This window comes from Sander lucioperca, chromosome 2 (assembly GCF_008315115.2).
Source record: "Sander lucioperca isolate FBNREF2018 chromosome 2, SLUC_FBN_1.2, whole genome shotgun sequence".
In the NCBI taxonomy this organism is placed as follows: domain Eukaryota; kingdom Metazoa; phylum Chordata; class Actinopteri; order Perciformes; family Percidae; genus Sander; species Sander lucioperca.
The window spans coordinates 5,180,899-5,252,987 of record NC_050174.1 but is presented as its reverse complement, the minus strand read 5'-3'; the positions used below and the strand labels follow the sequence as shown (position 1 = coordinate 5,252,987).

General features: G+C 39.9%; 1 protein-coding gene and 2 long non-coding RNA genes across 3 annotated transcripts in view; 1 reads left to right on the top strand and 2 right to left on the bottom strand.

The window, feature by feature from the left end:
* The window catches only part of LOC118494644, a 16,088-nt gene extending 5,613 nt beyond the window's left edge, over nucleotides 1–10,475 (bottom strand). The window contains exons 1-2 of the long non-coding RNA XR_004896769.1: nucleotides 10,463–10,475; nucleotides 10,112–10,115 (exon numbers count right to left, since the gene is read on the bottom strand). This is a non-coding gene — a long non-coding RNA (uncharacterized LOC118494644). The remainder of the gene's footprint in view (nucleotides 1–10,111; nucleotides 10,116–10,462) is intronic.
* Nucleotides 10,476–16,626: 6,151 nt separating this feature from the next.
* LOC118493015 lies at nucleotides 16,627–33,035 on the top strand. The gene is made up of 4 exons (XR_004894947.1): nucleotides 16,627–16,640; nucleotides 16,951–16,961; nucleotides 28,010–28,015; nucleotides 32,931–33,035. It is a non-coding gene; the product is annotated as an uncharacterized LOC118493015 (long non-coding RNA).
* Nucleotides 23,911–26,144, bottom strand: gas1a (growth arrest-specific 1a). The gene has a single exon (XM_031305875.2). The coding sequence runs from the start codon at nucleotides 25,554–25,556 to the stop codon at nucleotides 24,768–24,770; it is 789 nt and encodes a 262-aa protein (XP_031161735.1). The 5' UTR covers nucleotides 25,557–26,144; the 3' UTR covers nucleotides 23,911–24,767.
* Nucleotides 33,036–72,089: the final 39,054 nt, after the last annotated feature.

Sequence of the window (72,089 nt, the reverse complement as noted above, 5' to 3'; positions counted from 1 at the left end):
TTTTGACCAATGACCTCTCAGAATAAGGGGTCAGGGCCAATTATAAGCAAGCTGCGAATAGTGCTTTAGTGAGTCCAGATGTTGTTAGCCTCCATTAGTTAAACTCACTGCAGTTAATGACCACAACAAACTGGAACAGAGTCAGTGAACACCAAGAACAATATTGTCTGGCTGGAGCATCATATCATGTTTCATCTACTGGTCTTAAATTAGTTTCTTACACATACTGTAAAATGCAATGTTGTTAATGCCGCTTTAAATTACACATGATTTTATTAAATCAGTGTTTTTGACAGTTGGCTTTGGTAAGTATTTTGTCATGTCAACATTTCAGCCCGGTTTCCACTTTAAAGTGACCATTTGGTTTGGATTGTTTGAACTCAATCTTCATATGATACTCACATGCAATATGTAAATTAAAAAAGTTCCTGGTCTCTAATCAATTTGAATGCATCTTTTCACAGAACGTGGACTTTGGACTTTCCTCCTAACACAAATGGAGATCGATTCATGGTCAGAATAGAGAAATGATTACAGACACCTGTCACACTCTTGAAACTGCACTAGTTATTTTTTTGGAAGTCCAATATTCATTTTGCTTTAAGCTCGGTTTTTGGTTTTCACCAACTCCAGTGGGTAATATATGACTGTTTAGCTACTAAATGCTCAACTATGTTCACCATTTAGTCGCTAATATTGTCTGTATACAGTTTGGTGATAGGCAGGTAGTGTACAGTGATTAGAGCTTCTTAACTGAAAACTGGCTGCTGTGGCTGGAAACAGGTCTGATGAGAGCGGAGTGTGAACCAAAAGCATTTGGCCAGAAAACCAGAACAATGATCTAAAAGATGCAAAAAAACGCTCTGTAGAGCTGAAGGGAACTGCAGAGTCGGATGAGAACTGTTTGTAGGATTGTTGTTACGAGCGACCCCTTTCTCATTACATGTAGTCATCTGACACCTAAAATAAAAAATATTGATTAGTGCAGCTTTACACGTGAGTACTGTATTAAAACAGATGTGAAAAATTATGAAACCCATGCTTTAAAAAGAATCTGCTATGCCACCCCTGTTTAAAAGTGAGGCTATTTCAATGTACAGGGTGGGTTGTTGTTGTGGGTTGATGGGTGTAAGAGTTTGATGGGAGTATACTTCACTCTGTCAAAACACCTTCTTTCCAGCTTAACAGGAAGATAAATGAGAACACAGCACAGTTTGTCTTGTTCCTGTCTAAACAAACATTACATTTTCAAGTTTGTATATTTTAACATTGAAAAGGAGACACTGCTGCAGACACATTCATTCTGGGCTGTACAGTTGACATTTTAGTCATCATTTGGAATGGCACATAGAGACTCATTTCACATTGACACAGTAAGTTATGTAATGACTCCTGCAGGGTGTCTGGATATAGTCAAGACACAAGCAAGAGATGTACTCAGGGTGCAGAGTTTATAAATTATCTCACTGCATAATCTACAAATCTCCAGTGGCTTAATAAAAAGATTAAACTAAAAACACTCACACATTTTATGCTTACCATGCAAGAGACTCATTTCTACAGAGCTGCTTCTAGGGTTTTGGGTTTTAGAGGGTAGTCCATGAATAATTTATGTGCACTTTTGTTTGTTTACTGTGGTTTGCCAGTCATAAAAATAAAGTCAGCTGAAGGAATCTCTTGCTCGTGTTCTCTCTCTCACTTTTTTTCTCTCTCGCTCTCACACACTCTCTTGGCTGGCTGTCAAACCCTCCGAGCCATTTGGACCGTTACACCCACCCTTGGCCAGAGCTGAAATTAATTGCTGACTAAAAAAAGCACCTAGCAACTCCCTCACTGCACAGCAAAAACACATCAACAGGTTGTCACTTGTGATATAAGGCGGGTTACCTCCACTGAATTATAAGAGCTGACACTAGTAAATCCTGCAACGCATTTACATGACATCACTGAGTATGCCAGAGGGGTAGCATTGACAACAATAAGCAGCGATAATATACAGTGTACATGCTGAGACTACAGACTTTGATACTACATCACAGTGATAATCCACATGATTATCATTTCCTTTCATTTTTGGCAACATGTCTTGTGCAAATGCTACATTTACGTGAGTTATCATAATTGCCACTTTCTGACTTGTAAATACTGTTCATGTCAACATCCAAGGTAACAGCTAGTAATTTCATTTTCTCACCTATTAAATACAGAAATATTGTGCAAAAACACACCATCCTATAAAATTATTTAACTTAAATTAGTAGTACAGCCTATATTAGAGACAACCTTTAGGAGACAAGGTTGGTCTAATGACTTGAATGCTTACAATTTTTAAAATAAAGGAGTCTTGCAAGCTACCTTTAATCTCTGACCTGAATAAGTGCTAATTACCGCAGTTTTTGCATTGCACTTACTGGAAATCTGCCGCTGTAATATCAGTTTCGGTTCTAATTACTATCTGTATTTTTGTATCTGTGCAGTTACGCATTACTGCTCATGCTAATAGATATAAATATAGTTCTAGATAATAGAACTTTATTTCAAGACTTTTGAAGCATTTAGTGTAAGAAAGTCATTCAGCATTGACAACATCATCAACATGCCATGTCCCCTGCAGTCTGCTGAGTGCACAGGAATGCTCACAGTAGGAAATTGAAAATGTACTCGCAATAGTCGGTGCGGCGGAAATTAAAATAATGAAGTCAAGCGTTCAGAGGCCCAGATTCAAAACCTCAAGGAGTTTGGTCTGAGACTTTTTTTATTAACCTGCATCTTTGTCAGAGGGACGCTTATGAAGTTCAGCTGGCAAACAATCCCCGAGGCAAAACATGTTTGAAATGGACCACGACAACCCTTTCAGTTACTGTTTTGTTTTTTGACCACATTTTGGTTTTTCAACAGGCTCAGTTTTCTTTGTACAATACAGTGTATGTGGCAAATAGTTCTGCTGTTTGCACAACTTCTGTGTTGGTTTTGATAAACAATATGTACCACATTTCTAGATGCATACAAAAACTGTCTCAGTGTCTCAAACGCCACAGGGGAGTTCAGTCTTTGTTCTGAACTCAGCTCTATAAATGCTGAAAGCAGAAATTCCTTCAGTGATTTTGTGCCTCTAATTTTCACTCAGAAGACAACATGCATGTCATGACAGTCTTTCCTTATCTTCCCATCTCTTGCTGGTGCTATCTTCCACTTCTGGCAAAGAATGTCTGCTGCTGTGTCAGGGTGTGCAGGCGGAGGCTGCATGAGCGAGCAAACAAGCAGAAAAATGAGCTGACATGAAACAGAGATGACTTCCAACCGCCTCAGGTCTCAGATTATTCGTGGGTTTACAAATGGAAAGTCAGCTAATTTCATATAAGATTTTTTCAGAAATATGACTGGGGGGTGGGGGTCATCTCATCTGACAAATTAGTAAAAAAAAAAAAGCTATTTTATAGAAGATGTTCACTGCCAAGTTAACTTTAAACTACTGAGACTACACATTGGCCCTCATTTATGAAAGTGCGTACGACCTAAAACAGGCGTACGCCGATTCCTACGCAAAGGAAGGCATTTATCAATTTGAACATGAGTGCAGGCTGCGATAAAATCTCACGTCTGGTCTGAACTCGTGTACGCAAGTTTTCGAGTCAGTGTGGACTTGCGGTGCAGCATATAATCAGTTTAACAGGAGAAGGAGAAGTCATCAGTTGATCACTTATCAGCAATGGCAGATCTGGCTCTTTTAGAAGACCTCTATTCGCCGGTACAACAGTGCACATGTATGCGCACGGGCCACGGTGAAGCGCTCCATCGGATTGATTAAGGGCAGATGTCTCTGTCTTGTATCAGCAGGGGGTGGAGGGGGGGGGGGACCCTACTATACAAGGCAGAAAAAGTCAGCAACATTGTTTTAGCCTGTGGGGTTCTGCACAACATCGCGCAGGAAAACAGGGTGCCATAAATGTAGTGATGGAGCCAGATGACCCGATGCCCAGAGAGCAGTGTCCAGCACAGCCCCAACTGGGGGCTATACGAATGAGACAGGATATTATTCCTCGCTTTTAAAAGGTATAGTGTTATGTTTAGCAATGATACTCAATACAGGAAACATGACGATGCACAACATTTGTATTTATTCTTCAGGTTTTCGTTTCTCTTTTAAAGTGTCATTAATGGCCACAAGTGAACGATGAAAAAAACACAAGTAAAATAAAAGACACTGCATAAACTCTGCTACGGTGTGTATATTTAAATATAGGTACACCATGTAGGCCTAAGAGATTGCAATATAAGTATTGTAATCTCTTAGGATTAGATACTGTATATTACTATTAAGACTATAGCATACGTCAAGGATGTATAAATTAAATAAACCTCAGCTGGAGTCCAATTTACCACGGCAACACTGTTGACTGCATCAGTGATCTCTTTCCATTCCGCATTCTTTCTACAGCATTTAACACCGGTTTTAGTAGCCAAATAGTACATACGTTGCAAATGAACCTGAGACATTTCAATCTCCACCTCTGAAAAGTACCGCTTCTTAGCTGGATTACATCTCGCCATGTCGTAAATTGGAGGGGCGAGGCCTCAAAACCGAGAATATATTGGGGCGTGAAATTTAAATTACGATCGTTTCCAGCTGCTGCATTTAGCAATGTACGACCATCCTTACGCTCTGATTGGTGTGATACGAATGCTTCATATGCTCATATCTGCGCTGGTTTCTACGTTAGGTTGATAAATGAGGGCCAATATGTCTAATACACGATTCTTTAAAAACGAACATATCTTAGGTCCACATTACAAACTCTGAAATCGGAGAGTCCGACCAGTATGGTGTGATTTTAGAATCTTAAGGTTGAACACACAGTTGACGAAGTTGCATGGGCCTATAAAGCATGCTTATGTAAAGCATACTGAAGATTTGTCTGCAAAGTGAAGTTGAGCACAAGACCTGAGTGTTGAATGGGCTTCCCCTGCTCACAGAGAGCCAGTCTGCACGCGTTCAGAAACACCTGCCCTCACTCGACTTGCTTTCTGATCTCTCTCAAAATCTTATCGACGAGAATGATTGAAGACCTATTGGACAAATCAGAGCTTAGCTTTTTGCTAAGATAGCATCAATTGGCTATTGTGTGGGGCGTTTTTAAGTCAAAGTAAAGTATCATGACTTGTCAAAGCAATTCTCAATTCCTAGAGATTGAAGTTACAAGCTAAATGAAACTAAAAGTCTCATGAGCTGTTTTGACTGCATAAACCTAGTTTCAAAGAAGTTTAAATTGCTTCAACTTAATGCAACTAACTTGTATACAGCTTTTCATTTGATGCAGGGGATCTGACACGTGCACTCCAAAGAAAAGGTTTTACATGTTACACCAGCCCAATATTCACTTTTAGCTGTAGCTTTTTCTCACTAGCTGCCATGATTCAGACGTTATATCCTGTACATCTAATTGTAACAAAAGTGCAAAGACTGAATTTATGTCAAACATTCAAACAAGTGCATGTCTTACAGGGATGGCATCTGGACCCTTAGGCCACTTAGGTCACTGCTCTAATTGTGTATTCATTAAAATAGTTTTAGTAGCTTGAAGGCCTGAATGTTTCTCTGATAGTTCAGGGTAGCACCCAGGGAGAAGGACTATGCTCTAGGGTATCATGGGGGAAGATTTTATCTATAGCTCCATTCATGGGGAAATATTTCTGTCCATTTGGAGGACTGCGCTCTCAGTGGGCTGAGCCAGAAGATAAGAGAGATGACTAAGGGCAGGAGACAAGCTAATGGCAGGGAGATTTCCCATGGCTGGCCAAACCACTAGCAGCTGGCCATCTGCAAAAACACTACGAAGCACGAAAACATGATATTCCCAAGAAGCTAAGGCCATCATTAGGATCAGATTCACAATTTAACTTTTTTCATTGTTTTGAAATTATAGCTTTGGGCTGCACAGAACAGCATGTAGCATTGTTTGTTACAATATATCTGTTGAGGTTTGAGTTAATTAGTAGTTGTTGTTTTTTTAACCCTGATAATAATCATTAGAGCTTGTGTGATACACAGTAAAAGGAAAATGTTTTGCCAGTGAACAAAATAGTATTTTATTCCAACTATGCCCCATGGCATATGACTGCAGGTGAATTTCTGACTGATGAGAGCAACACATAAATAGATCTACCCTGATTACTTGCTAATCGTAACTTTGTAATTAGCTTGTTCTCCCAAAGCGTGCTATAGTTACACATCAAAGCCCTCCACAAAATCTAAGCATGCAATTAGAATTAAAATACTGATTAGAGTGAGATTTAATGTGAAAAAAGAAATCAGGCACACACACACACACTCTCTCATGGAGCCATCCAAAGCCACCGCCGGAAAGCCTGTGGTCTGCAAGAGAAAAAATGTCCATAAACACGAGTGTGGGTTTGCCTTGGCTTAAGCATGTTGCTGTCTCTCTCTTCAGTGGGAGTGTAAATCTTTTCTGCCTGGTGTGCTGTAAATCTGTGTGTAGCCTTTAGCAGTGCTCCATGCCAACATACACGCGGCGACTTTGCGGTGCACAATCGTTTCGATGTTTCCCGTCTCTGTCAGTGTCGAGGCCCTGGGCCAACACAGAGATGGAATATAGAGTCATGCGCCAGTCAGACTAACGGCCCCGACTATTTCCTGTGGCACGGCACAGAGCGATGGGATTGGCCTCCACTCCACCCTTTACTATGAGAATCTTTTTCTGTGTTGCATCAGGCTTCACTTGAGCAGGTTGGTGTAGATCTTTCCACTGTTTTCACTTAAATCTGCTCTTTTCTCTGTGCAGTTTCACCTCTTCCCTGCCTGCTGCCTGTCTAACTTCCTGTCTTTCTCTGCCTGTCTGAGATTACTTTAATAATGCTTCATAACATTAATTATAAGTGGATTTGAAGCTGCGGTTAATCAGCGGTTTATCGTTTCTGTAACCAGTGTTAATTTTGTGGGGAAATCTAAACCACAGCGAGGTCCATTTATAAAAAATAAATATTAAGACGGGCAAGGTTCTGAGACTTTTTCAGCCAAAGAAACCAAAAGAGAAATCCAAACCGGAATGATGAAAACATATTTCTGCTCTGGTTATGTGGGGACACCACCAGAAGAAAGACTGTGACCCATGTGGGTTTCTGACCAGCAGTTAAAGGCACAAGCTGAGATCCAAAAAGTGCAGTCCAAAAACAAATACAGCTTTCACACGGAAGACTCACATGACACACTTTACTTAACTGTTCCACCTGTATCAATCTCTATTTATACAAGACTGCAGTCACAACTCGTGGGTGTCACTGTCACACACGACTGCTAAACCACAACAACACACACGAATACATAACACAAAATATGTTTATGTTGCCTCTCTGTCTCTTTGTCAGTCTTCTTATAAGACTAGTTGGGTAGTATGTAAACGCTTCAAAATACTGTTTAAACGGCACCAACACTGAACATTTCCATAAGACATTTGCCATAGTTAAGCAGTGTATATCACTACAGCGCAGATCAGGAGGGTCATAAATCCAGATCCGACAGAAGTAAAATAAAAAAGTATAAGATTGTAAGAGGCTGTCCTCCTAAATAATCCTTCTAGCAGCTGTTTTAATTATGATGGCAGCTAAGGAAGAAGTCAGGCGACGGTATAGAGCAGCATCAGACTTTAACGCAGGAGATCGCTGTTTCCAACCAACTATTTCTATTTCTGTCTGATTTAAGGGCATCCATGTAATAATCTGCTGCCAGATGGAAACTGTTAAGTTTGGTGTTTGCCCTCAAACACCTCTTTCTCCTTTTTATTACCTGTGCGAAACAACACACCTGTGGATTTTGTGTGTATGAAAGAGAGTCAAAGAGAGAGCGCTCACCCACACACCCTTAGGAACAAAATGATTAAGTGTTGCACTGCAATAGGTAGCCAATTGCATATGGTTAAAAATGATCTGCAGCGTTTCTTGCGCTCACAAACCTCCAGGATGACCTGCAGCAAAGCCTTTTCTCCCTTTATGAGCCAGCATTGGATAATTACATATCTTTTACACTATAGTTTCCAGTTAAGAGTGCTTCACAAACAAAGAGCTTTACGGGGATCTGGAGCACTGTTACGCCTCTTCAGTGTTGCTTGCATTCAAGGTGCATAAAGAGAGGTAGTTTACTTTGGCTGGTGTTGAGCAGAGCTCAGTCAAGCAAGGATTTGAAAGGAGATCAGAAGGTTGTGGTCACTTTGTTTGATTAGACTTAATTCCTCCGAGTGCCACTAACACGCTTTCCTTTGTTGATTAACTGTGAATGACAAAGAGCACACAAAAGCTGCTCGTTGGATAATAGTGACTGCTGAGTGAAGGCATTTACATGATTTGAATCCGAATTATGCTGCATGTGCTGGCTCAAACCTGAGGCTTCACTAAAATACACATGTTCCAAATTATCACCAGCTTCTGAATGGCTGCAAAACCCACGCACACACAAACATTACTGCATGAATGAAAAGCTAAATAAAGCGACAAAAGGTGTTATCTAACAGGGGTTAAGATTAAGCAAGCAAAGGGTTAGAAAGTTAAATGTGTCTCTGTGCCCTTTGCTCTTCTCATTGAGGTTTTGTTTGTTTAAGCTCTTCGAGGTGCTAAAGAGGGAGGGGCAGGCCGGGTGTCTACAACCAAAAGGAGGCATTTGTTGCAAAAGTTTTGGTTTCTAACACCAAGAGGAGTTGGAAGATGAAGTTTTATTTATTGCTAAAAAAATCAACTGAAAATTATTAACTGACACTTTTTTATAATCAAGTAATCCTTTAAGTCATTTATCAAGCAAAAAATGTTAAAGATTGAGGTAAGAATTAGCTGCTTTTTTTGTTTTAGATCAGTGTAAATTGAATATCTTTGGACTGTTTGTCTGAAAAAACAAGTTATTTGAAGACATCTCATTGGACTGTTGGAAATTGAAACAAATACATAATGAAAATAGTTACTTATTCATTTTCTGTGACTTAAATAATATAAAACTTGACTATACAATTATTCTGCAGACACACAGGAAACTCAAACACATTTAGAAGATAAGAATAGTTTTGGGTTGGAAGTTTGTGCATTGTATTGAACATTTTCATGAGGCAAAATAGCCAAAGAAAACAAATCTTCCAAACGCCAGTAAACCGTCTGATCATAACACAGATGTCTCCGTGTAGAGATTGCTTTTTAGTGGTTAGTGGGAAGATGTGATGACAAAATAACAAACCCACGCGAATAAGCTTGGTAATTTCACTTTTGGTAAACACTGAGGTTGGACAAACAGTGGTGGTAAAGTGGGGTTTACAAAGGAGGAGGTCTGCGACAAACTGAGGGCAGTTCTGTCAAACTCTGTTCCACTTCTTCTCCATCTCATAATACAAACTGAGCCCTGACAGACGAAGATCAACATGACTTTTGCCGGAGCCAAATGGTGGCTGCACACCTCATCTCTCAGCAAACGCAGCATGTCTCCACTTTACGACAACCAACAGAGAGAAGAACCGAGCAGAACAGCTGAGAGCAGCCAGCTGGCCCATTTACACACAGAGTAAATAAGAATTTAAAAATACCATTTATCTATTAGACTGAAGACACACTAGATTAGAGAGAAATATTATCCTCATTAGCGCAGATTTAGCATCATCTGGTGCTAAATAGTCTGGATCCAGTCACAGAGGGGGTTTCCAAGATGTATGAGCGACTCCTGCACTTCTTTCAGTCCAAAAAAAAACAAGATAATCAATTTAGTATTACATAACAAATAAAAGCAGTAAATCCTTATAGCAGAAAACCTGGAACCAGACTATGGAAACAGAATATTTGGCACTGTTGCTTGAAGAAACAACAAAATAGTTCAATCAACTAATCGATTGATCGACCAATTGTCTCAGCTCTAGTGTTAACTAGAAGAAAAGGGAAATTGTGATTTTGCGACGCCACAAAAATAGCAAAGATAAAATATAACTGCAGGAATGGAAATTCAATTTGCAAAGGTTTTATAAGGCAAGACATGTCGCCAATTCAACTTGAAAATCACTCAACAAAAATACATATGGCATCAATGAATATGGGCTATATTTTAGGAAAATTGCCCCTTCAATTTTAAGACCATTCTCTGCAAATATTATTAAAGCAGCAGCAAGTATATTTTTATAATAGGTTAAGTTATGTTTTGTATCTCAGGTTGAACAAATGTTTCGGCTAAGCCCAGCCGATGAGTGTACACAGGTATCTCATTATGATCTTCTCTGTGGCTTGTTAACCACTACCAAACATACACAGCTTGGCTTCACGCCCACTAAAGAAGTACTAATGTCAAGATTAAACATTGTGGTTTCCCCCCCCAAAATGAGGCGAGAGCACGTACACACACACACACACACACACACACACACACACACACACACACACACACACACACACACACACAAACAAACATCAAACAGCTTAGCTGCTGAACCTGCACTGTAATGCTCTGCAATTAGTTTGTGTTTTGTTTGATGATGATCTCCTCTGCCCCAAGGCTCTTTCAGCTACATGATACATTTGTCCCACTAACCTCATCATACAATCCCATCCTCCAGCTACAGCTCTCAGTGCCTCGTGCCACAATGTCTGATCAACAGGCACAGAGAAAACATTGTTATTCTGTTTCTTACATACTGTAATTAAATCTACTGCAGGTACTGAACAAAAAGCCATCAGCTCATCACTCTTCTGATAGCCAAACCACAAACAAATGAATCAGAGGATCATATTTCCAGTATGAATGTTACACATTGCGGTAAAGTAAGCAGAATCTATTAGGTTTAACAACATTTAATGAGATTTGGAGGCATCTCTTATCTGTAAACTCCCTCTCTGAAAGATTCTGCTGATTTATGGAGATGAAGAAAAAAAAATGAACGGTGCCAGCTTGCCTTGTGGGTTAGATACATAGAAAACAAAAGAACTCTGAGAGGTGTTAAAACCAAACACCAGACAAAGCCTGGTCTTTTAAGTCTTTTAATTCTCGTGTAAAGATCCTCAATTGTGTTTTTTTATAGAACCAGAAAAGTATTAACTGTACACAAAAGGAACACAGGCCTTGATGTGAATCTCTTGAGTTATTTTGACTCATTCCATAGAAAACAGACAAACCTGCTGTAAAAAATACTGCAAAAGAACATGACATCAGCTAGAGTCTGAGACACAACCAGGAGTTTTGAAATGTACCGCAGTCCTGATATCAGATCTGCTCCACAGAGACAAAGCCACCTGTCCGAAAGGCCCGCCGAGAGGCTGAAGGCCAAATCTCCAGCAACATGTCAGATTCTTTGATTAACATTCCTGCCCGGGACTCATTTAGCAGCTCTGTCAACAGGTGGACGCAGGGAGACAGGCGGCTCACAGACAGAATTATTGGAGGGAATTCTGACTTTGTCCTTCATCACTACTAATAATGAGACAGGTGAAAGAAGGAGCTGAACCTGTGAGTTTCCCTCTGTTTTCCTCCAATTCCACCCCCTCCTCACTTCGACAAAGAGAGGAAGAGACTGTTGTGTGTGTTTGTATGACAAATAAAGAGAGAGAAAGAAAAAGATAGAAAGTGTGTTGGTGTCAGAAACAGAGATAAAAGTCTACTGGTGGTGTTGAGCTGTTTGCTTGGGAAGGGGACTTTTCTGCTTTTTTTAAAAAGGGAGTTTTTTTCTTCTTCTATCCAAGGACCCAGGGTTAGAAAATCCTGTGAAAGCAACAGCTGTTGTTTCCTTTTCTCCAAACAAAGGCCAAGGACCTACTGGAAGCTGATACGCCATTCAGGGGTGGCTGTAAAACGAAACGGGCGCGGAGGAATGAGTAAGTTCTTCTCTAAGCCATGACAATTTGTCGCTTCAGGCAAAGATACTTCAACGAGAAGAGAATATCTAATAGCACCCCTTTTTTAAGCAGGGGGAAAACGAAGAAACTTGCGTGTATAATCAGACACGGGATGATTAATTTATTCAGCTCAGCTGCCAGCTGGGAGGTGCCAAACAAATGAGTGGAGAAAAGCACAGAAAGTGAGACACACAAACAACAAGACTTGTGTTTTGCTCGCAAAACAGCTAATAATTTGAAGAGAGGGGAGTCGTATATCTCCACACCAGACGGTGCCATTTTCATTTTGCAAACAAACAAACATTATTTTCAGTGTTTGGTTTTGCAAATCTGGAACTCATTGCCTGGTTCATAAATCCCACTGTAGCCCTTGTCGTAAAAGAGTATTGAGCAAGACTTTGTACTACATATCCATAACACTGTCCTGACTTTATACTGATTGTTCACTTCAAATAGTGAGAAATCTATCTTTGCAGCATTAATTATGTTATCTCTTTGCCAGCTTTGCTGAGGTGCAGCTGTAGGTCAGACACTAATCCAAATATGTATGTCCTTCTCTCTACAAATCCAGTTTCAGGGTTTTATGTTTGACTGTGTCAGTAAATAATCTCATGGCTCAAAGTTAGACAGCAGTCCATAATTCTCTGCTGTGTTGGCATTTCGGACCACAGCTAAATTAATTTCTGGAGCTGACCACAAACTCAACACAAGTGTTGCAATTGGTGTGTTTGTTGGAGATGGCCGCTGGCTCTATGTGATATGAGAGAAGAGGACAGAAATGTTTATGTTTCTCTGGAGTACTTCAGGGACAGCTTATCATCTTATCTCAAACAGAATAGCTTGGCAATTCACAAAAACACGAGTGCATGGCATGACTGCTGCAGATCTGATCCATTTGACACAGTTAAAGGAATAGTTCAACATTTTGGGAAATTATTTACTTTCTTGCCAAAAGTTCAATGAGAAGATCGATACCCCTCTCATAGACAGAGTGGTATCAAGTCTCATTTATTGCAAATATTTCCTTTAAACACCAACTGTCACTCAATGTTTGTTTATCTGTGCCTTTAGAGTTGAATCCAAGTTATCTAACTTGCGTGTGTGTGTGTGTGTGTGTGTGTGTGTGTGTGTGTGTGTGTGTGTGTGTGTGTGTGTGTGTGTGTGCTTGTCAGGAGGGGGATTGAGGGCTGAGTGGAAGCAGCCGGCTCCAGAGAAGTTTACCTGTCTGATTGCCACCAGCCCTGAACTGTCTGCTGCAGTCTGATCAACACCAGGGGCTGCAGTCCTGCAAACACTATATGTTATGTGCAGGAGTATTGAATGGTGAATTGTTGCCATCGTTGCCATGTAAGCTAAGCTAACTGGCTGCTGGCTACAGCTTTATATTTAGCGTATAGATATAAGAGTGGTATCAATCTTGTCATCTAACTGTTAGCAAGAAAGCAAATGAGCATATTTTCCAAAATGTCAAACTATTCCTATATTCCATAGTAACCATTAAAGTAAAACTATACAGTGTGCCCTAGCCTACGTCCATACTAAGCTGGTTTTATGTGTAAACATCTTTTTTTTTACCATCCCTCCAGACTAAAATGTGATTTATGGTCCTGTGGATGCTCCACACAGAGCTTTCGCGGTAGCCTAGGTGAGTGGCCTGAAGTTTATACTTGTGCTTTGGTGTGTGTGTCGATCTGTTTAAGAGAATAGCAGGGCCGGCATGTGTGAGTGGGGAGTGTGTGGTATAGCGAGTGAGAGAGTGACGGTGATTAGCTTCGGAGCGAGTACCGACTCCGCGTGGGAAATCTGTAGCAGGAAAAGTTAACCCTCTCCTTGATTTCATGTTTATGAAAAAGGAGAACCAGGAATTGAGTAGGGGGAAATGGAACGCTACTAAGCCACAGCCGAGGCTACGGCGTAGGGTGCGGCGTACTGTCTGTGTCTCTCCACGTACCTACATACGTAGCCACGGCATAGATTTAACGCAGAAGCATAAATCACACTTAAGACCGCGTTCATTTATTTTTTTAGTGTTTATTTAAATGTTGATGGCGCGTCAAATAATGATTTGGTCTGTCTCACTCCTCCAGATGTTGGCTTTGATGATGCACAGTATAGGACGTAGAAGAGATTTTTGTTTTTGTTTTTCTATTATTCAGGTGTTTCACTGTAGAAAGACGTCCTGGAAAGAGGTGGAAGTAATTTTCACATGAATAAATATAAATGTAGTCTTACTGCCATTTGCCTTATACTTTGTACAGCGCTATAGTACAGCACGTGTGCACAGCCATTTTCCTTCTTAAACTCTCAACATCTCTCCCTTATTCTGTGTAGCTTTCTGTCCTACTTTTTCTGACACAAACTCTCCCATTTCCACGACAAAATTTTGGCCTGTTCACTTTCACTCGTTCCTGCCACTCCTGCAGAACCCTCCCCCCAAAAAACCCACACACAGAGATCCACGCACACACAACTTCGCTGTTTCTTGCTGCAGACATTACCAACTCCCTGATGTACGCCCCACCTTCCTCTGCTGTTCCTGCAATGTCTTTAACATGACATATGAGCCCAGGAAGAGACTCGCTTAGCTTTCCGTCTTTACCAGAGAGCTGCTGGATTTCCATGTGAGGGGGGAAAGGGCCTAAATATGATCCAGGAAAAGAGCAGTGAGAATTCTTCTGGATTTTTGCAGTGTTATTGTTTGCCTATAATCGTTATCCTCTTTCTCCCGTTTGTCATTTTCATCAAGTTTTTCTTTGCATATTTTCAATGCTCAGCTTGGCTTGCATTTCATAACATTGTTTTCAGGCAGTAATGAACCATAAAACATGGTCGGAAATAAGAGCATACATTCAGGTTGGTATCGCCCCTCTCATGTAAATCCTAACGCCAACCAATTAGATGATTTTCATGTTTTAATATGACTTTCCTGTGAGTGGTAGTAGCTATTACTTATATTGCTTACAGCTAACAAACTTACAAACTGCATGTTGTTAGTGAAGTATGCGGCCCCAAACGACCACAGAAGAAATGTCACAAAATCTCCCTACTTTACTTTTTTTTTGTGGGTTAAATCTGTCATCATAAAACAATGCAGAGACATCTGAAAACCTTCCTGCTCCATCATGAACTGAAGCACAAAGAGGGCTTTATTAATGACCCTGAATCACCAGCCCTGCTCTCAGTTGCTTTGGTAAACTGGACCATTGTGTGTTGTGCCTTTGCAGCCCAAGTGGGATTATTCATTATGTGTTTAGCTCATGTCAGTCGAGTTTATTACAGATTCATCATGTTCTGTGCCTTTGTATACTTTGCAAATTCAAGAAAAGATCGTAATTTGGCTTAAAAGACTGACGAGTTTGAATTATTCTGGAAAAAAATGTCACAGCACAAATGTTTTACTCTTACTTTTAAGAGTTATTTATTGTTTAACAGGAGAAACTTAATTTCTTTGAAAGGTAAGGATTACCTACATCAACAGCAAACATACATGTGTGTTTACTCTAGATATGTGCCTTTAAATCAAGTAATTGCTTCCTGTTCCAAGATAAACTCAGGACTTCTTTTACTGCCACTTGTTGGACTTCAAACAGAGACGTCCTCCGCTCTGAACCTCTTTCAGCTAAGAGGTGAAGTGCAGCCTGCTGAAGGCTTTCGGATGTGTTTGCTCTTGGGATTTCACTTGAAGATGTTTAGAAATGCCACTGCAGGGAGCACAACAGAAAGAAAGGAGGTTTAAACCAGTGTTTTGAATGACACACTAAGCTTATGCGAATCATTTACTAATCTGTTGAGTACATAAATAAATTATAATCATTGAAAAATCTACTTTATATAGACTAATTGGGGAAATAGATCATAGTCATGCAATTGTAATAATGATTTCTTTAAGATTTATGAATATACATTTAGGGAGATGGATTAACTGTCCAAATAACACTAACACACACACACACACACACACACACACACACACACACACACAGACACGTAGAGAGTGACTCACTGACTTAACTCAGCTATGCGTTGAGAGATAAAACTAGGGAGCCAGTTGTGATCAGGACCTTTCACAGCTTCCTCTGTCCCACGCCTGCCTTTTCATTCATTTCTATAAAGGCTGCCATTTGTGTTTGGGTTAACAAAGCCACACCAACTCACACACCGACCCAACATATTTATGACCTAGAGTCTGTACAGAGGATGTTCTGCATGAGCCTGCACTGCTGCCTGCCCTCTGCTGTGAAAAGAGGGGGAGCATAAAAGAGGAAATGAATGTGTGAAGGATGAATACGTGGCCCTGGGGGTCAGCTTAATGGAGTGAGACCCCAGCCCCTATTGACTTCCACTGCCAAACTATTAACTCCCCACAACTTCCAAGCTACAGCCTCATTATTCATGTCGGGGTGAAAGCACATTTCCTGTTTATAAATTTCGTTTTGCTGTGTTTACTTTTGTTAGTTGATTACTCAGAGACTGCTAAATAATCGATGATACCTTAACACTGAGAATGTAAAAATCTGTGGAAAAGTTTCAAACAATCGCCTTATATCATCTTGAATGCATTTCCTACATCACAAAAAAACATTTACTGAAACTTTTTGAGATCTTCATTATTTGCATCGGCTTGCCATCCTCTTCTCTTAAAACTAAGAAATAGCACTGCATTTAAGAGGTTGCGTTTTCAACATACTCAAACATAGATGTAAACAATGCAGGATTTAAAATATTCAAAAATCAGCTTTACAACTGTTTAATGAGGAACCTCAAGGACACAATGTATTTTGGTAAAAAACACTGAATGTAAACATAACTTTTGTTTGTTTACAAAAAATCCACAGGGCATTTTTAAATAGGCCTTATGTATTTATGAGTTTGAAGCTGCATAGCGGTTTGTACTAGGAGACAGGATTTTACACCTCTGGAAAGTTACCATGGCAGAAATGATTCAATCCTCCGTTGTGATTTTCACCAGGTAACAGTAAAATTGCCCCGTTCATGAGAATATTCATACAAAGGAATCCATTAGAAATTTAGATCTGCACATATGTGATTGACCAATGCAATTTGTTGCTGCATGACGTCACACAACTAAAGATATTTCTGCTGTATGTGTATACATACACACACAACTTCAATGCTGACTAGAAGCTTGCAGCAAAGTGGTTAGGCAATGATGCAAAGACAATCTTCCACAGAGACAATATATCTCTTTCTTTGTGTGTGTGTGTGTGTGTGTGTGTGTGTGTGTGTGTGTGTGTGTGTGTGTGTCTCTGAGGGTGTTATCAATAACAAGCGAGAGGGGTATGTTTCTTTAAGACAAGCCCATAAATGGTGGCCTGGTCACCACCTCCTTTACTGAGAAGGGGATGGCTGCAGTTCGAGTTTTCCTTGGTGGGTCAAGCCTGCCATTGAAGACTGAATGGGCTGCCATGGCAGATTACACTGCACAGCTGTCCCCCTACCGTGGAAATTAAGTTATGCCCCGTGTCAGCAAGTTTTGTGTTTTCCTCTCTCTGTGTCTCGTCCCTGCCCCTCCCCCCTTTCCTCTGCCCCTCTCCTCTAATTCCTTGAATTGTGGAGGCCTCTCAAACGTGCATAGCTAGGGGAGGCTTTTGGAGGTAGAGGTTGGTTATGGGTAATCATGCTGGGAAAAAGAGATGAGAAGCAAAACAGCTTTGGTACCCAGCTATTCTCCACAAACAGACACATGCTTCCAGTTGCATATGCAAGCATTTGCATACACACCGGCACTCACACACACGTAAACACAAACAAACAAACAGACAGACTGACTCGTGTCAGTGCCACTTGGACAGCGTCCTGCTGCACCCCTGCCTCGTGTTTTGTTTATTTGTGGGTGAAGTTGTTTGTGTTGTGGTCAAAGTAAAAGGCAAACACTCCAGCTCCTCCAGTGATGTGTGAACATGCTGGGAATGTCCCCCTGAGCCTGCAGAGCAGCTGGACCCACTGGCTGTTACAGACAGAGGGTGCAGCTTCACTCCAGCTGGGCAGACAGAGTACGATCAGATAGGGCTGATCAATACCTTTTATTCAAAACAAAACTTTGACAAGTACTCAGACATCTGTCTGTGTCATTCTATCCCGTTATCCCTTCAGCTGTTGTGCACAAACATTTACTTTCACATCTGATTTATGTTTCTTATAATCATGTAGCCAACAATGTCAACTAAAACACAGTACTTTCGTTAAGGTTGTTACTACATGCAGTTTCTGCTGTCAGAATAAGCCAATGCTCATATCAACTCACATCAAAAAGAGTTGTTTATCATAGGACTTTAAGGATAACAATAAAACTAACTTCCAATTGCAACAGGTCCTCCAAATTAAATGACAGAATACGTTGTTTGTTCGTGGCCTCTAGAACGACACACAGAAGCATGTTCGTTATGATCCTTTTCATGAAATCAAAACTCGTTTAAGATACTATTCAGCAGTAGACATTCAATATATTTGCACTCAGTAATATCTTTTATTGTGGGGGCGTCAGCCATTCACTCTAGGTTAGTCTCGCTTTGCCAGACCTTCCTCTACCGCGGCACTGCGGAGGAGGGTCTGGCGAGTCCACACAGCATTCCGGAATGGGAGAAAAACGTGGTCTGGTTTATTGGAATTTCTTTAAACCAATCACAATCGTCTTGGGAGGTGCTATGCACCGGGTAAAGCCGCGGTGCCGCTGCAAAATAGCCTCAGCAAGGAACTTGTTTTGGTGGAAAGCGTGTACGTTCAAAAGTTGCAACGGAGCAATCCCGGAAGTGGAACGTCAAGGATATAGACTAACGGCAGTTAGGCGTGAATTACCTACGCTTACCTACAAAGGGATTTTGTTTGACTGCACTGTAAACTGCCGAATTTCTTGCTCTATAACAATGTCACCTATTTTGCAGCGGCACCGTGGCTCCGCTCGGCATTAGCACCAACCAAGACGATTGTGATTAGTTTAAAGAAATGCCAATAAACCAGAGCACGTTTTTCTCCCATCCCAGAATGCTGTGTGGACTCACCAGACCTTCCTCCGCAATGCTGTGGAGGAAGGTCTGGCAATGCGAGACTAAGGCTATGTTTAGGCGGAAACGATCTTAGAAAGAGTCTAGACGAGAACCTAGAAGAGAAAACGCAAAAGTGGCATGGCGTTCTTTTTATTCCGCGTTTAGACGAGCGTTTTGGGGGGTAAATCTGCATACATATGGTGACGGCTAGGCGGCTAGGTGATAGTGTGAAGCACTGCCACACAACACCACCAAGTCCGCGCACCTGCGTAGAACCTTCCTTCTACTTCTCTCCCTAGTAGCGCGAAGCGAACAAAAGCTGACAATTTTGTCTGGAGAGACGAGGAGGTGGAGTTATTGCTCCAAACAATGCACACACACGGCACACACACACACACACACACACACACACACACACGCGCACACACACACACGCGGCACACACACGCGGCACACACACACAGCACACACACACACACAGTGGCGCACACACACACATGCGGCGCACGCACACACACACACACACACACTTGCACAGTGCGTTTTTACCCTTTAGACCGGAACGCGACGGTGGAGCATTTTTAAGATTTCCACTCTGGAGGGTGGTTTCACTTTTTTTGCGTTTTTAAGCCCCAAAAACGCCGTCTAAATGAAAGGCACATCTGATAAAATATTTTTACGTTTTCACCCGCAAGTGTATTCGTGTAAACAGGGCCTAATTGAACGTAAACAAATGTTTTGGGGCACTTGCTGAAATGATTAACTCTGTTCTTCCTCGGAGAACAGTCTCTACTATTGGTATGGCACTGGGCTAGTAGTGAGGGTTTTTATTTTAATTCCATTTTCTTTCTCATCAATCAGAGGCTCAAAATTGACTTTAAGACTTAGGCATCTAAGCTGCTGTTATTTTGCATTTCCTCACAGTGCTACAGTGTTTTCTCATTGTTAGATATGTTGTAGCCTCAACAGAAACATTTCTATTTCTGTACCTACTGCATATTATTACCTGTTTTTTCATTTCTTTTACGTTGTTTCTCACTGCATCCGATTAACCAAAGACTATTCATGGAAGAAAAAAGCTCTTTAATTCATTTAAAAACATTGTATTTGCAGCCTTTTTCCTAAGCAAACCAAATAGTGTTCTATTCTTTTGCAGCCACACTACTATGGGTTTAGTTTTTTTGCATCGTCTTTTTGATTTTTCCAACACTACACAGGCTATATAGGTTAAGCGCTGAAGTACAACTAACAAAACCAGTGTGCAACAATTTGTGAACCCCTTTGTGAAATACTCAACAGCAACATTTTAAACAGCGAATATATCAAATGGCTGCCACAAACAGTCAGGTAGCAAAGCGTTCTCCTGGTGACAGTGGGATTAGTGCCGCAGGTTTTCTCTCAGGACCCAAGGAGTCGCGCTGCAGCCTGAGTAACTGGATTACAGGCCTTTTTCTCATTTCAAAGGGCTGTGAACTCTTGCATGATTAAATGAAAGTGGCAGCTGAAATAGAAGGGAGAAAAACAAGTTTCTCGAAAAGTCTCCTGGAATCGACCAAGCAGCTAATGAGAGAGATGCAAAATCAATGATCTTTGCTTCGCTATGTCACCGGTGTCGAGTAAATTCAGAGAGCTGTCCCAAAGCAGGGGCGAGGAGGAGAGCATCATCTGAAGAGCTGAAATAACTTGCGATGCCAAAACACATTCCAAGTGAAAATCACAAGGAAACTAACTAACTGCAAAAGAACTCTTTCGTAACTACCTTTTAACAAATGTTCGTTGAAGCTATTGCAGGAGCACAGAGGGGAGTCAAGGTGGAGACCATTCCATCGAATACCCTGTGGTAACTTTAGGGGATTATTTCCAAATCCTTTCAAATGAACTTTCCATCTCAGTACCTCCTCCTCCGTCTCAGCCATTCCAACTGTCCAACCATTTCTACATCACTTTCTGCCCAACCTCGCATGGAGCCGAGGCCAAAACAAATGCCTGTGAGAAATATGGTCAACACACATCAGGAATAGGGAGTTCACTTCAAGGCCTGAGAAGATCGCATATTAGGATTGCAGTTAAGTTTCAGTAATGTGAAAATCTAACAAAAGAAGCTTATTTGTGGGAGCAATGCACGTAAAGCACATTATGCATATTAACAATTATAGAAAAGCGTTAAAAAAACAGTCAAATATGCAAACATTAAACTTACATAACTTGTTTATAAAGACCAAAGTCACAGCATCATATATGTTCAAGCCTCATGTCCTTAGAGAAAACACTGAAACACTGACGCATTTCAGAGTTTTTGTTTTGATTCGAGGATTTTTTTTAAAAGTAAAACAAGTTCCAGCTTAACAGGTTCCATATATGTTTTCCATTTACCTCTGCATAAAAAAATGACACACTAGCTGGTGCCAGGACCTAACTAAAAACACTGCAAGGAAAAGTAGGGCTAAGGTCAAATATTTCATGTTGTCAAATATCCCTAACGGTAATAAAGAAGTCGTGTAATTATATATGGCAACTTAACTTAATAAATTCACATTGTTGAATAAATGTGGACGAAGGAAAGAAAATAAGAGCAATTTTGCAACAAAAAGTACAGTAAGGATTATTATAGATCTCAGCCAACACAGAGCTTCAAACCTCCAGCGTCAGTGGTTGAGAGAGCTGCACCTTTGTAAACATTGTGCTGTGATATGCATGGGGTGAAGGGGTGAAGTGATCTGCATGGGGTGAAGTGTGTGCCGTTTTGTTCAGGAGGCCAAAGAACCAGAGCTTGAAGTGAACTGAGCTCACTGAAGCAAAGTTGATGGCAGAGATACCTTACACAAGCTCAAAGAGCTGGAACACAAACAGCCACAGTTTGTAAATTAAACCCAGAACCACCCCCAACACACACACACACACACACACACACACAACTTTTCACATTTGACGCACTTTTTGTGGCTCCTTCATTTAATCAATTGAAATAAAAGCATACTATAACAGAAGAAAAATGTCCTTTATCCTTTAAAACCCTACAAAAATGCTAGCATTTTGCTTGAGAGCACTACACCAACAAATGTATTCAAGCACCCATTGTGCACCATTCCCATTTTATGACAAGCAGGCCAGTTTTGTGAGATTTTTTGCACCTCATTCATCCATTCACACACTGTGCATTATTATGGCCTAATCAACGCATGCTGTGCCTTTTTTAAGTGCTGAAACTGCCTGGACAAATGCGAGAGGCAATAGAAAGACAAGAAGGAGGAGGAAGGGAGGACCGGCTGGGCTGCAGAGCTTGCTGGAGAGCTTCATGCACGGCGGACTGCATACCAACACTGCAAGAAACTGACAAGGTATTTTATTTATGAGCCACACTTATGAAGAGGAATTGGGGATCTTTTTTTGCATACACACTAGTATAGAGTTTTAGTTAAAAGTTTACTGTAATGTTTAAGATGTAAAAACATGAAGAAAGAAATGTCTTTAAGTGACTTTTTGTATCAAGGTTTTATTTCTTTTTGGGGTATTTCTTAAAGCAAAAAAGTATGAACCACTAAAATAAACAAATGCAGGTAGTAAAGATAATATAAAAAATCACAGGGGATGTTAAGTGTGGATTCAAGATAGAACATCCCTCGCCAGGCCTGTCTTGTGTTTTCGTCTTCTTTTCTTGCAGTGGAGGGTTGAGACCCAAGCAGCAGCAGATCGTTCCCACATGCTTCCCCGCCGCTCAGCTCTCCAGAGGTGTCAAGCCAGCCTGAAAGAATGAAGTGCCTCCCTATTGTGCTACCCAACTATTATGTGCTTAACATTTCCATGACAAAGATGCCACTCGACTTCTCCTCCATCCATTCAGCTGGAGGGCCCTTGTCTCCCTCTCTAATGAAACATTTTGCAGCGATCTACAATATCTCGTGAAAATATTAATAACAATTCTTCAAAAAAATTATAAAAAGCAATACACACATACTCCACAGCTCCATAAATGAAAAACCTAAATAAAAGGCAGATTGTACCTCGTAATTCCAGCCAATTAAGAGAAGTATCTATAATCTAATTAAATAACAAAGCTGTACCCACAGGACTGAAATCTGTCATCACTTCCACATTGATTGACAGGTTTGTTAAAAAGTTTGTTGGCATCAGAAAATAAAATTACTTTTTTTTACTTATTCTCCGTCAAGAAACAGTAAAACCTTGATTTCCCATCTACTACCAAAACTCTTGGAATAAGTTAGAATATTTGTGTTTGATAAAAAAAATACAGATTCTGCCTTTAACAGCCAGTGATTGAAAAGAGAGTGGTGGTGGGAGAGGGTGATTTGTTGATTTATGGTGCCAGTTGCTTTTGACAACAGCTAGCTAAATCAAGACATAGCAGGTCATTAGGTCAGTCACCAGAGGAAGCTGGCCTGCATTTTAAATGAGCCTGTATTTACTACACTGTAGTTATAGAAACATGAGTTAATACTAACTCACCATTGTATATAAAAATAATGTTCCTTTAAATTAAATAATTTAATATATCGGTTTTATCTTCACAGGCAACAGGATTTGTATACAGTTTATTATCAATTGAGAGTATACTGTAAAAGGTAACTAAGGAGCACAGCCAACATGAGTCAATTATGGATCAAAATATGTTGCTTTTACCCTTAAATGTATTATTTCATGCGCATTTGATCTTAACCATTATGCAAAAATTAATGGGATCCTAAAAATGTGTGTGTGTGTGTGTGTGTGTGTGTGTGTGTGTGTGTGTGTGTGTAAGTAAGTAAAATAAAGACACTTTTTTTGTTACCTAACTGAATTGTATACTTATTTTATAAGTTACTTCAAACTGGTGTAACTTTAAGGAATGAAAGGCCATGTAAGAACATAAAAAAAAAAACTACTACTTTCTGTCAGTAGAACTATTTTTTGCTCATTTTGCCAGTGTCTTGGCTGGTGGTAACTAATCCAACATATAATTTACATCATGGTTATTTTAACAAAATATCTTTGTTGATATGACAACACTAACAAGGGGTTCGAAATGAACAAATAACTCAGTCACAAATGATATCTTCAAGTTTCCTTTATGCCTTCTATAGAAGTATATCATTAAGGCAATCATACAGTGGATTTAGACATTTCTTTCTCTAGGCTATACACAGTGAATAAATCATCTCATAGCCTAAAACATAGAGGATTCTTTGAAAAAAAATCTATATAGGCTATACACATATATACAATGCACATGATCTTTGAAGAGAATACAGTCAAAATAACCTCCCTTTAAAGCTGGAATACTCAGTCTTTTATTCACATGATGAACATTTGGATGTATCTAGGTGGCATGTAATAAATTACTGTTTCACTTTAACTCCTCATCTATTTACAGTTTCATACAGTTTATAGATTCCAGCATTAAATACTTGTAAATCAGATAGCCTGGTGCCAAATGGCAGCAGTGTCATATAAAAATAGTTCATTTCTTTAAAAAAAAAAAAAAAAATTGGCAGTGCTCAGCATACTGATTAAACGTTGCATCCTTACTAAAACAAGCCAACTGTGTCTTTATCATGACAACTTTACAATCAGAGTGTGTGACTGAGAGAAAGTAGAAAGTAGACAATCTAATTTAGCTTATCACATAAGCAAAGCATCTGGAGAGCCGTGAAGTGGTGTGGTTTGATAACAGTGAGCAGCCTGGAGCTCAGTAAAAATATCTTTCTGGTCTCGTTTGCATAGAAAATATCCTGATTTGATATCCTTCAGCGTCTAAAACTCTAAATTCAAACAAGGCTTGCGCCAAAACACGCTGTCCTTTAGTCTGTGAGGCTCTAACCTTTCACAATAGTAGCAGGTCAAAGAGGGACAGCTGTTTAGATTGCCTTTTATCCGGACAAAAGTCGGGGCAGATTATGAACTCGGGGATTAAATGAGGGGCAAAAGAGCCAAAATGGATGCCAGCAGGGTCAAAACAAAGTGGGACGCTGGAAGAGAGGCTCCGTTCTCCGGCTCCTCTGGATAGTCCGGATCCGAGGGGTCGTCATCGTAATCTGAATCTTGGCCGTAGTCTGACCCGCTGCCTTCTTCTCTCACGGGAGAGTCGAAGCACAGCGCCTTCATGCTGCTCTTGACAAACTCACAGATGGCCCTCTCCGTCCCGTCACACATACATGTGTCCAGCTGCTGACCCTTGGGTATTTTACGCATATTCGCGATCACATTCCGGCAAGCGTTCGTGCAGATTGCTCCGCTGAAAAGTTTCCCGCAGTGCTTCAAATAATCGTGCATAGCGGAGCTGCACTGTCCGTCTCTCTCGCACTGGCGCCGAGCTTCCGTGCAGCCGGTGCTAGTAGTCCTGGGCAGGCAGGGCTCGATGGCCCGTTTGGTGCCCGTACAGACAGGATCGTGGGCGCAGCTACAATCCTCCAGAGCCGGCCCGTTTTTAGTCAGATTGAGCTGGACAAGCGAGGATATGCAGTGGCTGGGGCACTTCTTCCTCTCCCCGTTCAGCACGGGACCACATGCGCGCGTGTAGTGTTCGTATGCGTAATTGCACTCGGGCTCGGCTTGGCAGTTCATGATGGCTTGCCAGCATATCAGCCGCCGACCGTGGGACGGCGAGGCCACGGATAAGTAGCCAAAAAACAAAAGCACACAACCAAGAGGCCAAACAGATCTGCAGACGCTCTGTGCCAATGCGCCAGAGCTTGCCATCGTTCTGGCTGCAGGAAACGGTCAATCTCACAACGGTGTCATATGCAAAACTTCTACACTACTTCCATGGATAGTCTTCACTGGAGAGTGTTATTTATTCCGAGGCAGATGGTGTGTGTGATAGGCCCGTGTGTGGGCGTTCAACAGGCTGGCACTGCGCTGTGTAATCCCGGCTCCATAAACCCGTCAGCGCTGACCCATTTGAGCCGGATTCTTGAGCAAACCTCCCGTTATCCATACATGATTGGGGTGAAAACTAAAATGGAAACTCACAGGAGTAAAAAGAGTCGCCAAAAGAAAAGTTTAGTAGAGTTTCTCTAGCAGTTCATTCCATCGCAGTGATTCTGAGTTCATGCAACGAACTGCCTCCAGCTCAGCGATTCCCTCTGGCGTCCTCTCTCCTAGCGGATCTCAACCAAAAAAGCGAAGCCGGACAAGTCCCGAGAGCTCTTTAGAGGACTGCGCTGGATCATTTAGCAGTTTCTTGTGCGCACGGGAGTGCAAACAAATGCATGGGGGAAAACAACAACCCTTGTGGGTCGTAAAGTGGTCCTCTACTCTCTTCCCTTTGAGCATTTGTCTTTCTGTTCCTCAGCCCCCTCTCTACACATTAGCGATGTGCTTCTGATTGGTTGGCCACTTGTTGTGGGTTCCTACGTAGTGATGGGCGGGAGTTCAGGGTGGGAGGAAGATGGTCTTGAGAAATACAAGGTGAGGTGGGATGCATGTGTTGGAGAGAGTAGATTTAGTGGATAGAGCAGTCCTCTCTTATTATCTGGGAAACTGCTTGTAGAAACCTTTTTTATGCTCACAGAACATTACATTATAGACCCTATGTGATGGTATGTTTTCAAGAAAATATTGTTGATGTGTATATTATGATCACCAGTTTTGGTTCATAATTTTAATTTACAATATTACTAAATAAAATCTCATTACTTGAGTGTTGGAGGATGCAGGATAATAAAAACCTTAGGGACTTTTATGAATGGCTTGCAACATGTATATACCGCAACTGATGTTTTAAGGGTATACATACTTTAATTTGAGGTGTAGCCTAATGGATAAAGTGCTGTCTTGGAGAGTAGATTTAATAAAGAGAACTGCCCTCCCGGTTTACAATCTGAGAAATTGATTGTATCCATGTTTTTATCATAATTTCTTAATATAGGCTTAATTCATGTTCTTAATGTACACACTATGATGATATGGGGTTTACGGGAAAAAAACAAGATTAAAAAAAAAATAGATATTTGTCCATATTAGTTATAATCACCAGCTCTGGTTCATAATGTTTGATTTACAATACTGCATTCAAACCTGTGGCTTCTTTTGCATTACACACCCCTAAATATATTTCATTGAAAATGATTTGAGAGCGTACCTATTAAAGCTTTGTTTAGAATATGCACTTTGCCGTGCATGTACACAAAGCTATAGGGTGGATTTTTTTTTTAAATATTGTTCGGGGCATTTTTCTTTATCCAAAAGTGGACAAGCTAACATAAACTGAGAGGAGACAGAGGTGTGAATTACATGTAACAAAGGTCGCAATTACAGAAGGCTATATGCTATGAGTTTCAACCACCGGACCACCATGACACCCCAATAAAACACAACTTTCTATACTGCAATATCCTGCTGACAATGAATAATGACACAGTGACTGCACCACTGTACAATAATAAATTGAACTCCATGCCTGCAGTGCTAATGATCTGTGCAGCATAATCACCGATAATTTAATCATCCACATCCTATTAACTCTTCCTCAAAAGAGCAGTTGAGTACAAACTAATTGTTGTATAACAGGGCACTCAGTGAACATCGTTTGTTATTGCACTACATCACACGCTGTCAAATGTTAAGCCGGTGAATCACTGCCCTTTCATTTGCAGTGTCTTGTCTTAACATGTGATCTACTCCAGTCAGACTAATATCTATTAAACCTGACGGACTCTAACCTCCGTTAGAGTGTATCATCAACCTGTGATTTTTAGTGGACTCCACAAGTTTTTCTGTGATTGAGTGATCACTTTTTATCACTTTACTAACCTTTCATTGACCTGCCATGTTTAGGTCAGTTTGAAGTATAAAACAGGTGTCAAGATGTTTTGCTTTGGGCAACAGGTAATACATGTAAGCATAGTTTTTCCAGGAAGTGTTTACCCCTGCATGTAAATCACAATTTCTTGACAGAGCCTCTATGATGGATTTCTCACTGTATACTTGTTGAATAACTGCAAAAAAGAAAAACTAATCACTAAGGAGTATCCTTGAATCTAATGGCTGTACACCAAAAGGGTTAGGCTTTATGATGTTTTATACTGTAGAGTTTAAATATTTATGCTATCAAACTAGGCTATCCTCTAGAAATATCTTGTGACATCATGCTAATATTTGTTCATGGGTGTAAGCAAAATATGACACCAAACAACTAAATGAGCCCTGAGAATCAAGTCACATTGCAAATAGCAAATTTACTGTGTTAAAATAGCTTAAGTATATATCATTTATAGACTGTATAATAAAAGTAAAGCGGTTCTCTGTTGGTTGTGAGTCACACCTCAGTTTCTACTCATGTTTTTATTTCCACTGTAAAATAATCTGACATAAATCGATGAACGAAAAGTGATTTAATATAGATTGTACTTGACTGGATTCGGGAGGTGTTTCTGGAGTTAGAGTTCTTCTGTTTCACAACTGATAACATAAGTATAGAATAAAGCAGTTTGGGTTAAAAAAAAACATTCAGCAGGTTTGTAAATTTGTCTGCAACCGGTTTGTTTTCTGGTGTCTAGTTTTAGTAGAGAGGTTTTGCATATTAAGTGGACTGACCTCGACTGCAACAAGGCTGAAACTAATAATTATTTTCACTATAGATTAATCTGTTGATTATTTCCATTATTAATTGTTTGATCTATAAAATGTCAGATTTCATGAAAAATGGCCATAATAGTTTACTAAAGTTGACATATTCAAATGTCTTGTTTTGTCTGACCAACAGCCAAAACCCAAATATATTAATATATAATATTATATAATATATAATATATATAATATAATAAGAAACCCAGCAAATCTGGTGAGTTGAAACCAGTGAACATTTTCCTTAAAAAAATATCTTAAATAAGTATAAAAATTATTCAGGCTAATTTCTTCTGTTGATCAACAATTAATCAACTAATCGTTTCAGCTCTGTTTCTCATGTAAATGTCCTTTCCATGGGGACACGTTGAGCTTAGGTTTGCAGACATTTGCAGATTCTAATCAATACTGCCAACATTAATCTGCCACTAAAATATACTTTAAATGTAATAGAGTATATAAAAAGCAAATCACGGACCAGGTTGCTGTAGAAGAAAGTACACATCTTAAGAGCTGTACGTCTTCTTAAAAGAAGACCTGCATGTGCATTTTTTCATTTCTGATATTTTCTCTGACCTTAAAAGGTCAGTGAAAATCTGAATACCTTGTTTGTTTAAAAAAAAGTTTTGCCTCTACAGCTTCTTTCCAAGAGCTTAGATAGTCCCCCTTAGATATCTGCCTGGACCTCATCATCAAAATGACACGTGTGTGTGTGTGTGTGTGTGTGTGTGTGTGTGTGTGTGTGTGTGTGTGTGTGTGAGTAAAATGATAGCCCACATGTTGACACATGAGCGAGAGGAGGCAGTTTAGTTCTTGAGGCTTGCTGTGGATGAGGGAGTCAGGGAAAGAGAGCAGAGAGGGTACAAAGGCTGTTTGTGTTTCAAACAGCATTCTGATCTCAGGAATGTACCTTTAGGCCACAGTCGTGAGCTTCCCACTGCAAACAATGCACTCAATGTCAGTTACGGCTGGCTAGCACAGACGCTGCTGGCGCTACTCCAAGGTCCCAACTCGTCGAAAATGATGGATACAGGGAACTCAATACCTCAGGAGTCGCTCTCCTGCTTTTCCCTCCAGCACAAAGAATGGAAACACTGTGTGCTTCGACAAAAGATTCCCAAACACCAGCGTCTTCATTGTTTCAAGTGCTTTTAGCACAACTGTAATATGAAACAGCGGCAACACCATTCATTCATTCATCTTTTTATATTAGTGTAAATAAAGCAGCAATTTTCTCTTCCGGAGTCTGTAATAATTTGCATATTTTGAAAATGGATTAAGTCACGATTTTAAGGAGAAAAGGCCTTTTTAAAAATTCATCAACCACATAAAAAAAAACATCTTTCATCCTAAACACTTACAGATGGAAAAAAAGAAAAAGCTGATCGAATCATCCAACCATCCACTTTTGTCTTTGCCAACAGCTGTACGCTTAAACCAGATGTGCTGCACTGAGAGCTGAGTGTCGTTACTTTGAGGGCTCAGTTAAACCAGAGTTCTTGCCGCAACAGTCCAATTAGGGGACAAACATAATGGTATTAAAACTGTCCCCTGCTGATGTTCAAAACACAGAGCTAGAAAGGTTCAGTAATGTTTTGTGAAGAACATCATACCAGGACATGAAGTTAAGTTGATTGAAATGAAAAACATACTTATATTTTACAGTATATAGGGGGACCCAAGCCATGCCAATAATGTTTATTTTGCATGTAACTATTTTTAACAGAGAAAAGCTTTTACAATGTTTGTAAAACTGATGTGTGTGCAAATCTTTATATCATATGTCCATACAGCATATGATATATAATAGAAACTGCATTATAGAAAAAAAGGAGTTTGAAAGAAGTGAAAAATCCTGCACACTCTGCATTAAACTTTCTGGAGTTTGTTGAGATTGTTACTTAAAGTATATGTTTGGGACGCCTGGGTAGCTTGTCTGGTAGAGCATGCGCCCATATACAGAGGCTCAGTCCTCGACGCAGTGGCTGCAGGTTCGGTTCCGACCTGCGACCTTTGCTGCATGTCCTTCCACCTCTCTCTCCCCTTTCATGTCTATGCTGTCCTGCGCAGCCGGCTTTGCCCCCTCAGTTGTATTTTCTGCCCCCTTGTTTCAACATCATACATCCATAAAACGTACAAACACAACAACACAATTACTATTAGGCTACAAGTTCTACTTGCATCTACTGTACATCGCATGGGGGCTTTCAACTACAAACAACAATGTAATCCCATCTGTCATAAATAAGTATATGACTTTAGCTATACCTTGAAAAAAACGCTGTGCTCAGACATCCTAGCCTAGCAACGCGTATTGTTTACATGTCTTTTGACAAGGCGGCTGCATTATCAGAAGCTAGAGCAAGCTAGATTTGGACATGAGAGATCAATGACCCGTCATTTTTCATCAGAGGAGGAATCTTCATCAGATGACGAGGAGAGTCCACCTACCTGTATCATCGCAGCGCAGCCGCCCTCAGACCCTGATGTGACAGGTGCCTCAGTTACTGTCAAGCGATAGCCTACACATCCTAGTTAGACGTAACCCGTGTAACGTTAGCAGTTTCTAACGTTAGCTTAACGTTACGTCACTAGCTTAACTTTTTATAAATATTTTATTCTTAAGTTTCGGCTCAACCATTACTGGACGGAAATGTCTACAACCGGGAGCACGCACTGGGAGAGCGCAGTCACAGCCGTGTGTGTGTGTGTGTGTGTGTGTGTGTGTGTGTGTGTGTGTGTGTGTGTGTGTGTTCGATCTGTAATGTTATTGAAAGCCTAAAGCTCATAAACTGACCTTTAAATAGTTACTTTGTCAAGTCGTACTTTAAGTAAAAAGTAGATAAAAATGGACAACTTATATTTGCGAGTGCTGACCCTGTTGCGGCAGCGCGGGTAAAGCCTGGGTAAATTAGTTAATTTTATCCTACTTTGTGAAAAAAGAAATCGCCCCCTTGCAATTTTTACCTGCCCCCTTAGTCATTTTACTCTGGCGCCGGGCCTGCTGTCCTGTCAAAATAAAGGCCTAAAAAAACAAAAATGCCAAAAACAAATTCTTCATCAGTAAGCAGAATCCCAGCAGATCGGGTCAGTGGCAGTGGGCCTGCACCGTGCTGTCTGAAAAAGGAAATATCAGGATACAGGAAATGAGTTGGCAGGAACTATCCATTCAAATTGCTTCCTCTTTGGGATTTCAGAGAGCGATAATACCAATGATAAGTTATTTGGAACGGACCCAAACATGATTAAGGATTCATTTCCTTCCTCGTATTTATTTGCCTCTGTTTCATCCGTCCTCTTCCGGGGATTTGTGTTAATTAATTTGTTCGGTTTGGAACTGCACAGTGACGCACAAGTGATTACAACCGTACAAGTTGGCAGATAATGGTATGAAGCCAAAAATAAACCACCTATTTATACCATTTCTAGAGTATTTTCATGTCATGAACTCCTGGACATGGGTTTGTTAATAAGGGAAAATCCCCTGCAGCACTAAACAACAACATACTGTCCATTTTCACAACAATGACAAACATTAATAAATGAATTAATTAATTCCTAAATGTTTTCAGGGAATAAACAAACTTCCTTTCCTGTGGTTTAAAGTAACTGCAGAGTGGGTGGATCCCTTCTTCAAAATCTTGCTAAATGGTTAAAATGTTAAATGAAGTGTTATGGGGGGTGTGTTCCTTTAATCAGTGAGATTAAAGTCATCCATCATGTCAAATAGGCACCGATCCGGCTGACCCTTTTAGCACAGTCCACTGCGCTATAATTTCTACAAGATTCAACATGATCTGATCTGCACATCTGGTCTACCACCAAAAGAGGAAACAACACTGATAAAATAATTATCACAAGTTCGGCAGGTCATAGCAGTCAATGTTTATGTACTATATTGTAAGTCAGTACTTTCTTAAGGTTCTTCAGTGTCTCATGTACAGATCAATGTAACAATTTATGAACTTAAACTGTAAACTGTTTGTTACCGTTTATCCGACCGACTTTGTTTGAAAGGACCTACAAAAATGCGAAAAATCTAAATGTGTTATAGAAGAGAAGCCAAACATCACTATTACAAAATACAATCCGTAGGGAGTTGGGTTGGGAACCGGAGGGTCGCTGTTTCAAGTCCCCGTACGGACCGAAATACGGAGGTGGACTGGTAGCTAGAGAGGTGCCAGTTCACCTCCTGAGCATCATTAATGCCTCCTTGAGCAAGGCACCGAACCCCCCCGAACCGCTCAGGGTGCCTGTTCAGCAGCCACAGCCCACTCACTCTGACATCTCTCCATTAGTGCATGTAAAAAGGACCTGAGCATGTGTGTGTGTAATGACAACAGAGTGTATATTGTAATTTCCCCATTGGGGATCAATAAAGAGTATAAATTATTAAGTATAAATTATTACATAAATAAATAAATACAAAAAAAATAATATAAAAAAGAAGGGTTAAATCTGGGTTTAAAACTGGCGGTTTGTGCAGGCTGTCCTGTGTCACGCTAGTGACGATTCTCTCTGACCAATCGGTGGTCTGCAATGTTTTAACTCCTTCAAGTATCGGTTCAGCTCGCTTGGAACCTCGACCGAGGCGATACCAAAAAAATACCAGGTACTATTCTGAACTTTTGCTAATGGAAAAGCAAAAATAAAAGAAGTTCATTAATGCCGAGCCGTATTGGAAATGCGGCATAAGAGGTAAAGACATTTAATTGAGGCATCCAGAGTAAGGCATAGATACCCAACCCGAGCCCGACGGGTCCCAACAGTACCCGACGGGCCGGGCCGGGTTCGGACAGATATTTAGAAATTATGGTCGGGTTCGGGTCGGGCTCGGTCACATCAGCGCGATAAGGCATTTGTTGTAAAATGGTGCTGTGGATCCTTTAAGAGAGCTCAGTGTGTGTGTAAAGTGGGCAGAAGAGAGATAGAGAAAGAGGAAGCAGACGTGTAGATGTGACTGGAGCAGAGTTGGTGGAATAAGTTGAAGTTTTGTACACAGTGTATGTGGTGTCCGAGATAAACTCCAGACTGAAAGCCAAGTTCATTCATCTGCTCTCCAGAAACGGGATTTTAACAGACGTTATAAAATGAATAACGTCGGCCCTGGAGCTAACGAGTCTCCCCTGGTTTTCTGATCACAGTCGGAAAAGAAGCAATCAGGAAAGGTTAACACATTGAACATTTTAAATTAAACAGCTTATTAACGTGCGCTTGTTGCACCGTGTGCGCTGATGCGCTCATCTGTTGACATTTCTGAATGCCTTCCTACAGCTGCTTAATAAAAGCGGGCTTTCCACACAAACAAACGTAGGCTACATGTGTCATTAATATGAGAAAAAATGAGGTTTTAACTGTCTCGGGCTCGGGTCGGGCTCGGACACAAATTTCTTAATGCCTGTAGGGCTCGGGCCGGGTTCAGTCACGGCTCTGTCAGACGCGGCCCGGGTTCGGACGGAAAAATTCGGCCCGATCAGACCTCTAATCCAGAGACTGAGGCCCTCCTCTTCCCACTAGGCTCCCAAGTGGAATCTGCAAACAGTCTTGGGGGGGATCAGGCCCATCCTTTGAGCCACTAAAATTGGCAGACCTAGACATCCTGACCATGAAGACAGCACTCATCTTGGCCCTTCATGTTCTCTAATAGTAAACAATAAAGTCCATTAGTGGTGGAGCATGTGCTTTTAGAACTGTAATTACATCCAGGTAGCTCTTAGAGTATTTACCCCAACAGACCTCAATAAATCTCTATACGGCCTCCACACACCACATATCACACAAGCAGCTGTTGCAACACATGCTACTCAGCCATCAGCCTGTATCCGCGGCTGTTTAAATAAGCCTGAAGGCCTTTCATATCACTGCAGACAAACACAAGCACATATGGACCAACCAATAAAGACCTAACCTCCGACACAGGCACATGACCTTAATCTCCCAAACATGGAATGGAATGGAATGAATTTAACAATATAAAAATACAACAAAGCAAAGGTACACATGATCACTTTGACCACATGCTAAACTTTCCTGATCTGCTGTTGATGAAAGGATCAGTGTCATTTCAGAGAGTGATAGAGACAACATGCTTTATTAATGTAAACTACTTAAAATGGAAAGTTTCTTCTTAGCTATTTTGTCAGACAATTTCAAGGAAGATAATGTGATTGAGTGGTGACTGATAGTATAACAATGTGTAGGGCTAGGTATCGTTTTTTTCATATTTTGTTTGCATGCCATCACATACCCATAATTAATGCTCTGGTTTATGATTAAAGCAACACTATGTAACTTTTCCCACATTGGTCCCCCTACAGGTTGTCTCATTGGAACTACAGCCGAGCGAGCTGTTAATGCTCCACTATGTTCACCAGTTAGTCTCTAAATGTGTCTGTCTGCTGTTCGGTGCTAAGCAGGTAGTGTACAGTGGGTCTTTATTGCTTTTTAACTAAAAACTACCTGCTATGGCCATAAACAACACTATGGAGAAAGGTGAGAGTGAACCGTGGACAGCTATTAGAGTTGAAACTCACAATAAAGCTCTGTAAAGCTGAGGGGAGCAGCAGATTCTGGTGATAATTCTCTGTAGGTCCCAAGAGCAACCCTTTTCACATTGTCACATTTTCCCATTTCATTTGATACATTATTATCATTTAATGTAGCCGCTTTAACCAAGTGCTTCAGTGGCCTCTCTCTAACCAAACCTTGACCATAGTATATTTGCCATAACCACAATCAGTCCCTAACCGTAACCATATTGTAATTGTTCTGCCCTGATAAAAAGTGAAAACTTTAAACATCTTGGCACTTAACGTAACCTGGGGTTTATGAACCTTTTGTTTTTTTGTAATTTAGGATACCAGGTTGGACTTAAAGAAAAACAGAAAAAAAATGCACTCCACTGAACTCCTCTGTACCATTTATGTTTCAGTCTTCGAATACACAGTTCAAAGGATATTTAAACAACAGAACACTCAGCGGAATACCATCTCACCATCTTGCATCATGGCTTTCAAACTTGCGTCCCAGAACCCCATGCAGTTTTTTGGAAGGCCTCTAAACCTTGAGTACCAATTTAAGAGATTAGAGCCAGAAAAAGCACACAAGACCAAGACAAATGGCCCCCACAAGATCTCCCTGGGCCAACCTCTGGCATCACAGTCTGACTGCTATAGAGACGTCAAGTAGTGGAGGAGGGAATGTGAAACCCTAGCATGTTCCCCCATTTGGCACGTTCCTGAGGCTCCAACACAGTTATGAGGCCACTTCATAGGAGTGTAAACTGTGTATTTAAAAAGCCGTCATTGTGGGACTAACATTGGCCCTAGTGTAGGTTGTTAGAATAACTGAATGACACAATGGTTTCTTTTCTAAATAAACAGATGTGGGTAGGCTATTAAAACCTTAATTTTTTTCTCTTCCTCTTGGTCTCCTCCTCCCCTCCTCCATCCCATGTGTAAGTGGCCTCACATACATGCATATACACACACACTCACTCTCTTTAACTCACTCTCACTGTTTCACTCTCTCTCCCTTCGTCCACATGTCTAAGAAAGGCAAAGGGCTGGTTTCCTCCTGCAGCTGTTCAGTACAGACGGGCCTCTATTCCAGCCTCCACAGTGAAGTGATATTGGTCGTCTGCCTTGGCTGATTAATTGCGTGTCATTCTTAACTTCTCCAAGACCACTGCCCCTTTGCAGCCCTCCTGAAAGCACTCCCACTTGTCTCCCACTCCTCCTTCTCCCACGCTGCACATGGAGGAAATGAACTCACCACAATCCTGCTGGCACTAGACTATCAAATCTATTTCTCAATGAAAGATTACTGTGGGATTTCAAAAAAGACTGAGGCCGGTCCAAATAATAATAATTCATAAGCCCTGTGGATAGCTAATGAAAAGCAGCTTACTTCACACAATTATAATAATAATACGTGGTATATTTGGCATTAATATACTACCAAGATAAGGTGAAAACTGTTCATACTGAATGTTATTAGAAAACGCATCTACTGTAATAAGATCCATTGCCACCAAAAGATCGGGACTTAGGAGCCAAAAACAACTGGAAAACTGATCATTTCAGACCTGTGTCAAGACTACCACAGTGAAAACACAGAGAAGGCACTTGCTGGGTATTGAACTCTTAATACTTTTTAAATACTTGTAATTCAGTCTCTAGTACAGAATATATATAAGAAATAAAAAATAAATCACAATTGGCACTGAAATCTAGATCCAGAGTCTGAGTCTTATTGTCTTTATTCTTCATGAAAGGTGGTAAAAAAAAAACTATTGATATTGTCCATTTAGTTACATATTTTTCCTTTGTTCCTTTTGTTCCTCGTTTTTGGGAGGAGAGTCTATGGATAGAGGGTGTCATATGCTGTACAGATTGTAAAACTCTTTGAGGCAAGTTTGTGATTGGGAATTGGAGCAATATAAATCAAATTGACTTTCTGCTGCTCCTTTCAATCAACAGGATTCCAACATTTAAAAACAGTGGATGTGTAAGATTCACACAAAGCTTGCATTTGAACAAATAGCAATATCCAGTTCTGGTAGCATATGGCCCATTGAAAACGATCGCCTCTGTAAGGGGCCATGTTTGGGGCTATGAACTAAGTCAAAGAAACTTCAAATAAGAACCTGGTTCCTTCAATGGAAAAAGACAAAAACGTTCTGGGGTTGTATTATTTTGGAAGTCTGGGTGGAACTTTAGCTAGACAAGGAAAAACACACATTATGAGCTACTGAAACTACTGAAACTATGATCAAAGGTAAGTAAATGTACATAACATGAAACTTAAGCTGGAAGTATGTTTTAAAAGTCAGAACATTTCAACTACTACTTGCCAATGTCCCCAACAAAGTAGTGCAAGAGTGCATTCCCAGCTGGTTCTGCAATGCTGATAAGGCAGTGTGGCTGCCTGGTGACCAAATAAAAAACACATGTCTGACATAGCATCAGAGATGCATCAATCTTCTGTGAACTCTTGACTCCTATGGGATTACTGTGGATAAGAAATATGTGACCAATCCACATGTTGAGTACTTTGAAGAAACACAGACGCCATTTTGGAGTGTCAGATTTCAGAAAAGGTTTTTCAAATACCTGCATTTGAAAAGTGTAGTATATTAATGTTGGTTGTATTTACTTTTGAAGCTTGAGTCCATTCCTTAAGGACAGTTGTTCTATTTTATTATAGCATAGTACTGGTAGCGTATGTGTGAAGTGTTGCATTTCCCTTTGTATACTTTAAAACATATGTACGTAAAACGTAAATGTACCAAAAGGTTCAATGTAAAAAAAAATGTAATTACAAATAAACATGATGCAGGATATCTTTGAGATGATAAAACTCTGCTTCTGTAATCTACATAATTCCGCTCTATTTGCTTAAAGTGGGCTTTTATAGGGCGATCAATACACTTTTGGTTGTATCGTTTTTGCCGTGGGCTGCGTTGTGGTTATCTGAAGGAAGTCATAGCAACAACAATATCAGAAAGCAGTAAAATATTTATACCAAGCCAAACATATGAATACAAGACCTGCTGAGAAACCATCCTGAACACTAGGATGGCTTTTTTAACTGCAGATTCCCTGCCTTTACCTTTAGCTTCTTTTGGCTTTATGGGTGCCAATAACCTTTGCCTCAGGCTAGATGGTGTTTCATTGAAGACAACACAGCTAAGAGAGGAGGAGAGCAGGATTAAAAATACACTTCCTTGAACCAAAAGGCAAAAAGTTGATCTGAGCCACAAATCTCAAATACAAATTAGTGTTTACTTTGGGGCCATATTATTTATTCTGAAACAACTCGTACAGACATATATTGACAGGTTTACAATCGCAATCATACAGAGCAACATTGTTTGGCCTGAAGACATATCAGGTCAGGGAAAAAAGCATTTCTCCACATTTTTTCTCAAAGTGAGCAATTACTGCAGTATCAGGTCCTTCAAGAATACTAAATTAGCGACCACATCATAGCACTAGTCCCAGAGAAGGTTAAGTTGACTAGGAGATGAATGTTTCTTGTTTGGGATTGCAGAATAAAACAAATGTATATTTACTGATTTAAAACTTTGTCAAACTTATAACAGATTGACAATTGAAAAATGTCAGGTTTTGTTATCTGGCATTAATGATGTTATTAAGGCATTACTTTGGTAAAACTGTTACAATTTGAGGTCTTTTTTTGTCTGATTAGCGGTAGCCTGTCGATTAGAAAAGCAATAAGAAGAGAACTACACCTCACTATATAAACTTTGAGGGCAGCTTATTCTGATATTGTTGCTTTTTTTCTTCTTTTTTAAAGAATTTATCATGTAAAATTCCTTCCACAAAATGTAATGTCCTTGGCAAACAGAGGTTTTCATATTAATGCATTTGGTCGGCTCACATGTGTTATGGTCTAAGATTTCCATTGTCAGAAATTACTACATTTAATCATTCCACAAGGATAAGTGTGGCGTAATCGTTGTGTAATAGGACAAAAATTATCCAGGGAAAGATATATCACGATGACTCTGACTTTTTACAGGACATTTTTATGCTCTAAGGACTCACTCATGGTTTTATCTTTCTATGCACAAGACTTGCTTTCCAGCATTTTTCTCCTGAGTAGGAATCCAAACTTGCAAACAAAAAACCATCCTGCTGCTAATGTTTTGCCACAACATACCCCGTCAGTGTCTGATTTCAACTGATAACAGCCGTGCAATCACTCTAGTGGGGCCCCAGATGGTTTTGGACAGATTCATCACAACTAACACACCAGGTCAGCCGCAGGTAATCCATCAGGGCGCGGGGCTAATTCAGCAGTGTCGGGCAGGAGCAAAATAAGATGACTCCATTGACACAATTTATGGCTTCTTCCAAGTGTGTGGCTCCATGTTTGCATCGTTAGAGCTGGACTGTACACAAGTCATACACTAATATAACACGCATCTACAAAATCTGTAATAGTTTTACCTTCAAGGTTTTTGTATGAAGTCACACACACACACACACACACACACACACACTGACATTATTATCTTACATCCATTATCTCCCTGGAGGAAATGCTCTCACTCTATGACCATCCTGTATGATGTGATGTTCGACTCAAATCCCAGGAGCAACTGACAAAAGTAGCCCAGTCAATGGCCTCATTACTCAGAAACCTGGGAACCTCCTAAAAAAACACAGGTCACACAGCATACAATAATTACTAGGAAAAATTAGGCATCAGTCCAATCCAGAAAATGTGTCCCATTGCTAAAACCTCATTACGTGAAATAAAAAGTCCTTTTGCAATGTCTAAGAATTTGACTGTAATGCTGCATTACAAATACTAGTACAGTGCCCGTTGAAAATGTGCCTGTGTGGAACGGGCGATTGCTTGGCCTGTGGTATTGCTGCTTGTATAATTCTTCAAAACCAAATTGTACCCCAAAATTACTTACAGAAGGACCCAAACCACTTAATATGCAACTCCACTGTATAGCCTACTACTGACTTACAGTGTAGGCTACGTCTACATCAGAGGAAGACATTGTACTTCTATATTTACCTGACAGAGAACGGAGCAGATTCAGAATTTAATCACAAAATATCACAATGACAATGTGGAGCAATCAGACATTAGCCTCATGGCAGTGCACTACCCACCTGGCCCGTTATGAGAGCCAATCAGCACCTATCTGCGTTCATCAACCACCAGAACCGGACCGTGTGTGTGTGTGTGTGTGTGTGTGTGTGTGTGTGTGTGTGTGTGTGTGTGTGTGTGTGTGTGCACACAAAGAGAGAGAGAGAGAGACGGTGTTGTCTCGTGTTGTATGATCGTTAACGAATTTAACACTTCAGCAGAGGTGCTAATTTCCATACAGGTTGAGTGGCTTGATGGTTAATGGTGAAGTAGGGGATTTGATTCTCGGGGTATTTTGGCGATGGTAATGTTATTAGTGTTGTAAGTTAGCAGTAGACTTAATTAACCCAACCCAGGGTGAGTCTGATGAAAACTGATGTGTCTTCCCAGTTCTACTATGAGATTTTCTCGCATTGCACAGCGCTGTGAAGGAATAATCTCCGAGATTATGTTATGTTCTTCCACCTCACAGCAATTTAATACAATAGCAGGAAAAGAGTCAAAGGCTGTAACCCCCCCCCCCGCTGTTGTAAAGCGTTCTGCATATGGCATCTGCGTGTGATGTGCAGGTTACCTTCCCCCCAATCACGCCCCCAAACACGGACACACATGCATAAATACAGATACATCTCACTTTATTAGATAGATAGCCTGCCTATAAGTGGCATCACGCTCTGTCTGCCACTTGTTGTCTGTAGCTGGCTGTGCTTTGCATGTGTGGGATTCTGAAACGTCCTTAAATTCGGGAATTTCGTTTGTTTATTCAAAGTCAAAGATCATCATCATCATCATCATCATCATCATCATACTTTGCACATTTTTGTAGGTCTGAGGTGTATTTCACATTTTAGTTGCCAAAGCTCCGCTGCTTTCTTCGACCCTCTCTGTGTCTGGTCCTGCGCTGTGCTCACTCAGTGTGCAGTGTGAGAGGGAGAGTGGCCAGAGCGGCAAAAGCCAATGGGCCCTATCTTGCTCCTAGCGCAATTGACTTTGTACACCGACGCATGTATCATTCCTATTTTGCACCCGACGCACAGCAGACTTTTCCCTCCACAGACTCACGTCGGTAAATTAGGGAATGAACTTGCACTCCCGGTGGCGGTTCAGAAAAAGAGGAGGCGTGTTCCAGCGCAAACATTCCCTAGTGCTATTTTGCAGTTTCAGAAAACAATTCCGCCATAGACCAGGAAAAACCTAGTCTAAAGTCAGTGGCACGTTATTCAGATGCTATTTTAAGGGCACATGCTTGGCCATAATGTAGTGTGTGCACACCCCGCATACACTTTGCTTCTCTCATCTCACGGACCCAGCAGTTCCCATTTTTGCAAACCATACATATACAAGGAAACAAGGAAAGGAAGGAGAATATGATATTTACACAACATTTCCATGAATCATGGATGTGTTGATGACATAAATGAGGAAATATTAGAGGACTTAAGGAGATGTGATGTTGAACTGCATGTGCCGATGCCACTTAACCCAAATGCCCAGCAGCAGCACGGGAGAGGAGAGACAGAAGAGCTACATCGTCTATAGTGAGGTAATCTCAGTCTAATGTTAGACTACATTGCAAAAATATTACCATGCATTCATAACCTCGTGATTCAGTGAGAGTGAGCCCAAAACATGGGAAAGTATGTTTTTGTGACATTTCTTTATTTACATTTTGTCAAAAAGAAAAATCAATAGCAAACGTCGGTCTCCTCGGCTGTGAACCGCTCCTTGCGTGCGCCCATGGATGTATTAAGAGTGTGCGCCTAGCAAATCTGCTATTATAATAGCAATCCGCCATGGAACAAGCGCGCATGCTTTTAAAAGGGAATGAGAGATACATTTTAGATTTGCGTCGGGTGCAAGAGTCATTTATCCCGCCGGTATAATAGCAATAGCGCCGAGATCTGCCCACAAAGCTACTTGCGTTTGGCGTTTGATACTTGCGTTTCAGATCGTTAAAATAGGGCCCAATGTGTGCTTCTTTTACTGATATATATTTAATGATATCTTTTGCATTTCTAATCCACACAACGTGAAACTTGGCACTGCACTTACTCGTGCCCGTAGCAAGACACCTGTCAAGTTTGAAATCCATCGGACTAACGGTTCGAGAGATATGCGCATAATACACACACACACACACACACACACACACACACACACACACACACACACACACACACACACACACACACACACACACACACACACACACACACACACACACACAGACAGACAGACAGACAGACATTCCTGCAATTTGTAGATAGATATTGGTAACATAAACATAACATGTGGCTCATTATGCATGTTCTGCAAAACATCTGTAGGTCAAGGCCTAATGACTTCATATCCCACACTGGAACACTGAGAGATTCTCATTAGAGTCGTTGCCACGATGGTTTGTGTTTGTTTGGTTCATGCTGTTTAAACAAGTAAGTCAAACTGAATTCACATCTAATTTAACATTGATCCACAGGATGGGGACGCTCAATATAGTGATGCTTGAAGCTTAGTTATTACAAATATTTATTGGACAAGTCATCCAAATATCAGTTATTTAGCTCCAGTCACCACTTCTCAAGCTTCCTACAGTGTCGGCTGTTGCTGTGCTTTATTAAAGGAGGTTATGAGTTTTTGGTTTGTTTCTTTGCTTGTCTGTTTGTTAGTTAGCAGGATAACTCAAGAATGACTTAACAGATTTCAATTCAATTAAGTGGAAACTTCAACCAGGGGCCATGGAAGTTTGGGCTCATATCTCCTGCATCATAACGTGTAGATTCCTTGATTTATGTCCATTTAAGACCAAAACAGACTTTTAGCCAATATTTTTTTCAATACTTTTACAAATTCTTCTTTAATAATTAAAATGCAATTACATTGTCTGCACATGACACATTACATATTTGGAAAAGCTTTAAGAAATTCATTAATTTGTTTGTGGTTGTTTTTAATAACCCAAACCATTTTCCTGTATTTGCAGAAATCTTCTAGGTGTGGCCTGTTTGATATAAACCACCATAACTCATTGCAACCAAATTTCCATGACACAGAAATATGTCAGCTCTGAGCAATCTGAGTAACTCTGATATGTTTTGCCACAAGTATTCTGAATTTTGCACAATTCACTATACGTGTCTATTATGAATATAACTAGGAAGTATCCAATACTGTATTCTCCAAAATCTCTGGGCACCATTGGCTCTGTGTGATTGTCTAACGTGTTAATTTGGATACATGTTTTCTATTAAGAAAATATATTTAGAGCATTGTTCACCCTTGGTGGATGTATGAGTGCTTTTTACTTATTTCAAGAGTTGCTAATGATTTGATTATTTAGCCTCAGTAAAATCCAGGCTTGTTTGATTAAGGAGTCAATACCTTTTATGTACAAAAAGTGAACCGTTGCCCATGTCTGGGGGGTAAAATGCATCAAGTCTTAAAATTAAATCAGTGAACCCTTAAAACCATCATTAAGACTATTTAAACTAAACCAAACACCACATAAAAGCTAAATTAGAAGTAATAAGATTCAGTGGAATGTGTTTAGTCTTCCTCAAAAAGTTGGAAACGGTGAAGAAGAACTGTTCTGGCTTGTTAACTGAAACAGGAGAAGAGAGGGCTAAAGAGAGAGCAGGAAGCACACATATCAGGAAGGAAAGGATTTCAGAGCTTTAGTCTCCAAAAGCCAAAGCTCTGCCAAATTGAAGAATATAGGTATAAAAGTGTTATTTTTTCTATTTATATGTGATAAACAAGTGACCTTTACTGGTGTTTCTACTTTTTGCCCAATGCATTGTGGGATTTGGGCTTCAAAAACACTATTAAATGTTAAATGTCACAGGATTGTGACTTTAAGCCTCATAGAAAAGCACATACATTTAACTGGATACAAGTGTGTAAGTAAAAATAAGCACACATCACTTATGCCTCATAAATGACAAAATCTAAGTAAATAAGTTCAATTTAATGAAGGCGTGACACATTTCAGTTTCAGTCAATGCTCTGAAGTTCTCCCCTTTGGCTGCTTGGTTTTGTTGCTGCAATCACATTTCCAATCCAGGTGTGCACCTATGATTCCTCCCTGTTGTCTCTGTGTGTTAAAGGGCAGGTGTGTCCCACTGTGGTGGCCAAAAGTTTACGACCTTCCATAATCTGTTACCCTGCACTGTTAGCCTCTGGTCGTCCTGCAAGCTGGTAGGAATGTCAGCTGGGATGTGCTCGAGACGCCTTTTATGACCCTTGGGTGCCTGCTAACTCAGTCATCTTTCCAAACCTAACTGGAAATGTTTCGGGGTTTTGGGGATGTTCACTCATTTCTACAAACTAAGCAGTGTTGGGAGTAACGCATTACAAAAGTAATGCAATTACAGTAATGTATTCCTTTTTGCTGTAACGCAGTAATATAACGCATTACTAATTAAATTTCGGTAATATTATACTCGTTACAGTCTCAGTAACGCGAGTTACAACGCATTTTAACGCAACATTTAGTGGTGCGTTTTTTTTTAAGAATTCACCAACACCGCGACACATTTCTTCACAGGAAAAAAAAAAGCCGTATTATTTTCCTGTCGCTGTATTCGATGGTTGAGATGACTGCAGAGACAGATACATTTGCGAGATGGATATTATTTTCAGGAGTTATTACGCTGCGTTGAAGTGAGCTGTCCTGTTTCTGTTCCCGTGGTCAGAGCCAGAACCAGAGACGGTACGGACAGCATGTATGTCCCAACAGGTGACGGTACGTCAGCGGCTGACAGATATAAACATGTCGGGAATTAATGATGAGGCTTGCTACACGTAAATATCATTGCATTTTATCAGCCGTGGAGAGTAACTATGCCTGTAGTGGAATGGCTTCGAATGACGACCAAAAGCGCTCGTCTTTTACTGTGACCATTTACTGTTCAATATGTTGCAGTTTTACAAACAAGAAAGTGAACAACTTGAGCCTGACGGACATGTTGCATCTCAGTAAGCTAGCGAGAGTAGGCTACACAACAGACAACTTCCGTGTAGCTTACTTCAAAATAAAAAGCACTTCCTGTGACGGTTCGCAGTAAAACTAAATTACTGTTAAATAAGGTTGTGTGGGCTACTTTTTCACAAATCAGCTGTAAATCAAGTACTGTAAATAATGTAAATAGTGAGTTTTAATCACACTATAATTGAACATTTCCTTTAGAGTGTTTTAACCTAAACAACATGAATTTCTTATTCAAGTGCTATAAACAAACATTTTACAACAATGCCGTACTTTTAATTGAGTATTTTCATTTTCTCCTAATTGCCTATTATACGTTTTACTTATCTATTTTTTATAGCTTTAGTTACTTTGCATATTTATATTAATTATACAAAATATTAAAAATCTATGATGTATTAAAGTGGATTCACAAGCTAGCTGCCAACTCAAACTTTCCCTGTTATTTTGGTAAAAGTAACTCAAAAGTAATGCAAAAGTAGTGTAACGCATTACAATTCAGAGACAGTAATATTGTAATATAACTAATTACTCTCAAATGACAGTAACTAGTAATCTATAATGTATTACATTTAGGAAGTAACTTGCCCAACACTGAAACTAAGAATGTGTATACAGACATATAACAAAGAAATGTATGTCTAATTTCAGAGATTTTACAATAGAGACTCATGGGACAGCAAAGACTGATTCTCTAGAGCAGACTCTTGACAGTGAGGCCACATCTTCACTCTATTACATACCATATCCATCACCACGAAGGACACTGAGGCAAAGGGGACATTTGGCATAATCACGGTCATTTCCTGGACCCAGCCGTGCACCCCGGCTGTCTCTATGTATGGAGTCTGGCAGTCTGGGCCTGCATAGACAGTGCAAACACACAGCGAACACACTCATCCATCCACCACACAGCAAACCTCTGATCCATCTGCGACAGCAGCCGAACAATCTGCTCCTTCTTCTGCCCTTCCCTGTCCAGACATACTGTCTGTCGCAATCTGTCCTCCCAAAATGAAGATAAAGGAGAACACTAGAGCCTGATTTATCAGTCAACATTGAACTATCTGAAAGTCCTTTGCACAGATAGCTGGATAATGTCAACTCAAAGACCTTTCTCTGCCCCTGCGGATTTCTTTTATCTACATCTTCCAGACATATTCCTGAGAATACTCAAGAACACTAATGATAAGCTTGCAGTTTCAAAGTTAGAACTCAAGGAATATAAAAAAAAGTGTGTTTCTGTGTCTCTCGTTATCAAAGCAGCAAGGCTGACCATGCACATGTAGATTGTAGTAGAAGTTGTGGTTATAACTGTAACAAATAAGAAGGCAGTTTCCATGTATCCATAGAGGCCTAAGTTGACCTTTGGGGTCAAAAATATCAGGTACTCCAAAGCAAACCTGGTAAAATTAGAAAATGATAGAAACACAGCTGCTCTCTCAGCTAAGAATGTTTCAAACAAACCTGGCATTTGTTAGTGTGTTTTGTCAAAGACACCTTGACAAAGGCGCTGACACCAGTTATAGTCTTTCATTCAATAAGTAGCACCTCTGTTAATTTAATGCTGGTTTACCATTACAGAAGCTAATAACAATAGCCTTACAAACTTGAATGTGTTATTTATGAGTTGTGTGACTTTTTTCTTAGACAGTAATTCAAGTTTAAATTTAAAGCGAACAAGCTCCAAGCTGATAGTTTTCTACTTTCAGCAAAAATGGAGAAGCATTTTCATTTATTTAGAGTCATGTTTTTTTTTGGCACTATTTTAGTCTCCACCAACTCCCAAGGTAAATATCTGGATCTTTAGCTGCTAAATGCTCCACTTTGTTTACCAGCTAATGGTTAACTTTGACTTTGTGCCGTTTAATGCTGGGTTTGTCAGAGCTTTTTCACTGAAAACAGCTACCATCTAGGCTACTGATGAAACAAAATTGATGAGAGCATTGAGACTCATCCAAAACAGTTAAGTTGCGCACCTTTAAACCAAAACAATAATCCTTATAATTTCATAATTTGACATTAGATAATGTCATTTGATTCTTTGTTCATGAAAAAATTGTATTGGGGCAACAAATCTGTAATTTTTACAAGAAATAAAGTCATTCAAATTCCAATCTCTAATCTGAGATTATAATTTTAAGTGGTTTTAACTGATTTAATTCGAGACGTAAACCTATTTGATATATTTTAGTTTGATAAATCCATCAACCTGTCAAGCACAACAAATGCAGGCCTACAGAAATGTGTCTTGGTGGCTTGACAATGTACAGAGAGACCTATTGGCATGTATGGTCCAAGATCAACGGTATCTTACATTAAACGGTAAAATGACAACGCAAGAAACAACATCTATCCTTCTGTGCTAGTTCTCGTCTTTCCAACTCCTCTACTCCCCTGTCAAGTTAAATGCTCTGCTGATCACATGAAGCATAAATGCTTTTCTTGTCCGTCAGCGCAGCTTAACCTACAAATAAACGATAAAAAAATCTAATGTGATATTATCTGTAACTGGCATCAAATGTTCTATCTAGAGGTGTTGTAATGTAACGTCTCAATTCCCTTCAACTTCAAACATGTTTTGACAAATCTGGCATGTAGCGACAGTTTTTGTTAGGTTTTTAAAAAGTATGCAGACTCTGATAACTGTCAAAATCTGATCAGCGTAATCTTTCTGATGAAAGAGACTTTGAACTAAAAAATAGGTTAACAGTGGTAAAATGTCGCTTTTCTTGTCGTGTCTTTCTCACCTGCTGAAGTAGTGACAATTCTCTCTCCATGTACAGCAGTACAACATATTGTATTTAGACAGAGTTCATTGTGTTTGGCTTTTACATGAAGTGATGAATGCATGCTTCCAGGGCATGACATTAACATTTTGGTGCACCAGCTTGCAAGTGTTTTGGCTGCATGCTTTTTTAGTAAATATTGTTTGTAAGACTGGGCAATCACACATATTTCTACTAGCCAAAAAACTTGCTATAGCATTCAGTTTAAAATGACTGTCGCTCTACATTTGGCTAAACAGTACAGGCGTTTTCCCCTCACACAGAAAAAGAGGTCAGCACGTCTGGTCTTTGAAACTTTGATATCAAACTATAAAGCACACTCAGGTCTTATCATTAAAGCATTTTCTAGGCTTGAGTAAGCCTCTTCACAGAGGAAGAAAGACACCCAGGCTATGCTTTGAACTTGAGATACCATGGTCTCCACATGGTGTGTGTTAAGGAAGTGCTTTTGTTTGTGTGTGCATGCATTTGCGTTTTCATGTCAAAGTAAAATTAGGCATAAGGAACATTTGGCAGGTAGAATATGCAGAGTACAATTTTCCTAAATGTTTGGAAAAGAAAGAAGAGTATTTCTGTTCTGACATTTCTCTTGACTGTAATGCTTCCTTCAACCTCAAATTCATTCAATGTTAGTTTTTCTAGTTGTACAAGTTTAGAGCATCCAGAGGAAAAACTCTCCAGAGCGAGGCCTTGAGAGTCCAAAGGATTTCTTCTAAGTGGCCTGATTTTTCCATCAGACTCCACTCATGTCTCTGGTTGGAGTTTAGGGACAAGCAAGATCTGATTTACACATCCTCTAGTTTCCACACCCACCCCTACCATACCTGACAGGAGCAGCTGCTCCTTATGACTAATAGGCCGTCATCTTCAAAATTCCTACAGGGCTGCCCTGCTCTCAGCATTTCTGTCAGCACTCAATATGACGTTCTAATTTTACCAAGGCTGGCACGCCTGTGAACCCTTAGTGTGCACACTCATATGCTTGTATGTATGTATGCTTAGTTGTATAGATTAGCTCTTTGGCAACATGCACTAGTGGTGGAAAGTAACTAAGCAGTACACTGTACTGAAGTGCAATTCTGAGGTAGTTGTACTTGAGTATTTACTTTTTCTACTACTTTATTCTTCAACTGCACTTCATTTCACAGGGCAATATTTTACTTTTTACTCCACTACATTGATTTGGAAGCTACAGTTACTAGTTACTATACAGATAAAGGTTATATACACAAAGTATAAGATGATATTTTGAATATGATGTACTGCTTTACATACTCAGTATATAAAGAAGTAATCATCTCCACCGGCACCTTGATCAGCTACACATTAATAAAATGCAGCTTACATGTTAATGCGTCAGCAATAGTAATCCAATGACATCATATGTAAAAATATAAAAGTGACTGGGGCCATTGATTCTCCCTAATGAGCACTTTTAATGGTGATACTTTAAGTACATTGTGCTGAAAACACTAATTTGAAACATATTTCTACTTGAGCAAGCTATTGAATGCAGGACTTGCAATTGAGTATTTGTACACTGTGGTATTGCTACTTGTACTTAATGATCTAAATAATTTTTCTAACAGCAATGCAAGGATAAACTGATACAATTAGAAAAAAAAAAAGAAATAAATGGTGGTGTGTTACTGGATTTGTGGAACCAGTGCATGCTGACAGAAAATATATTTTTGGTGAGAAACTGGTGTTGTAACATCCCTGTTAAGAATTCACACTCTGAAGTTGGAATAGCTCATACACAACATCCAGTGCACAACGTACACAAACCAATGCAGGGCCTTCAAGGTCTTGTTAAGGCTATGGAATGAGCCACACAGCCCTCTGGGTAATGGACAGGGGATGTGCTGGAAGGAAACTCAAGCCTTCTTGCCATTCCAGGCAGAGCACAGCAGGCCATGCTCCATATCAATGACAAAAGCAGACAGGCAGCAAGCACTGATGCATAAAACATGAGACTGAGAAAGTTAGACAACTGAGGCAATTATAATTTTTTGAGGAACATAGGAAGTTGCTGAAACAGAACGTCTAATAGTGTTTGGTAAATTAGAAGAACTTCATACACCAAAGTATGTGGGACATTGCTGCCTTCCTTTCCCTTAATGTGACATCAGTGTACAATATGTAACTCTGATGGGAAACAAAGGTAGAACAGACAGCCAGACTAATTACTGAGGAAAAAGTATTGATATTTAGTGAAAGATGACTTTGCTAAGGAGTGTTAAATCTAAAACAAACACATTTAAACAAGAATGCAGTCAAACTACTGTGTAATCCACAACAATACAGCAGTTTTGTATGAATTTAGACAAGGCCAACGAGTTGTTTTGGTTGAAACCATATGGGACTCATTTGCGAGGGAACTTCTGGCATCGATTGCAGGGCCTGGTTTTGATGTTCAGATAGGCACCGTACACATTTCAGTCAACATGAAACTATTCCAAGATAAATGTGTCGCCGTCACTGTAATAGTGAGGAAAATTCCAAACCTAAACCATTCACACATTTAAATTACTTTTATTTCTTTTTTCCACACTTCAACAGAAATGTAAGGAGTTAACTTGTTCCATATCTTCTTTTAACTCCATGCTACGTCCATAAAAAAACAAATGTCAGTTTTAATATTTCTTGTCTAGAAAGTCGAGCACAGCTTTTTATGGAGTGACATTCCAGTAATTGGATTCCATTTAAAAAAGTGTAAAAACAATTGTGTCTATAAAGTTACAGTGAATGTTTCTCAGTTCAACTTTAACAGGCAGATTTGTGTCTGCTTTTCTCTCCTGCTTGGATCAAATTAAGTTGAGGGGCCTGTTTAGGGAGAACTAAGGCTACAGCAGGGACCAATACAAGGTTCAACTCCAAAACTCTCCTGTTGCATCAGCTTCTCATACAGTTACATCAACTCTTTGAAAACACAATAGGGCACATAGAGAGCAAGAAGCTTCCCAAAACATGAACCTCGTGATGACTGTGTGAACTAACCTGTGACATCTAAGACAGGGAGCCAGAAGTACATTTGTGAGAGCTTTACTAATTATAGTTTTTAGTCGTAAGTAACAGTTCAACTATTTGACTTGAAGTATTTTTGGCCAGTAGCATCTTTATAAAAGTTTCTACTTACAGTACATCACACAACTTCAAACATCAGCTGCAATGGGCAAGAGAGAGGCCGTTTGTCCCCCCAGCTCTTAATACTTGAAAAATACATTAATAAATGAAATGACAACATTTAACTGGCATTGGTTGTTTAGGATTTCTTACATGAGGTTTTTCAACAATGTTCTCACGATGAAAACAAAAGTGCAGTGTCGAGTATGGGTCCCTACAGCAGCTAAAGTTAGTGGTTTCCCAAACCAAGTCTTACAGATATAAATGCATACAAACAAATTGTACTACCTAAAGTATGTGAAATTGCTGCTGATTGCGGTGCTGGTAATCATTCATATAATGCTGTTCTTTGACAACAGCAACTTATTTCAATCTGGTATGTTGCACTTGAGTGTTTCACAGTAATGCCCTCAGCATGTTAGCCATGCTGTGATTACAATCTGAGCAGCTTTGAGAATGCTATTTGCTTTAGATGTGTGGTAAATTACATGAAAAACAAAGCCTACACACACATATAGTAACATGCAGACACTGTGGCACCAACATACCAAATGTTGCACCATTATGTAGCTCCCACCTCCAGCACTTTTGACACTACCATACTGTCCTGGCAAAGCACACTGGAGAGGAAAACTAGATTAAGAAGTGTACTAAATTGTCTCAAATTTCCACTGGCCAACTTCTTGCTCCTTTAAAGCTAAATGAACGTCAGAATTTTGTGGGCACTTTTAACTATTTTCTTGGAAATCACAAAATTTGTTTTTCAATGCTGTTTTCATCATTTCACAATTACTTCCAGTGAAATCCTCAAAGGCCAACTGTTGTCTTGTGTTTATCTGGCTCAGACTTTGGACTTGGGTCAAGAATGTAAATGTCCAAGCAGTAATATAGTTATGTAGATTAAAACATTGTGAAGCATCCTTTAAATCATTGAGTGCTAGTTAAATGCCACCCAGCTGCTTTAACTGTACTCATACATGAATCATCTCTTTTGGCCACTGATACCAAAATGGGTTTGGTCCTACATGAATTCAAAGCTAATTTAATCAATTCTTGTAAAACTACTTACTGAGATGCATATACAGTAAATTATGAGGTTTGACCCAACAGCAGTAATTGATCATTGAATGACCTACAAACCCATGTTATAAATAAGTCAACAAGTTGGCTTTGGAGCAGGACACAAGTGCAGGTATTACACATTATTCAGGACAATTGAAAAGCCTGAGGTGAATGTCTTCAGCTGAATTTGACAGACTTAAATCAAAGTGTCTGCATGGAGCCTCTGCCTTTCTTTTTTTTATGCAACCTTCATACGCCACAAGCAAGGCCTCTTCTCTTCTTCTTTGAACAGTATAGAAGCTTGCTGTAGCTTCTTCTTCTGCAGGCCGGGACTCTTTCAACCTGTAACTTCAGTCTAGCAGCAGCTGCGCGCCCGCATGGAGTCGCCTCCATGAGAGATCCATTGCCTGCATCCAGCAGACAGACAGAGAGAGATTGAGGATGGGGTCCAGGGTGACAGGCACCGCAGGTTAGGTTTCACATTCACACATTGATACGAAGAGATATAGAGGATCACTAACAGGGACTGAGACACCCACTTTAAACGCATGCAGTACTATTCTTTTTAAGGTTGAGGCTGGTGTTATTCTCTATTTAACAAATCCAATGAAAAGACCAAAACCAACAATGTGTAAGGCTGTCTCTTAATACTTTCGGACTTCCGTGCTCTGTCTGTGGCACTAAAGACCTAAATGGCCAAGCTGGACATTGTAGTTTTTACCAAACATTACTTGAAGAGGAGTAAATCGTGCATTTGTTGGGGACTATTTTGAGCGATCAATTAATCCAAATTTGAGATATGGTCACATTACATTTCCATCCTACGAATCTGCCTCGCACTCGACCCCCGAAAAGAGATGCAATGTCGCGTTTCGGATGTGGGTAATAAATACATACTGATCAAAATCATCGCAAACCGTTAACAGGCTGGAGATCGCAGCGAAATAGAAAACGTGCTTGAATTTGTCCATCGTACAAGCTTTAATAGAAGTGAAAGGGAAACAGAGCGAGTATTCGGTAGACAGGAGTGTAATGTGACCATACCTTCAAGTATTACCAGCACCAGGATGGTGTATGTGGGGTTGACTCAAAATAAACTACAGTGCCCATGTTCATCGTGATGAAGGAACATGTTACCTAGTGCAACAGTTTAGCTAACTGAAGTTTTTTTTAAACGTTTTATGGACAAATATGGAGGTCAATGGCACAAAACAATAAGATCTATTAGGTTTTGACTAAAAAAAATACAACAAAACCTAAAACAAAGAACGTCTAAAACTATTGATTAAAACTTTATCTGATGCTGGTATGCCTTTACCGGAGGTAAGACGATGGAAGAATTTGATGGATCTATTATCATTTTACATTAATGATTTCTAAATAAGAGCCAAATACTTGAAAGGAAATGGGATACCTTCACTTCTGGTGGCGACAGCTGGTCAGAGAGAGAGAGAGAGAGAGAGAGAGGCGTGTGCGTGTATGTGTGTGTGTGTGTGTGAGAGAGAGAGAGAGAGAGAGAGAGAGAGAGAGAGAGAGAGAGAGAGAGAGAGAGAGAGAGATAGAGAGAGAGAGAGAGTGTAAGGGAGGATGCAGCTGCAGCCTGGCTACACGATGGTAGGGATCCAGAAACAGATGGGGGCTTCAGACTGCACTGCAACACGATAGCCATTTTGAAATACCCACATATTTAAAATAAATAAATAAATAAAAATCACTTTCTGTACCCAGGTTCTTGAACTTAAGAATGAGAGAGAATGAAAACTCTGCATTTTCCCAAACCCCTATTTATCTAATAGTTTATCTTATGTTTTTAAGCCCATACATCCGGATGACATTTTCTTGTCCTTTAAAACGTGCACACTGTAAACACTTTTAGCTTTAGGACTTAATTGTGTTATGCCATTTGAAAAGATTAATTACACAATATTTCATGCAATTTTTGTCTTATGTAAAGCTTCCCATGACTAGAGGCATCAGATGATTATGGAGTCCTGCTGTCCAGGACTGGAATCCAGCTTTTTTCCAAAGAGTTAAGGTTTGAAATGACTGAAGAACTTTGGTATTTGAACAGAAGGAAACCTAATATTAGGAATGCCCCCCCATAAAGTATATTTCCCTCCCCCCCTTTCTCAGCCTCAGGGATTAGAGCCTAGAGCCTCATTAGATATCACTGTATGATATTAGCAATTTTGATTGAGCAGGAATGTTGCCAGAAATAAATGTAAGAATTTGTTCCTACTAATATTTGCTGTTGAGTAGAACTTCAGTAAGCAAAAGATAACTTGATTGGAAGTCAACTATGGACTGGATTATGCTGGATCTTTTTAGGCTAAACTATACATTTCTGTTTATTTGTATTAGTCAAATATTAGCCATTTTATAGCAAATGTAGAAACACAATAAGTATAATAAATCTTTAGTCTTGCTATACTATAACTAACTATATATATAACTATATATATTTATGTCTAACTTTACTTTTTGATATATTCATTTCATTTTACTTAAACATAACTCAATATTGAGTTACTGTTTTCCAGGTGACACACAAGAGATCCAAGAGTGTAGATTACTTATTAACACCACAAATCCAAACTTAAATCCCTTGCTCCATTTAAGCAATTTCCACGAAGTCTGTAGCCAGGATGATGACATAATGCAACACTACTCAAATCGTACACAATATTATGACTAACAAGGTATCATACCACCAGCTAAAGCATAGGTTTTGAAATTTCAATAGGGTTAAATATGTATTACAGGCTGTAAGTGGTAAAGGAGAATGTTCCCTCACTGCCCTGCATCTGACCCAAACCTGCTGTCCCTCGAGGAGGTCGACCCCATGAGGCCCAGACCCAAGAAACTCACAAGAATGTCATCAGTCTTCTGCCAAATCTAATCTAAGTTAGATTATGTCTACTTTTCTCATGTTTGTCTTGCGTGACAGCTCTGGGAAAAATAACCCAGAGTGATAAATACAGTAGTATTGCAGGATTTCAGGTGACCCAACACATCATCTGCAGCCTCACAGATCCTCAGTCCTAATCATTTTTATCATTGATTTACTTAATATCAATAAGGCCGGGTTTTCAGCCAGCTTGCCAAGTAGTCAACTACACAGATATTATCCTTTTAAAATTAAATTTGACATTAATAGCCCTCTCTGTTATTCTGTTAGGTAATTATGCCGCTATGTATATATATTAGTGCTGTCAGTTAAACGTGTTAACGGTGTTAACGTTACGTTTTGAGTGGATGGCGAGCATGAGACGCTGAAATGGATGCCAATAAGATTCTGAATGGAAAGTTTACTTTTAAAAAGTTGCCAAATGGTTCCATTGACAAGACCAAAGTGATCTGCGTGTTTTGTCGTTGTGAACTGAGCTATCATCACAGCACGTCCAGTCTGAAATACCACTTGATGGCCAAGCACACAGCTGATGCGAATTCTCCGCCCCTTCGTCAAAGCCAGGCGACAAAAGCACAAAGCAAGCCGATCCACCTTTCCATGTTGATAAGAGCATTAAAATGAGAAAAAATAATTGGACTGTAGTATCTAAAGGCTTATAACTTTGACTTAAGTTTCTGTTATAAGGGGTTCAGATGGACATTGTTCCATTTTACTGAGGCATCCTGACAGAGGGCAACATACCAGAGGGGTCCCCTGAAGGGGGGTGACTCTGCTGGGGCTATTCCATGTGGAGTTTACCAATTGGTTGCTTCCTGCACCTATTATATGCTCCCATATCACCACTTCTTATGTTACACAAACCATAGGATATATACTGTGTCCCAAAAGCAAAACTTCAGAGTGTACTTTGGGCTTCGTAACTCTCCGAGCTTCTGCAGGGCTTGTAATTTATGCTGAAAACTTGATGTAATAAAACTTTTATAATCAAGCACAGTGTCAGCGGATTCCTCTCCAACACATCATCACACCATCGCTACTAAAGATACCACAGGACAAAATGTGTGATTAATTGCGAGTTAACTATGACATTAATGCAATTAATCGCAATTAAATATTTTAATCGTTTGACAGCACTAATATATATATATATACACTCATTGACACCTTAAGAGTCTCCGCTGGTTGCCTGGCAACCTCACAGTAAAGCTAAAACAAGTTACTGCACCTGGTCAAGAAATAGTCCACACATATTCCTGGTTAAAACCACAAGTTGTCGTTTCTCTATTTTATACGGATGAAATAGACAAGCTATAACACAGATAGATAACACAGGTCTTTATGCTTTATATGTAACAGTAGAGCTAGGATATATATATATATATATATATATATATATATATATATATATATTTATTTATTTATTTATTGTATATATTTTTCTATCGCCTCTATCTTAATGTCGAAAACCAGTGGTGAACTGCGTTACGACAATATTTACGTCATTTGGCAACGCATTCTCATGAACGGGTTTACAATTTGTATGATATCCTACAAAATTAGGTGGCCCCTGTTGCAGTTGAGTTTAGCTGACAAAACGTGACTGTGAGTCAGCTACAGAGCACAGCAAGGTGACGGTTCTTTCAGGGGCCACTGAGTTTAGCCAACAAAAGGTCACCGTCATGCGGCGACAACTGTTACATTTAGGCACCAAAACAACTAGTTACGATTAGAAAAAATTGTGGTTTGGATTAAAACACTGTTCCCCATAAGTAGTACTCCCAGGACACCAACATGCGTTTCCTGGGTGAAAGTCTTGTGTTTTCCCTGGGACACAAACTCCGCTCCCCGGCTTAAAAGCTCTGTGCGGTCTTATACAGCAGTAGTCAGTACGTTCTAATCCTTGCACATTACGTTCATTTTGCACTAAAGTTCACACTGGAGTATGCAAAAATATGCTTTGCCATGTGGTTATTTCATATAGACTATTTATTTCTTTCATTCCCAGAAAACATGCTATATTGTGATATATCGTTAGAGATATGAAAAAATCTATATCAAGATAGAAGATTTTGGCCATATCGCCCAGCACTAACGGACATATATAATAATGGTATAAATGGTCTTATCTAACTCAAAAAGAAATCTAATAAGCATAATTCCCAAAATGTCCAACTATTCCTTTATATCAAATATTGTAACATCTTATCTTTCTCTTTACAATATAAAAATTAGGCTTCCAGTAAGACAATAAGCTAATAAATGCTGACTTCTCTTGCAGAGCGGTAATCCATGTAAATCATCCTATATGTTACCCAAGTCTGGACATGAGTTACAGCAGCTGTAATGTGGTGGCTATTTCACTTTTATCACTGTAATTATAGTTAAAAACATCACGCCTGCATAAGTGCCTGCTTGAATTTTCACTGGTCAGGGGAAAAGTAGGAGAGAGAGGAGGGCAGCAGAGGGAAACATACACTCAACATTGTGAAGTGAGGGTTTATGAAGAGCCTATCCACCCAGCAGGGGATGTTTTATTAGTGGTGTTTAAATGACCGGCTTGTTAAACATCAAGCGGCAGGCAGGCAGCCAGGCGGCTGTGGCCTCAGGATCCGCTGCAACGCTACATCACTGGCTATTTTCACCCTCTTCAGAGCTTTATTTGACATGCTAGTGTGTAGACAGGGTTGTTTCGAGACACAATAATCACTTTTAACTTAAGTTGAAACACTAGATTCCCACCTGCGAGTGGGAGTTAGAACTCGGGTGGTCCCGGATTATTCGGTATCTCCACAACGTCAGAGAGAGAGAGAGAAAAAAAACAGGCCAGGGAAAAGAGACTAAATAAATAAGAAGCTTTTTTTGAAGTCTTGATGATATGAACACCTTGACGCAGGCAGAGAATCAACTTTAAAAACAACTATGGATATTGATTTACACACCAAGGGTCATGGATTAGTATGTTTAATCAAAATCCCCATTTTTAAATTTCAATGTGATTCTTTTGCTTGTAGGTCATGGGAGCACATGAAAATAAATGATCCCTGGAGATGAGGGATGCAGTCATGGAAAATATGGGACATTAACTGTGTTCTTTGATGATGATGATGATGATGATGATGATAATGACACAGATGGAACATCAGGAAATGGGAAAAGTCAAGTAATCATTTTAGATGTCGATCCATTTTAGGGTATTGCTCAGTTAGTGCTGATTATTTCCTGTCTGCACAGTTTTAATCTTGAAGCCAGAAATGAAATTCAAGGAAAGAAAAGCATCATGAACATTATATATCACTGGCTTAAATTAAAATGACTTAGAGGAATATGAAGAAATTAAATTTTGGCAAATAAACATTTTCTTAAAAGACGTGTGTAAGACGTGTTAATGTAACCAATTAAGAGATGAAACGATTGGTCAATTAATCACCTCACTGGGTCAGTTGAAAATTATCCAGTTGTCTAACACTGGCACATTTACATAAATGTCTTTTATAATTGTAAATTGAATTACTTTGGTTTTGGACTGTTGGGTGGCCAAAAAAAGACATTTTTCACTATTTTCTGACAGTTAATAGATCATTAATAGGGAAAGGAACTGTCAGACTAGTTGAAAATAAACAATCTGTTGATGATGTTAAAGCCAGCTTGATGAAATAATAATACTACAATCCTTTTTTTTCATTATTTGCATGCACAGTCTACTAAACTGCAGGGACAGTAAGGAGCACCACACACTGTGCAACAGAGTATGTGAGATGATACATTTAGTCAGAAACTTGCCAGAAAAACCAAACTTATTGCAATATAAAAAATCCTGCACCATCCACTACTATATAAAGTACTGCAAGTTATACATCGCTTTCACAGACAATAATAGCACCATACTGTAGATAAGTATACAGGCAATGGACCTTGAAGCTATTCTAGGATCAGACCACTCAAATTCACAGAAGACAACTTATCTGTGCAGTAACTCAAACAACACACTGGATTTAGAAACCTTATCATCAAATCCACCTGCAACAGTCTAAATAAAGCTCTGTACAGTTGTTCTGTTGGACGGATTGCTGGATTGCCAAGCAGCACTTGAGTTAGTTTGCAGCCCATTTGTGGTTCTGGTTACGCTGAACACTAATAGGTGGTCTGATCTGTTAGTCAAAGCTGTTACTGATATATTATGACGGTTTTCCATGCCACAGCCTGTAGTAACTCCAGGTTTTCTTTGATTAACGGAAATACTTGTAGAATTACTCTTTACTTGAGCTCTCTCTTTGGCAAGTGAAAGAGGGATGCGGGATGTTATTTAAATAAAGGAAGAGTTTGACTTGGGTTATCAGACTGGTTTTCTGCCAGATGAATCGCAGTGTGAACAAGAACAGCATCATGGTATAATTTGTTTCCTTCATCTGGACCAAATGAATCGAACTACAGCTGTGAAAGCGCCCTTAGATAGAAGGTATAGTTCCACAGAAAACTGCTTACCTTACCTTCTCTCACTTTTTGAGCTTTCAGTGATCAAACCTTTTCTTGCAACAATGATGTGACCTTTTCTTCTACGGGAGCATAAGCAGACTTTTATCACAGAGTTCTGAGCCATCTATTTGATAGATTTGATTTTGATCCTGCTACAACTGCCCGCCGTGGTTGTCCAGACTGCCTGTGATTTATCTGGTGTCTCTAGATTAAACAGTGTACAATGCTGGCAGCGTAAAAGACAAGCTGCACTCTCAACAATTTCAAATGTAAATACAACTATGGCTATGGAAATCTATGTTTGAGCTTTGGGGCTTCATTGTGTATTCAGAGCAAATGAGGGCAGGGAGCAGAAGTCGGATGATTGACTGCGAAGGGAGTCTTCCTGAAGCTAGTGAAAAACTTAGATAGGAGTTTGAAAAAGTTATGCAAGCCTGAAAACCTGGGCTAGAAACCAGGAAATTGTGCAAATTACACAATTTCTTTTGTTCGATACACATCTATGTAATCAACAACAACATGAAAAGGGGAGCAAACATTTGTTCTAACATTGAGTCGAAGCAGAACAAACTGAACAAATGATCCTGTACTGTTATTATATTGCATTAACCCCAGCCTGTTTTCTCTTTAAGATACAAGGGTTGAAAGCAAATGCTGGCAGCACTGACATAGTGCTGTATTAATGATCAACTGGGGAGTGGTTGGAGTCCAGAACATATTTCATGAGCCAGAAGAATGAGTGCTGAGGTTTCTGGTTTGGGGTCATCTGAAGAGTCAAGACCAAACATCCCTCTAGGAGTCCCCACAGGAAGTCATCACTAAGACTACAATTAGAGAGAGGAAGCCCCAGTTTTTGCCCGGAGTCTTCCAGCCCAAAAGATAGCATTAGCATCTCTATCTTGGGTCTAAACGATGTCTGGTTGATTCAGTTACATGAACAGTAAAACTGTTGTTTATGTTACTAACTTAAGACAGCAATAATAATTTGATAAATTGTTTCATCAACATATTGCTATTGTTACATGTTATCACTCTGCAATGATTTATAGCACCTGGCTGGATACACCCAACTCCTAATATTCATGGTGGATGGAAACGCACACGAACCTACATTAATCTTAAGAATTTCCTTATGCAGATTTTCTGGAAATTCTGTTAAAATTTGTGCTACATTTGGATGGAAACTTGACTAGTGACGTGATCCACCACAAGACAGGATGAGTTAACTTTGGTTTACCTGTAAAACAAAACTACAATAACAAAAACCTTAAGACACATTTTGGTTGGTATCCACAACGTATTTAAGTTTGGCTCCATCCATCCAGCTGGGAATAGATGAAAACAGATTAAACAAATTTTACAAAATGTACAGTTAAAAATATGATAAATCGCCTCTGAGATTCTGAATCGTTCACACAGGTTTTAAGGGAAAATGTTTCGAAAAATAGCATTCATACTAGGGATGCTAAGTTAGAGTTTTTTTTCTGACCAATGTCGGTAATCATTAACTGTTATACGACAAGCAGGCAACGGAGTCCCTGTTGGAGGCTCAGACTTACTTTCAGCATTCCGCGGACTCGTATACAAGGACACCGCATCCACCTGCAAGGTTATGAGCTGTTCCAGCCTGGCATACTCTGTGTGTAGGACGGCCGATATAACCCGCCATCCCTCATTGTTGTAGTGAAATGTGTCACGCCTGAGCAAAAGAGCAGCTTAAAACACAACTTGCTAGTTCCAGTTGCTATTAGCCAAGGAGGACACGGAGGATTAAAAAAACACAATGGACTCTTCAGAAGAGGTCATTATCTTAACTCGATTTTCTGCACGTGAAAGTTGTCGGACGCCACAATCTTCTTTGCATCAACTTATTTGGCAATGACTTGAATGTAACGGACGTTCTTTAATATAAAAGTTACGCACTAAAGCATTAACGGTTAAAGGTCCAATATGTAATATATTTACTGTAATAAATCCAAAAATGACCCCAATGCGTCATCAGATATTAAGGAAACATGCTAAGTTGAAATACTATCTTTTCTGACAACAATGCTAATGCCAGTATTTTCTCCTTTTGAAATTTCCGTTCCGTGACGGATTGTCTGTTTGTGTTTTGGCCTGTGTGTTGTTATCAACTGCCCAGTTTGACAGCCAGTTCGGGTTGCCAGATATACCTGTAAAAACGTAAACCCAGCACGCTACAGCTGTAACGTTAGTACAGCCATGGAAGCAGCAAACAAACGAATGGGATCAATGGAGATAGATTCTACCAGACCTAAAAAAAAAACGGCATGTTTCTAACAGTTGCGTGACCAGAGACGAAACAAACCCCGGGTAAATATTGGAGCTGTATTTGAAAGATGGAGAAAGCTTAGAGTCCAAGGATGCAGATTTGGCAAATTTCCTCTTAAACAGGTAGCTAAGCATTAGCTTCAGGCTAATTTATCACGGCTACGGCACTTTAACATTTGTATACTCACATTGAATTATATAACATTAGCTAGAGTACCCGAGTTGGTTACTCTCAAAAACAAACGAGACACAGCCAGTAAAGTGATCCCGACTGGTCCTGGCTAACGCCGCCTAACTGCTAACGTTACCGGAGGACCAGTCAAGCAGGCCACAGCTGTTTACAACGTGTACCCTGTTCAGCGGCCGAAGCCGACAACGGTGAGTTATTTTAAAGGAACACGCCGACTTATTAGGAATTTAGCTTATTCACCGTAACCCCAAGAGTTAGATAAGTCCATACATACCCTTCTCATCTCCGTGCGTGCTGTAACGCTGTCTGACAGCCCCAGCGGCAGCAGCCCATCACAGAAAATGCAGGTGAATGGTTCCAGCAATCCTACTGCTCTGAATTGTGACAAAAGTGACAAAATAATGCCAACATGTTCCTATTTACATGTTGTGATTTGTAGAGTCACAGTGTGTACAAAAAACAACATAACATGAGATACAGCCATCTTCTAACCGTAAACAAACTGGGAACTATATTCTCAGACAGGTTTGCTGCAAAGCAAATCACTCCACCCAAGTAGCAGAAGTATCAGAGCTTCGCCTTCTGAGAATATAGTTCCCGGTTTGTTTACGGTTAGAAGATGGCTGTGTCTCATGTTACATTGTTTTTTGTACACGCTGTGACTCTACAAATCACAACATGTAAATAGGAACATGTTGGCGTTATTTTGTCACTTATTCGGAGCAGTAGGATTGCTGGAACCATTCACCTGCATGTTCTGTGCTGGCTTGCTGCCGCTGGAGCCATCAGACAGCGTTACAGCACGCACGGAGATGAGAAGGGTATGTATCAACTTATCTAACTCTTGGGGTTACGGTAAATAAGCTAAATTCCCAATAAGTCGGCGTGTTCCTTTAAGCCAAGAAAGGGGGGCTGTAAATTGGGAAGAGAGTACTGTAAGTTTGCAGTGTGTTTAGCGATTGTTGCCATAATTCTAAGCCATTAAAGTGTGTTCAGTCGGGTGGCGAGGACGGCAAGGTAGCTACCGTTAGTGTTATTTTTAGCGGTTCCCACCGTAAATCTAAGCCGAGGAAGTGTGTCTGTCCGTCGGGTGGAGAGGACGGCAAGCTTGTGGTGTTTTAGCAGTTCCTGCCATAATACTAAGCCAAGGAAGTGTGTCTGTCAGTTGGGTAGAGAGGACGGCGAGGTTGTGGTGTTTTTAGCAGTTCCTACAGTAATTCTAAGCCGAAAAGGTGTGTCTGTCAGTTGGGTACAGAGCTCCGCGTGAGCATGTGCATTTATGACTGTCAGTATAGCCAGCCTCTAACATAAGCTACTCCGATGTGCTGTTAAGTAATGTCTGGCTATGTGAGACAAGCGTCTAGCTGTCAGTATTACATATTGCACCTTTAAACAGTTAATCATTAACATCCCTAATTCATACTATCAATTCAAGTATGGCTAAAATTAAAGTTTAATGTTGTGTTATTTGGTTGTTATTACTGATTAATGGAGGTGAAGTAATGCAACAACATCTGAAAACAATCAGCTCATTTGATCAAATTACAGCAATCTATTTCCTTATGTTTCACAGCTACACTATGGAGCTGCTAAACACTATTCTGAAACAGATCACAACTTTAGAACATAACTTTGTAAGTCTCTGCGTGTTGATGTTTCCAACTGTGATGACTTTTGCGTGACCGCTTACTCACAAAGCTGAATGATGTGTGTTTACGTGTTGAGGAGTTTGGCGTTAGCACCAGGCGGGCTCCTGCTCCAGCTGCTTGTTTATGTTCATTCTAGAGACCAACCACCTTCGACCGACATCAATTCAGGCAAGAGAGACACAACCACCATGTGTGAGTGTTCTCTTACTGTAAATATTTCCTTAGCTGTCGGCTGCCCTTCCTGCCAGCACTCACATTTTAAAAAGGTGTGGGCTCAGACAGATGTAGACAGTGCAGGTTTACATGCTACAGTACATCAGGGGCTGGTGAGATTACTTGACAGTTAAAGAATAAGTGTTCTCTCAGCAAAAATATGTCTTTCTACATGACAACTTTAGAGTTGGTCTGGTAAAGAAATGTGCTTTGGCAGCATGGTGGCCCAATGGTTAGCACTATGGCCTCACAGCAAGAAGGTTCTGGGTTCAAATCCAGGTAGTTCCAGGCCTTTCTGTGTGGAGTTTGTTGTTATCCCCATGCCAAAAATGGCAAAAGAAATTCTCAAATGTGAACTGAACATATTTCGGTCTCGGACAAGACATTCTGAGACATCACCATGGCTTCTGGGAGCTTTTGATATACATTTTTTGCCATTAGCTGGCATTCTATAGAGCAAATGATCAATCAGGACAATAACCTGTAGATTAATCATTAGTTCCAGCCCTAGATACTTTACTTCTGTTTTGTAAATGTTCCAAATACTACAAAAGGTGTTTGTGTCTTAGCCTCAATTACAGTAATTTGGTCAACATGTGTTAAGTGTGTACAAGTTTTGTGATAAAGAATATGAAAACACATTACATGATTATGTGGACTTGAGGGGGAAAGATATACTAAAAGATGTATTGGAAAAGTATAGAACAAATACATACAGGATATTCATTACAAGAGCTCTAGAGCTGGTTTACTGTGTGAATCAATTAAATGTACCAGTGTACCAGAATGGGGTGGGTGAGTTTCCCTCAAAATCAAACGTTTCTTAGGTGGCTTTTTATTTCACAAAAGCAAACACAAGGATGACTAATCACAGGGCAATCTCACTTTTATCATTTTCTTTTTCCACACATTTGGAGACTTTGAACTATTTATCTTCCCAAACTGTTTTAGTGTGAAAAAAACACTTTTTTGTATTCCAATCCAGAAAATGAGTGACCATAACATATTAGTTGGGATTAGAATCAGACTTTTTTATAATAAATAATTAGTTGCTATGGCTATACTGAAGGGAAAATATGATGTTGCTCCATTGGAATGTCTCCTCCATGTCCTGCCAAATCTGAGCTGGAAACACTTAGTAGGGAACCTGTGTGTACTAGGAACCGCTAATAATTTGCTTAAGGGAGCACACATCTGGTCGGATGGCTGAGGCAGAGGTTAAGAGTGTCGAAACTGGGCCACCGCTCCCTGCCAGTTGCAGGCTGAGAATAGGGCCTAATGTTAAACAAAAATCTTAACTACAGGAAATAGGCCTGTTATCATAATATAACCATTTGCCTTGGCTGACAACCAGACTAAAATTGCTCCTTGTTTACTATTTTTGAGTGGGGCCAAAAGTTTATGGACAGATAAATCACAAATCCTTAGCAGAACAACTGCAGTCGGCTAACTGTTTATTTTTTGTATTGAGGCCAAAAAGTAGAGCAAATAGACGGAACAAGTGTGAAAATAGGCAAGTTTGTTTACACAGCTATCAGCTTTGTTTGAGGGCTTAGATGATAATCTGAAGAGTTCCGCCCTCTGAGCTACTGAACACTGACGAGTACGCTTCCCAACTTCTTACAGCAGCTGCTTTTAGAAACAGAAGCAAACACAGAAGAGTGCTTAAAAGTTACAACCTGGCCAGAACAACAGATGAACCAATTGAACAACATGAGGATGGAGCTGTTTCTTCAGCCAGCGAAGGCTGTCTCTGTCTGTTCTTCTAAGTAGAATATGTCTATCTAGATTCCACTTGCTGCTGAAGATGAAGAAGACAAGAGGGAAAGAACAGATGATCAAGTGAGAAGAAATTCTTGGCAAGGCATTTGTGTTTTAGCATCATGCATGACAGTTAGTGTGAATTTTGGCCTAAAGGGTCTCACCTGTGCTCTCCAAACACTGTTAAACTCTGCTGATGAAGCCTTCCTTTGACTCATAAACTTCAGTTTTTTTAAGAAATAAATTAACTCAAAGCGACAGCATTGCACAGTTTGACCAAACGTGAAAAGGACTTCTCAAATCCCCTCTGAAAGACCCGTTCAGAAGATGGCAGCAGGACCTCAGTGGCTCACCAGTGACCAGGAGCAAGCCTCAAATCAGCGCAGTGTTTTGGCAGCACGCCCTGAAATGCGCTGATGGAATCAGTGTTTTGGTTCCTGAGTCAGGGTGTAGTTTTCCATCAGAAATGGGGTGAACCACATCCATATGAATTGCCGCATATTTGAGGTTAATAAAGGAGGGGCTTAGTGGCCTATGCTGGCACGCTGATCCTCAGTTCTGTGTATGATAAAGTTTTAGGACCCCGGGACAACGCGGCACCCTTGTTACTGCAGCAGACCCGCTGAGAGAGGCCTAAAGTCAAAAGAAAAGACCAGCTGGGAACACTTAAAACCAAAGCTAGCATATTAACATTTTCCAAAAACAAAGTAAAGGTCTTTTCACTTCTATCGCTAATATAATAGTTTTGGTTTTTTTTTTTTGCTCTTCTTAAATGTGAGCAGTGGTTGTTTCAGTTTTCTTGTGTTTTCCGTGCCAAAGAAAAGTTAGTTTTAGGAAGTTCCTCAGAAGTTTTAAGGTAAGAAGGTTGGAGCAGAACTGATAAGAAATTAGAAAGTGTATTACAACAATAAAAACCTTTGAGAGTGGCCGGGTTGGACAGTGGGTAGAGCAGGCGCACATACATTTAGAGGTTTATGCCTCGACGCAGAGGTTCAGGGTTCGACTCCGACCTGTGACGATTTCCTGCATGTCTTCCCCCTCTCTCTCCCCTTTCTCACCTGTCCTGTCCATTAAAAGGCGGAAAAGCCCCACTTTGAGAATGTCCCAGACAACAACCTAACTTGCTGTTTATTTAGCACTCATTTTTCACGTTTTGAAACCTCTTTTTTTGAATAAGTTAAAGTAAGATTTCTTTTCAGGGAGAACGCTCTGATAAACCTACTGTACCACACCTACAAACCTAGTGTACCTGGTAAAGTTAGCCACTAGCTGGTCTCACACCACAGAAGTGCACTAATAGCCAACCTATAGCCAATCAAACATGAGATGAGAACTACATAGAAATGCAACATAAATCTTCAAGAAGAACATGACAAAGAGAGAGCTTAGAAGAAACAGCGGTTATTGTATGCAGTGTTTTGTCTTACTATCAATTACACAAGCACACTGTATAGACCCGACGGGACCCGACGGGACCCGACGGGCCGGGCCAGGTTCGGACAGATATTTAGAAATGATGTTTCGGGTTCGGGTCGGGCTCGGTCACATCAGCGCGATAAGGCATTGAACATTTTAAATTTAAAACAGCTTATTATGTAGGTAGCCAATGGGTCTGTTTCACTTTGATGCAAAGGTTCGTTTTTGTGATTAAAATAAATTTAAAATATTACCCTAACATCCCTCTTCCTGTGTTCGGAAATTTGTTTATGTAGCTGTGACGACGAAACACGTGCATATTAGGCTACATGTACAGGTGTCATTAGTATGAGGAAAAAAATGAGATTTTAACTGTGTCGGGCTCGGATCAGGCTCGGACATAAATATCTTAATGCCTGTCGGGCTCGGGTCAGGTTCGGTTACTGCTCCGTCGGACGTAGGCCGGGCTCGGACAGAAAAATGCGGCCCGATCAGCACTCTAGTGTAGACAACTCCAGAGGGATGTAATTAATGTCTCAGACCAACAAAAAACAGATGTTATTCTGTTCATAAACAGGCCAACATGCAGCCTCTACCAATGTTTTACTGTGGAACTATTTGCTTCAGGCACTGCTACATGCTTATTTCTTTTAACAAGGTTTTCTAGCCTCGTGATTCTCTCATATTTAAGCAGTGAAACACAAAGATGAGAAGACTAGACCAGCCATGAAGAAAGGTGATATTTACTATAATTCTGGGACACTACAGGCAGGAAAATCCTGATCACAACGTCGTCATTTTGCTGCATTTGGAGCTGGCACGTTTCTTAGGCAAAACAAATGAACATGTGCTGCAAGTGACACATATGTTATGTTACTCACATCCCAGACAACCAGGTTTTTCACGTGAACACCATTAAAAGAGCTCTTTGTGAAAATAGAAGAACAAAGAAGTGACAACACAATGTGCACCTAATGGAGGCAGAAGTTCCTCCTCTGAGTCTTCAGTTTTAACTTTAACTTCTGCATAGTGGTAGTTTATCAAACAAAGAGTGACGTTACATTTTGTTAGGAGCTCATTAATATCCGCTTGTCTATTAAAAGGTAGTAGGTAAGTAAAGGTTATAAAGTACAGTGCTATTTTAACGTTATGAAGTAAAATAGGAGTAGAAAAGATTTCATTGTGGAGCCAGACACAAAAATGCCAGTTTTGCCAGCATATTACATAGGTACTATGATACCTGCAAGAGTTCAAGCAAGCCAGCTTTCCAGCTTTTTGTTTTTGGTAACTCTGAGTAACATGATGACTCACTCTTTAACAGGAAAATGCAACAGGTCTCTTTGAGGTTTACTATTACTTTTTAATGGAAAAAACTGCTGTAAAACCATGAGTTACCGAAACAAATTCTCCAGTATGGGATCATCATCATGCAACGAGAGGATTTTACAGTATGTGGCACAAATCAAGGAAACAGCATCATTATGGATTATATTTACTCATTCTAGATGTTTTGTAATGTTTTAACAGAATGAAATGAAGGGTTCTATTCAGATATAGTTACTGCATTTTGTAGATATTGCAATGCTATAAAAGCATCTTTTATGCATTGATTATACCGTTATCACAACGTATTATTTAGTTCTCAGGGTGGAACAGGTAAGTCTGTGTGAGACAAACCAGTAGGTTTTTGTCTGCATGCCTATCTTACCATCTGAGGGAACAGGGGGTTGTACCCAAATCTACAGACTCTTGTCAGAGTTCATTTCCCCCCAAACCTCCTCCTCTAAATGAATTCCAGATGTTTTGCAGACGAAAGTGAATTTTAAGAGGAGGAGGGGTGCTGGCAGTTGGGGGTAGTTGTTCTTTTTTTGCACAGTATGTATAATGTATGTCGCATGAAAAGCAGTATAGGCCCATTACACAGGACAGGACTCCAAGGTCCTGCAGAAACATTTTGTCCTTGTCGGTCTCAAACAAGTAGTGAAACCGACAATTCAGCTGTAAGACCAGATACATTATTTACAATACATGCAGATGCAGAATCTAGCCTACAGTTGATACAGCTGAAATAGTTGTAACAAAGAGCAAGTCCACACATACTATACAATTTTGCTAACTCTGTTCAAGTAACAGCCAGCATAGAAACTAATCCAAGTCTAATGAAGTACTAACATCTTTGGCACAGACACTCTACAATTCTGTGAACCCTAAAATTCAAATAGTAGGTCAGGCAAACAAGCAGAGGAGGTGTTTCAGATCTAGTGACTGTGTGTGGTCCGCCTCACTGGAATAACCTGGGGTAATGCAGTCATGACTGGAAGAAATATACTGCTCTATATTTTTAATAAATATCAAATCCGTCTTGCCTGAAGGCAAGATGAAAAGAAGCCTCGACCTAGTGTTCCTCTTGGCTCGTAATAAAGTGGCAGCTCCCATGCAAGCTTCTCAGACAAGGGAATCAAACGAAAAAATGCATGAAATGCTATTATCCCTGCTGTTTTCTACAAAGTCCATACTGTATGAAAGATCTAAAAGTAAAGCCTATTGATAAGATGTTTCTACTCTTGCAAACAACTGAACTAGAAGTGTGAACTTGAACATGACATACTTTTAAATCTTCTGTAAGCATGCGTTTGCTTTTAGCTACTTGTGGTTTGGTTTCTTTCAAATATGAATTAGGCTGATGTGAGAAATTAGTGTTTTGCCATGAATTTCCCTGAACCCCACATCAGATCCATTAAGGCATCCCTCAAACCTCTTAAGTGCCACTGTCCTCGAACCAGTCTGACTTTTAGCTGCAAATCATGGTTTCCTGCTCACCGCTCTTTTGCCTGACTCACTCGACCAGAACTGCAGACTCATTGTTTGCTTTCCTTCCTGGTAGCGGCACACGTCGGCTACCGCGCATGACATTGGCAACAGATGTGGCGGGGCCCAGAAAAAATAAACTGGCCGACGATGATGCCGTCCGCAGAAGCTAAATATTGACTTAGCGACCTGTAATCAGATTCACACACATGACAGAATGGAAATAAACAGCAACATTTGCCCATGTCGCCTCTGCCGACCCTCCCACCACAACACAAGAACCCCAGTTTGCTGGGAAAACCAGCCGCCTGGGGCTCTCGGCTCAGTGAATCTGGTAATGAGAACTTGCCGATGACGCCAAGGGGTGGGAATAAGAAAATAGGAGACATATTATGATGTATAATTACTTGTGTGACAGCCCTGCCTCCTACCAGCTCTAAAATCAAGCTTTGGAGTGAAAGCTTTGGAGTGGACTTCCCTTGCACTCCTAAATTTCTTCTCAAAATAGAATTTAACTTAAAAACTCAACTAACGATTTCAAGCAAAAAGACGACTTTTGAAGATGAAGCGAGCCCATGGTTATACTGTGCACTGTAGCTATATTTTGATCTTAAGATGCAATACAGAAGAACTAAAAACAGTTTTCATATTGGATTCAGTGGAGTTTACTGTAAATCCAAGATTTCTGTATTTGACTAAAACTTATGTAGCCTGTTTGAGAGATAACGTTTCCCCACATCTGTTTATAAGATCAATGTTAATCCAAGCATCTGTTTATCTGCCAGAGCAGTGCCGGCTCATCTTCTACGGAGAGAGAGAAAACATTAAGCCTGCATTCTCTGAGCTCTATAAATTAAGTCTCCAAATATAAGACCTTCATGTGGTTGGAATCTGGAGATTAAACAATGGTCGTAAATCAGGCACATCTGGGGTGCAATAAATCTGTTGTTCTATCTTTGGGCTCATCTCGCTCTGGGTCCCGTATACCAGGATTTGATCAGCCCACAGTGCAGATAGCGGGACTACTTTGGGAGGGGATTATCTCACGCAGTTGTTGTATTGTTCATCCAAGAAAATCACTTTTTGCTATGGATCAGCATGTACTTGCAATCAAATCGTCCATGAATTTCCTTACTTCAATACTTATATTTGTTTCCAAGGATTATTTTGGCTCACAACAAGAGCTTTGCTTTCCACTGATCTGCAAAAAGGCACAATTGATTCAGTGTTGACTCATACAGCGGTGACTCATAGAGCTTTATAGTTTGAACTGAAAACTTCTAGCAAGTCCCACCATGTGTGTTACATCCCAGAATTATATCCCAAAATGTTCTTGACTACGAATTATGAGTGCACCTGCTGCCATACCTACAGGAACTGTAGGTATGGCATATTATGTTATAAGTTATATTATGTTATAAGTTATGATAACTTATAAAAGTTATAAGAATTACACTAACACTAATGTTTTTTTGCATTATTTAAGACCCCAGACATTTCTCTGGACACACACAACCACTCCCTCATTTTTGTGTTAAAATATGTGTCATTCCTTCAATATTATGCAGTAATGTGTTTTACGTCCTTTTTAGATTACATTATTGGATCATTATGTTACTGTGGAAAAGCAAAGCTTTGATCAAGCTGTAGTCACGTCTATATTTGAGTTACACGCATAATTATTTCTCTCCATGCCTCCCTGGCTTATTTGCAGCAGATGTTTGGGAATTGATTCTGTATTAAACACCAAACCATCTGTTATTCATTCACTCTTTATTTGTTTTGTTTTGTATGAATTGAACACACTCAAATATGAATGTTTAGAATCTTTTATCACTTGCCAGTGGACCAAACTAATGAGGGATATGAAAGCTTTCTGCCCAGCTTTATGTTTTAGAGCACTAAAACCACATCATTTTGCAGCCTATATATATATATATATATATATATATATATATATATATATATATATATATATATGTGTGTGTGTGTGTGTGTGTGTGTGTGTGTGTGTGTGTGTGTGTGTGTGTATCTTAAGAGTTAGAGGAATAAAAAGTTTTAGTTAGACCACACCTAACTGGTGTGGAGTTTTTCCAGCCCAAGCTATACTGTAGGTTTTTACAGTTCAAGTTCAATAGTTTCCTTTTTCCAACCTTCTTGCATGCACTTGAGTATACCAGGGACAGTTCTGCATACAGATTCTTCTTGCAAATTCAAGCAACAAGTATGACTACCTTTGAAGAATACATGGCATCCACTCTGATGATTCATAAGACAGAGGAAACATATTTTATACAGAAAGGACTATAACGGGATTTATGCTTCTTGTGGTCAGCGAGGTCGGGGTGGTGTGTACG

Bases quoted from the DNA above. Each gene is read 5' to 3' on its own strand.
- gas1a (XM_031305875.2), bottom strand. From the start codon at position 25,556: ATGGCAAGCTCTGGCGCATTGGCACAGAGCGTCTGCAGATCTGTTTGG.